We start from the raw sequence: 61573 nt of genomic DNA, 5'->3' as shown, positions 1-61573 counted from the left end.
AAATAAGGCTGGAGCCAGGTTTGGTGGTGCACGCTTGTAATTCCAGTACTTGGGAGGCTGAGACAGGAGGATCACAGGTTTGTGGCCAGCCTCAGCTACTTATTAAGGCCCTCTGGAACTCAGTGAGATCCTGTTTCAAAATAAAAATATAGGGCTGGGCATATAGCTCAGAGGTAGAATGCCTCTGGGTTCAATCCCCATACCGCAATAAATAAATAAATAGGACTAGGGGTGTAGTTTGGGGGTAGAATGCCCCTGGGTTCAATCAATCCCCAGTATGGCAAAAACAAAAACAACCCACACGCTTTTAATCCCAGTATTTAGGAGGCTGAGACAGGACTGCAGGTTCACTGTCAGCAATTTAGGCCCTCCACAATTTAGTGAGACCTTACTCAAAATTAAAAAAGAGTAAGCTAGGAGCAGTGGCGCACACTTGTCATCCCAGCATTCTGGAGGCTGAGACAGGAGGATCATGGTTCGTGGACAGCTTCAGCTACTTAGGCCCTCTGCAACTCAGTGAGACCCTGTTTCAAAATAAGAAAAAAAAAATAGGGCCAGGCGTGGTGGCATATGCTTGTAATCCCAGCATTTGGAAGGCTGAGACAGGAGAATCGCGGTTTGAGGACAGCCTCAGCTACTTAGTGAGGCCCTCTGCAACTCAGTGAGACCCTGTTTCAAAATAAAGAATAAAAAATAGGGCTGGGATGTAGCTCAGAGGTAGAATGCCCCTGGGTTCCAGTACTACCAAAAAAAAAAAAAAAAAAAATAGGGCAGGGGGTGTAGCTCAGAGATTGAATGCCCCTGAGTCCCATCTCCAGACCCGAAAAAAAAAAAAAAAGAATAAAATAGGGCTGGGGGGGGGTAGCTCAGCTCAGAGGTAAAATGCCCCTGGGTTCAGTCCCCAGCACTAGAAAAATAAAGTCACTTAAATTCATGTATATTAATTTAAAAGTATGCAAAAGAGTCAGAAGCAGCGGCGCACACCTGTAATATCAGTACCTGGGAGGCTGAGACAGGAAGACAGCAGGTTTGAGTCCAGCGAAGGGTAATTTAACGAGGCCCTGTTTCAAAATAAAAAATAAAATAGGGCCTGGGATATAGGAACTCAGAGGTCCATCACCACCACTATGGTGGCTCCCGTGGTCGGCGTTATTCAAAGAGCTGCTACCATCCAAGAAGTGGAGAAGGGCAGCAAGCACCCAGCCCAGGCCAAGCTGGGACAAGAAGTTGGTGGCGGCCCTCTCCAGGGCAGATTCTGGCGGGACGACTTCCCGCAGGGCTCTGTCTGGAGTCCGAACAGGTGGTGTCACTTGAAGGCTGGCCTCGCTCTGGCTCCGAGGTCCCCCCGCGGCACTCGGACCCAGGCGCAGTTCCCTCCCGGCCCGCCCCGCCCCGCGCCCCTGGCCACGCCCCTGGCCACGCCCCTGGCCCCGCCCCTCCGGCCGGCAATCAGCCGCTGAGCAACCACGCGCCACCCTCAGCCAATCGCCGCTCTTTGCGAGCCAGGCCCCACCCACGGCGCCAGGCCACGCCCCCTCAGGCCGCGCCCCCGCCAACCCCCCTCTGGCCCCGCCCTCGTCTCGCCATTCCCTCGCGCAGGCCGCGGCACGGCCCGTTGTTATGACGACACGGTCGTAAATCCGCCATCTTCCTGCGGCGCGTTGCGACATGGAGGGCGCGATGGCAGTGCGGGTGACGGCCGCTCATACGGCAGAAGCCCGGGCCGAAGCCGGGCGTGAAGCGGGCGAGGGAGGGGTCGCTGCGGCGGCCTTGGCCCCGCGGGGCTTCCTTGGCCTCCCAGCGCCGTTCAGCGAGGAAGGTAACGGGGCGGGGACCCCTGGCGTGGCCGGGATCCGGGCGGCTCAGCCCGGGCTGGCGGAGCCCGGAGGACTCGGGCTGCGGGCGCGCAGGTCCTCCCGGATCCTGGCCCTCGCGGGCCCTGCAAGCCCCACGACCATTCTGCGGGCAGCGCTGCCCGCCGGCCCCGGTGCACGCTCCCTGATGCTCGCAGACGCCCGAGCCTGGGGCCCGCGAGCGGACCGGGCACACGCCGCTGGCCCTGCCCTCCGGCACCTGGCCACCCGCCGAGGCCCTGGCCGGGGCGGGGCGGAGGCTGCGGGGCGGGGCCTCGGGTCTGCTGGAGGGGATTCTGGGTGGGTCTGGGGGAGGCAGAACCCAGCGGAGAATCTCCCTCTCTTCCAGAAAAAGGAGCTGTTGCCTACTCAAACCAAACCTGAGAGTTCAGTGCTGTTATCACTTGCACGGCAGGGATGAGGAAAGTTGAGGTTCAGGGATGTGAACGTGGCCAGGTCACCCGTCTAGCAAGGACTGGATTGAAGCTCAGGGCTGTGTAGCTCCTTAACTCAGCCCCTCTGATTTCGGGGGTTTGGTGACTCATAGGATGGTGAGGACTGTGTGTGTGTACCCAGTACAACGCCGATTACAGAGTCGGGACTGATTCACGGGGCACTGGTAACTTTCGTGTCTTCGGTCTCTGCTCCACTCACTCTCAACCATTAGGAGCAGACTGGCCCAGACAGGAGGGAGGTTGGCTAGTGATAGTGACGTTAGAGTGGTCTTGTTTTTGTCCCCATAGGATTCATAACCTCTGTTCATATTTTTTCTTTTCTTTTCTTTTTGGTGGTACTGGGGGTGGAACCCAGAGGCTTTTCAACCTCAGGGCTATACTCCCAGACCTATTTTATATTTTATTTGGAAACAGGGTCTCACTAAGTTTCTAAGAGCCTCACTAAGTAGCTGAGGCCAGCTTCGAACCTGTGCGATCCTCCTGTCAGGCTCCCACGTGCAGGGATTACAAGTGTGCACCACCACGCCCGGCCTATATTTTTCTTGCTCCTTATTTTAGCTTGGAGAGGGCAGTGCCACACTAGAGGGTCCCAGTAGAGGTTGCTGTGCCTATCTGTGACTTTGTCTCGGTGTGAAATAGGCGGGGTGTGGCCCTCTGTTTCTGGTTAGGGCTTCTTTAATGAAGATCCCTTGTGAACGGGGAGGAGTGAGGACGGTGTGCACCGTGGGGTTAGGTGTGTGCATGAGCCCAGCTGGAGGGGACCGCCCTCTGTCAGGTGGCCTGTGGGCGCGTCAGAGCTGTGGCTTGTTCCTACGTTTGCTTATTAATTCAACAAGTATTGACTCAGCTCCTCTCATGTGGCAGGCCTGGGTTTGAGCTTTTTGTGGTACAGGGTTGAACCCAGAGCCTCATGCATACTAGGCTGGCACTCTACCACTGGGCTACACCCCAGCCGGTGGTAACTCTTCTGTGGGACTCCGTGTGAGGCGGTGGGAACTGGCGGACCTGAAGGCAGGCCCTGGGGTGCATTTGCAGGTGCAGTCGGGGAACCCTGAGCCTCAAGGCCTCAAGTCATTCTTTTTCTTTCTTTTTTTTTTCCCGGCTCTTGGGGTGGAACCCAGGGGCATTTGACCTCCGAGCCACATCCCCTGCCCTATTTTTATTCTTTATTTTGAAACCAGGTCTCACTGAGTTGCGGAGGGCCTCACTAAGTAGCTGAGACTGTCTGCGAACCGCGATCCTCCGGTCTCAGCCTCCCCAATGCTGGGATTACAAGCGTGCCCACCACGCCCGGCCTCAAGTCATTCTTCTTTGGATTTTTTTTTTTTTTTTCTTTTTCATACTGGGGATGGAACCCAGGGGCATTCAATTGCTGAGCCACACCCCCAGCCCTACATTTTATTCTTTTTTGTGTGTGTGGTACCAGGAATGGAACCCAGGGGTTTTCTACCTCTGGGCTACACTCCCAGAACTTTATATTTTATTTGGAAACAGGGTCTCAATGAGTTGCTGAGAGCCTCACTAAGTAGCTGAGGCTGGCTTTGAACCTGTGCAATCCTCCTGTCTTCGCCTCCCAAGCGCGTGGATTAGGAGCGTGCGCCACCAAGCCCGGCCTTTATTCTTTATTTTGAAACAGGGCCTCAATGAGTTGCAAGGGGCCTCACTAAGTAGCTGAGGCTGGCTGCGAAACTGCTCCTCCTGTCTCACTCTCCAAAGTACTGGGATTGCTCAAGTTGTTTTCCTAGGAAGGAAGTAGTCATCCGTTGCCCTGGGGTAATGACAGGATTTGGTGACCTTCCAGTGAGGTGCCTTTCACACAGTAAGGATTCAGTGAGCAGGAAATCTGTCTTGTAGGTCCTGGAACAGGCACAGTGGTGGTGAGGTGCTCAGGTGCGGGGGATGGAATGCTCTGGAATGCTTTACCTCTGGCATATTTGCCTGAGCAGGGGTGCTGCCTATTGGGGTTGCGTGAAGCCTCAAGTCTGGGAGGAGATAGTGGTGTGGGGTGAGGGATATAGCTTGGCAGCAGAGCACTGGCCTAGCACGCACAGGGCGCTGCGTTGTATCCCCTCCTCACACACGCACAAAGAAGGCGAGACTAGTCGGGGGTCAGGCCCCCGCTGTTCTTGTGTCTTCCAAAGGCAGGCATCTTGCCTCGAACCTTGTGGGTATCAGACTACTAGGCCCTCATTGTGACCCCCACCATTACATCAGCCCACTTTATAGATTAGGAGACAATTTAGAGGTGGCCACAGAGGTAGCCACAGAGATGCCCAAGGGGTCCATTCAGTCCCCAACAGTTTCCCTGCCCCCACTTCTGGGGATCCTGGGCCTTGTGCATGGCACGCACGTGCTCTACTACTGAACTACATCCTCAGCCTCCTCCCAAGAGCCTTAAAGCCTGGTCCTCTACTGTCTCCATACAGACTGGGCCAGGTCCCTCGGCCTCCGCCCTTCCCGGGCCTCTCTCCTCTTATCTCCTGAGCACGGACTTTGTTAAGGCAGCCTCAGGGTCTTCGTAGCCTAGATGTGATCAGGGTCACCCCTGTGGGGTGCTAGTCTCTCAGGCGGGCCTTGCTTCTCAGGACCTCCGGGGGTGGGGACTGCACCCCTGGCTCCTCGTCCTGGGTCTCCCCAGCATGCTCTCAGCAGCCCTGGGGCGGCCAGGCAGGAGCTCTGAGTTCTGCTACCCGGGGCTGGTCTGGGGCTGGCGGGGAGGCTGGATGTGGGACCTTGGCTTCCTCCCAGAGCCCTGACGGCAGGCTCGTTGCAGATGCAGACGATGTGCACCGATGTGGTCGCTGCCAGGCAGAATTCACCGCCTTGGACGATTTTGTTCAACACAAGATTCAGAAGGCCTGCCAGCGGGCTTCTCAGGAGGCTCTGCCTAGCGCCCCTGCAACCACCACGCTGCTGGGCCCGGAGGTGAGCCCCCGTCCCTGCCCCCGCGCGCCCTCCCCTCCCCGGGCTCACCTGAGCAGAGGAGGAGGAGGAGGAGGAGGAGGAGGCGGAGTGCCGGGACCGACTCGTGTAGCTGGTTTTGGTAACACATGGGCGGGCTAGGGCGGGCATCTGGCCATGGCTGGAGGACGGTCCAGGCTGAGCCACTGAGAGCCTGGCGGTGTCCTGGGTGGCCGTGGGCGGCCTAGCCTTCTCAGCAGCCCATCCAGCTGGGGGACTCCTCAGCTCTTCTTTGCTGGGAGTCTCAGCTCAGGATATCATGATGGCTTTTGTCTTTTTGGTTTATCTTCTGTCCTGCATCCAGAATTCCTAGGGATTCCACAAACCAAGCAGGTCCTGTGGGTCCTGTCACCTGTCATCAGAATGGTCCCCTTTGTCGGGCATGGTGGCTCATGCCTGTAATCCCAGCACTTGGGAGGCTGAGACAGGAGGATTGCAGGTTTGAAGTCAGCAACTTAGACTGTGTTTGAAGAAAATAAAATAAGCCAGCATTTGGGAGGCGGAGACTGGAAGATCACAGTTCACGAACAGCCTCAGCTACTTAGCGAGGCCTTTTGCAACTCAGTGAGACCCTGTTTCAGAAAATAAAAAAACTTGCTGGGCGTGGTGGCGCACGCTTGTAATCCCTGTGCTTGGGATGCTGAGACGGGAGGATCACAGGTTCGAAGCCAGTTGAAGTTAGACAACTTAGAGAGGCCCTCTGCAACCTAGTGAGACCCTGTTTCCAAATAAGAAATGAAATAGGACTGGGGGTTTAACTCAGAGGTAGAATGCCTTTGGGTTCAAACCCCAGTGCTACAAAAACTGGAGGATCGTGGTTCATGGACAGCCGCAGCCACTTAGGCCCTCCGCAACTTAGTGAGACCCTGTTTCAAATTAAAGAATAAAAACTAGGAGCCGGGCTTGGTGGCCACGCTTGTAATCCCGCTTTGTTGAGCCCAATGTGTTTGGATTCGTAGCACCCTAGTGGTGGGAGCTCCCGTCATGCTCCTTGGACAGAACCCGGAGGGCCAGATGAAGGAGCTGTGGTCTCCCTTGGACCTCCCGCCTGGCCAGGGCTGTGGGAGCGGGCGCGGTGCCTCCTTCCTTCCGGGGCCTGGCTCCACACCAGCCCTGTCTCCCTCTCATGGAGGCATTAGAGTAACAGGGCTGACCCCAGGCCCTGGGAGCTGGGCTTAGAACCGTGGTCCTGTGGGGAAGACGAGTCCTCACCCAGCCACCCCACAGGACACGAGCCAGGCCTGAGCCCCCAAATCAGCTCTCCACAGCTTCATTCTAAGGGGCTCCAGGCCCTCTGGAAATTCTGGTGCCTACAGGAGCGTCTCCTCCATCTTCTGCCCCTGTGGTAGGTGGTGCCGGCAGCAGGAGCCCCGGAAGAGCCTATCACGGTGGCCCACATTGTGGTGGAGGCAGCCTCTCTAGCAGCAGACATTGGCCATGCCCCTGACCTTGTTGGTAAGCCAGCTGTCCCGAGCGAGCGGCGCGCTCAGTCCCAGGTGTCGTTCACCTAATAGCATCTGGCCCTAACCCTCTGCCCTCTGTTCTCCTGAGCAGCCTGGCCATGGAGGGTGAGGCTTTGTGTGACTTCTCCCCGGGGCACTGGGGCCTCCGGGCCTGCCAGGGAAGGGGAGTTCCTTCCCGCACCCACCAGCATCAGGGCTCTTCAGTCTGTGCCCCATCACTGCTGGTCCTTCGCTCCTGCAGGCGGCCCCGGGCCGTCGCTCCTGGTCCTCCCAGAATCATCCTCACTGCTCCTGCTCCCTCCCCAGGAGCACCCCAGGGTTCCCTGGCCGCCCAGCTGCCCCAGCAGTCGGCCTTGGAGGGCTGCTGAGGGTGGACTGGGTGCTCCCGCTAGTGCGCTGGCCCCAGCTAGCTCCTGACCTTGGCCTTCGCCTCCAGGGCTGACTTCGAGTCGCACGGGGCTCCTGCCCTCATTCAGTAGGGCTTTTATAAGCATATGACGCCAGGCCTCTTTGATGGTTGTGTTTTAAGTTCAGGTGCCTCACTCGTGGGAGAGGGGGCGTTGAGAGGTCTGACTGGGTCAACTCTTATTAACTGGGGACATTCTGAGGGCAGCCCAGGCCTAGGAGGGGGAGGGGACCAGGGCCGCTTCTGAAGTGGGGATGAGTGGGTGACGCAAAGCGGGGGCAGCTGGGTGGGCCTGGCGTGGTAGGAAGTTGGGAAGGATGGTCATTGCCTGGGGTGCCTGCTGGGCAGGGGCCAGGGCAGGTGGCTGAGGGCAGCTGGGCAGGAAGAGGGTGTGAGCAATGGCTAACCCTCGGCCTCGGCAGGCTGTGGGATCAGGCCAGCTCTGCCTTGGGAAGGGGGAGCCTCTGAGTAGGCTGCCTCCCTAGGGAGCCTGCTGGGACACCTGCTCTGGTCTCCATCCTGCCTTGGCCTGGCATTCCCGTGACGGAGACTCACCTGTTCCCACTCAGGCGGAGGAATGCTGTGTGGGGTGGGGCCGCTCCAGCCCTGGTGCGGTTTGGTTTCTGGGGTGGGCGGTGTGCCTCAGGAGAACAAGTGCCGTGGCTTCCCATAGTGCTGCAGGGCCTGGCCGGTCAGGCCCCTTCCCACCACCCTGACCCTCCGGGGTTCTGGCCTGTGCTTAGTGTGGCAGCCCCTTTGGGCATCCGCCTCCCGTGCACACGGAGAGTTTCCCCTTTGCAGGCGTCCTGGCTGCATTCCTGCTGGCCTCGGGGAGGGCCGTGAAGGAGGTGGCTCCGCGGCCTCAGGCCCGCGTGGCGTGGCCGGCAGCCACCTCCGGTCCTCTGGCCACTCCCTCAACACGGACACCTGCTTCCTCTTGGCTGGTGCAGCTGTGTTCCCGCAGGTCCTGGCCTCTGAGAAGGTCCTTTTGGAGTGTTAAGTGTGACAGCTGGGGCAGCAGTAAGAGATGCCCCTAATTGTTTCTGAGTCATGGTGCTTTTATTCAGTTTGGAGAGAATCGCTTGTCAAAACAAGGCGCCAGCCTGACAGAGACGGTTTCTAAGAAGTGGCTTCGCAGCTTTTTCCCACTCGTCACTCTAGGAGCAAACATGGAGTGTTTACAGGCTCGCTTTGCACCTTGTCAGGCCCCTCAGCACCCAGGAGAAGCGCGGAAGCCCACTTCCTTTCATTAGGCCTTCCCGGTGTCTGGGGAGCTGTTCACCTGCCCGAGCCCAGGGTCCCTGCCTGCCCCGGGACCGCTGGCCGCTAGCCCCGCAGGCGTCTCCGCCGCAGTGGACTGGGGCGGTGAGCAGGATGATACCCAGCCAGGCCGGCTCGTCTGCTCGGGCCACCTGTCGCCAGGCCCTTGCGTTCCCCTGGTTTGGGGTGGCATGTGTGCTCATGGGCCTCCCCAGGGGACATACTCTGGGGGCCCTGAGCTGCTCCAGGCAGCTCCATGGAGTGCCAACCTCTGAGGTGACCTCAGGCCCCAGAGCGGCAGGTCCTGTGCCCAGGGCCGGGGGTGCTCTGGACGGTTGTACGGCACCCAGCTTACCCCCAGCCCCCCGAGGCATCCTTGAGGGCAGGCCCAGGGTGCAGCCCAAGGCTTATGTTCCCCGCCTTTCCTCAGGCAGCAGCCATGTTAAAGAGGTCATCGTGGCTGCTGAGGCAGAGCCGGGGCGCAGTGAGGTGCCCGAGGCCCCCAGCAGCCCTGGCCCGCAGGGGCTCGGGAGTGCTGGGGAGGGCGGGCAGGCCCCAGTGAAGCTGCTGGTGAAGGATGGCCGGTCGGTGTGTCTGCTATGTCACAAGACCTTCAAGACGGTGAGCCTCTGGGGCTGTGGGCGCCCAGGCTGCCTGCCCGGCCCACGGTGTCCTGAGCTCGCTTCCCCCAACCCCGCAGGGCAGCATCCTCAAGGCCCACATGGTCACCCACAGCAGCCGCAAGGACCATGAGTGCAAGCTCTGCGGGGCCTCCTTCCGCACCAAGGGCTCGCTCATCCGGCACCACCGGCGCCACACAGGTGCGAGGCCCCAGCTCCCGCTGAAGCCCTGTGACTGCCCTTGCCCACCACGACTGACGACCCAGGGCTGACTGTTCTCTCCACAGACGAGCGCCCATACAAGTGCGCCAAGTGTGGGAAGAGCTTTCGGGAGTCGGGTGCGCTGACCCGGCACCTCAAGTCTCTTACCCCATGCACAGAAAAAATCCGCTTCAGCATGAGCAAGGACGTGGTTGTGGGCAAAGAGGACGCGTCTACAGGTCAGCGCGGTGGGGCGGCTGCCTGGGCCTCAGCTGCTGGCCCAGGTGCCACTGATGGAGGTTCTTCAGGACTCACTCAGCTCTGCCTTAAAGGGTCAGGCACCTCTGCTGTGGGGGCAGTTACACCATCATCAGTGACGGGCGAGCCCATGGATACGTCTCCCGTGATTCATCTGGTGACAGATGCCAAGGGCACCGTCATCCACGAAGTCCACGTCCGAATGCAGGAGCTGCCCCTGGGCGTGAAAGCCCTGGCCCCAGAGGTAGTGGCTGGCTCGGGGAGTCCTGTGGGGCCGCTCTGCCCCGTCCCAGGCTGCATTCGGGGACTGGCTCCAGCAGGAACTGGAGGCCTGGGGCCTCTGGGAGGTCCTCTGGTTGCAAGGGAGATGGGAAAGCTCCTTAACAAATGACATGTGGGGGGCAGGGCGGTGCGGAGTGTGCTGGGGTCCCAGCAACAGCCAAGGCAAGCTGGGAGCATGCCGTGGAGGGTTCCAGGGGCCTGCACACGCCCCGGGGCCCTGCTTGGCCTGGGTCTGCTCTGAGGGGTAGGTGGGGGCACTGTGTGCCAGCTGCATGGCCAGCCTCCCAGCCCCTCCTCCCTGCAGCCCCCAGGGCCTGAGGAGCTTCCTTGTTCTGGTGAGGCCAGTCGTGAAAATCTGCTGCACCAGGCCATGCAGAACTCCGGCATTGTTCTTGAAAGGGCTGCTGGGGAGGAAGGCGCCCTGGAGCCAGCCCCCCCCTCCGAGTCTAGTCCCCAGAACCTGGGAGAGGGGCCCCCGGAACTGCCGCTGCTGGAGGTGGAGCAGATGGAGACAGTAGGTATCTGCTTCTGGCATGTGCCTCTGAGGCCCGGGCCCTGGGACTGCCCAGCTGCCCCATGCGTCCTCCCTGGGTCACGGGGGGGCCTGCCAGGGTGGGGGTCAGGGGCTTGTCTTGGTGCCTTGCGGGCACAGCCTGCAGTGAGTACTGCAGGTCTCCCCATGTCCTCCAGCAGGTGGCCGGCGAGGCTTCCGCTGTGCCCAGGACCCACCCATGCCCCCAGTGCAGCGAGACCTTCCCAACAGCAGCCACCCTGGAGGCTCACAGAAGAGACCACGCAGGTGGGCGGCCGGGGGCTGGGCCTGTGGCTGGCGAGGGCGGGCGGTGGGCTGGGCAGCGGCCTGACGTCACGTGTGGCCGCAGGGCCCAGGCCGTTCACCTGCACTCAGTGTGGCAAGGCCTTCCCCAAGGCCTACCTGCTCAAGAAACACCAGGAGGTGCACGTGCATGAGCGCCGCTTCCGCTGCGGGGACTGTGGGAAGCTGTACAAGACCATCGCCCACGTGCGCGGCCACCGGCGTGTACACTCGGACGAGCGGCCCTTCCCTTGTCCCCAGTGTGGCAAGCGTTACAAGACCAAGGTGGGCCTGGGCCCAGGACTGGTGCCTGACCCCACCGGGCTCCCCAGCCCGCGTTCACCCCCCGCTGGCCCCCAGCCTGCCGGTCTTGGTGCCTGAGGGCCAGAGGGGCGGGGGGGCCAGTTTGTGGAGTCCAAGGCCAGGCCGGCGTGGACTTTGTCTCCACAGAATGCCCAGCAGGTGCACTTCCGGACACACCTGGAGGAGAAGCCGCACGTGTGCCAGTTCTGCAGCCGAGGCTTCCGGGAGAAGGGCTCGCTGGTGCGGCACGTGCGGCACCACACGGGCGAGAAGCCCTTCAAGTGCTACAAGTGCGGCCGAGGATTCGCCGAGCACGGCACGCTCAACCGGCACCTGCGCACCAAAGGTCTGTGCCGCCAGCAGAGGGGTGGGGCCAGGGCTGGGCCGCCTGGCCTGACAGAGCTCCCCTGCGCAGGGGGCTGCCTGCTGGAGGTGGAGGAGGTGCTGGTGTCTGAGGAGAGCCCCTCGGCAGCCGCCACCGTCCTGGCAGAGGACCCGCACACCGTGCTGGTGGAGTTCTCTTCCGTGGTGGCCGACACCCAGGAGTACATCATTGAGGTGCATGGCTGGGCCAGTGGGCAGGGCCAGTGTGCTACGGTAGCCCAGCCTGACCTCTGCCTTCCTGTCCAGGCTGCCGCAGATGATGCAGAGACCAGCGAAGCCACAGAGATCATCGAGGGCACGCAGACGGAGGTGAGGGCCAGGCCCGGGGGGAGGCTGGCCGGCGCTCACGCAGGCCCTTGGGCTGAGCCGAGGCTTCACAGGTGGACAGCCACATCATGAAGGTGGTGCAGCAGATTGTGCACCAGGCCAGTGCGGGACACCAGATCATTGTGCAAAATGTGACCATGGACCAGGAGGCAGGACTGGGCCCAGAGGCAGCAGCCGCTGACACCATCACCATCGCCACCCCCGAGAGCCTGACAGAGCAGGTGGCCATGACGCTGGCTTCCGCCATCAGTGAAGGAACCGTGCTCGCAACCCGCGCAGGCACCAGTGGCGCTGGACAGGCTACGGTGACGATGGTGTCGTCGGAGGACATCGAGATCCTCGAGCACGCGGGCGAGCTGGTCATCGCCTCGCCAGAGGGCCCGCTTGAGGTGCAGACAGTCATTGTCTAGCGTGGGGCCTGCAGGGTTCTGCAAGGACCCGTGTGTCTGCCCGTGCCTGCCTGGCCTGGTAGAGGACTGCCCAGAATTTCAGGCATCCAAAGCAGATGGGGAATGTAAATATGTAAGTTTTTTGTTGCTTTGCAATAAAATTTAAAAACCTGCAGCTTGTGATGTTGGGGTAGTGGCAGCTTTGGGGGCTGGCGCCACTGCCTTTTAGATACCCCCGGCAATACCTGTCTACTCTAGATTTATGTGCCTGGCCACCAGCCCGGGAGCTCTTGCCAGCCCTGGCGGCGCCTCAGTGGCGTGTGGGTGTCTCTGGCATGTTGACAGGCAGCCTCTTGCCGCCACCTCCCCTCCTGGAGCTGTGATCCCAGCTTCCCTGGCCTGCAGGGTGAGGTGGAGAGAGGCTGCTTCCCAGACGCCTACCCTGGGGCTGCCACAGGACTGAGGACTGAGACCCAGGGACCTCGGCTGGGGCAGAGTGGCCTCAGCTCTTCACCCAAGTGAAGACAGGTGTCCCAAGCAGCAGCAGATGCCGGGCCAGGGATGGGGCTGGTTTTTCCCGATTGTGCTGTTTTCCCAAGGGGATGTGGCTCAGAGGCAGGTTCTGGGCGACCTAGTTCCTGGGGAGGTGGAGACAAGAGCAGGGCCCGGGCCGAGGGTGTGGTTGCCCCTCTACTCCATCTTGAGGCTGTCTTTGGGGGGCTGCCAGGGGCTTTTGGGATGATTCTGGGACAGGCCCGGGTACTAATGCAGGTTCAAGGTGGACCCCGTCCTTTGCTCTCTGGGGTCTCCATGGGAATGGGAGTCCAGAGTTTCGGCATCTATTCCATAAAGGGGGCGGGACCCAGTGCAGCCCGGCCCCTTCCTGGACCAGGGCTTCAAATACTAGCCGGAGCTCTGGTGTCAGAGCGGGTGCTGAGCAAAACTGGACAGGCTGTTTAGGACCACGGCAGGCCCCCATCCTGGGACCCAGATCCCGGCTTGGACCAGGACTCCTGGCCTCTGACGCTAGCTCATCCACATCTCAGGTAAGTGTTGGGGCTGGGCTGGGCTGAGGGCTCCGTGGGAATGGGTCTGTGCCTGGTTCCCACGCAGGGGGATGTGGGCAGAGCCCAGTGTACTACCTTGGGGAGACCTGGAAAGCGCAGACGTAGCTCCTGCCTTCACAGGCCAGCACTGCGTGGCAGATTCCCAGCGAGGGACCACAGTGGGGTGTGGGTGGGTGTGCCACTGGCAGGCTGGCCTGTTCCTTCTAGCCCGCCAGCTTGGTGCCATGGGCGGGCCTGGGGCCCTGATGGCCGTGCTCTGGGCCCTGGGGGCTGCTGGGGCCGCGGCACTGCGCATTGGAGCCTTCAACGTACAGAGCTTTGGTGACAGCAAAGCGTCCGACCCAGACTGCAGCCGAGTCATCTCACAGGTGAGGGGTGGAGGCTGGGGGCGGGGCCGCAGCGGCTTCTGGGCCAGCCTGCCTCCTACAGCAGCACCTGCCATCTCCTCCCCAGATCCTGGCTGGCTACGACATCGCGCTGGTCCAGGAGGTCCGGGATCCCGACCTGAGCGCCGTGTCCACGCTCATGGAGCAGATCAACAGGTGTGGTGGGCAGGGTCCGCACCGCCGCCCTGGGGTGCGGTCCTGCATTGGGCGTCTTGACCCAGGGCCTGGCCTCTTGTCCCACAGTGTGTCCAAACATGAGTACAGCTTTGTGAGCAGCGAGCCGCTGGGTCGGGACCAGTACAAAGAAATGTACCTGTTTGTCTACAGGTGCGTGGATGGGGAGCGGGGAGGGGCGTGTGGGGCCCGGGTGGCTGACTCAGTGGACTGCTGGTCTCTGCTTCAGGAAAGACACAGTGTCCGTCATGGACACGTACCAGTACCCGGACCCCGAGGATGCCTTCAGCCGGGAACCTTTCGTGGTTAAGTTTTCGGCCCCACGCTCCGGTGAGGCCGGCCCCGCCCCGCCCTGCCCCGCCCCCGGCCCCCAGCCCCCCTCTCACGCCGCCCTCCCCACAGCCGCCAGGGAGCTGGTGCTGATTCCGCTGCACGCCGCGCCGCACCAGGCAGTGGCAGAGATCGACGCCCTCTACGACGTGTACCTGGACGTGATTGACAAGTGGGGCGCTGACGTAAGCCCCGCACCCTGGGCCTGGGCGGGGGTGTTCCACTGCGCCCAAAGCTGAGGCCCGCGCTGCGTGCCAACCGCAGGACATGCTGTTCCTGGGCGACTTCAACGCGGACTGCAGCTACGTGCGGGCGCAGGACTGGGCCGGCATCAGCCTGCGCAGCAGCGAGGTCTTCAAGTGGCTCATCCCCGACAGTGCCGACACCACGGTGGGCAACTCGGACTGCGCCTACGACCGCATCGTGGTGAGTGGCGCCCACCTGCGTAAGAGCCTGAAGCCCCAGTCGGCTGCCGTGCACGATTTCCAGGAGGAATTTGGCCTGGACCAGGCCCAGGTGAGTGCTGGGGTCCAGGCGGACCTGGTGCTCAGGGGTGGGGAGAGGCCAGGAGGGCCCCAGAGCTCCAGACCTCGCCACCAGGGGGCAGTGTGCCTGCCCAGGCCCCACCCGCAGCCGTAGTGGCTGTGGACACCCAGGAGGGCCAGCTGCGGGGGGTTGGGGGGCAGAGGGAGGACCAACTGCCCTCAGGACCGCCGAGGCTCTGCCCCTTCCTTCCAGGCTCTTGCCATCAGCGACCATTTTCCTGTGGAGGTGACCCTCAAGTCCCACTGACAGTTGGGGCCCGGCACACCTCCTGCAGACGTGGGCCATAGGGAAGGGCCCCAGAGTGGACCATGGGTCAGTCCACTGTCAGGACGCAGGGCAGGGTCTGCTGCGTATGGACATGGACACATTATAGGATGACTCAGCGCCTTCGTTTCCCCATCTGTAAAATGGGCTAGCACCACCTACCTCGGAAGATGTTTGTGAGGAATTCCCACCGCTCAGCGGGGGCCTGGCACAGGTCTGCGCGTAATAAACAAGCTGTCCCTGGCCAGGACCACACGCAGGTTGGCTGAGGCCCGTGTCCTTCCTGAGCACCCGGCCTTCTGGGTGCAGGCCTTGGCCCCGTGAGCCTGTGGCCCCTGCCTCCGGGAAGGCAGGCCTTCCTTCACTGTGCAAACTGCACGTCCTCCAGGAACCTCGCTGGGGTGCAGCTGCGGCGGCAGCATCACGACACACGCCTTCTGGGCCCGTGATTCTCAGAGTGCCATCCGGCACTGGAGTCAGAGGCCCTGTCTCACCCGGCACTGAGGAGAGGTCAGGGAGGCGGCCCACTGCGACAGCTCCAGGAGCCTCGCACCTCTCCTGGGTGCAGCTGTGTATTTCCCTCCACAGAAACCTGGGCTGGGCGAGCAGGGAGGATGGGGCCGTGTTGGAGGCCCCTCACCCAGGGACAGGAGCAGGTAGCTCTGGGGGTCCAGGGGCGGCTGGGGTTTCTGGTTTTCCAAACATCTTATCACTGCTAGGTTTTGGGGATTGGCCTGAATCACCTGGCAGGGGGTGGGGGGCAGTCCTTTGTTTTAAGGGTTTGGAGAGGATTAGTTCCTACACCATCTTTCTAAAGTAAGATTCAGAGCCAAGCATGGTGGCACACATTTGTAATCACAGCACTCGGGAGGCTGAGACAAAAGGATCTCAGGTTAATGGCCAGCCTCAGCTACTGAGTGAGGCTCTCAGCAACTAAGTGAGAGCTTACTTCAAAAATAAAGAATAAGCCAGGCGTGGTGGGCACGCTTGTAATCCCTGCGCTTGGGAGGTTGAGACAGGAGGATCGCACAGGTTCAAAGCCAGCCTCAGCTACTTAGTGAGGCTCTCAGCAACTTAGTGAGACTCTGTTTCCAAATAAAATAGAAAATAGATCTGGGAGTATAGCCCAGAGGTAGAAAACCTCTGGGTTCCACCTCCAGTACCACAAAAATAAATAAATAAAGAAAGAAAGAAATAAAGAAAGAAAGAAAAACTAGGGCTGGGGATGTAGCTGAGGAAGAATGCTCCTGGATTCCATCCCCAGTACCTCAAAAAAAAAAAAAAAAAAAAAGATCCAAGACCCTGGCACCACTGCACGTGTCAGGACAAGCAGTGCTTCGCCGCCCGCTCCAAGTCCCTCCATTTCCTCTGAACCGCTGCACCCTCCATTCGTATGAATGAACATGGTGGCCAAAGGGCTGTTCTCGGGGTCCCTCAGTCACTGGAGGCCACCTGCCCTGGAAGGCCTCCAGCAAGCACGGAGCCTAAGGTCAGGGCTGGGACGCTGAGGGCCTTGTGCACAGTCCTGCGTTTGGAAGGGCCGCACGCGGCATGACCTTGCTACTCAATTCCAAAGCCCAGAAAGGTGCTCCTGGTGGTGGGGGCCTCGGACGCTGCGCCATGTCACGACAACAGCGCTTTCTACTCAAGAAGATCAGGGCAACAAAGAACTGCGAGGACTTCAAAGTTGAAAACTACCTTGTTTAAAATTCCCTTGGGGCGCACGGCCCCCAGAGGGCACCCGCGCTGAAGGCCTGCATGGCGCCTGTCTCAGCCTTTCTTCTGTTTGAGTTTTTCTAAGTACACCTGCAAGGACTTCTGGATGGAGTCTTTGGAGATGAAGCTGACGAAGTTCTGGATGTCGGCCTCACGCTGTTTGACCAGGTGGTCCACCGTGGCCTTTCGCATCATGCTCTTGGTCAGCTGCCGAGCGTGGTCTAAAGAAAATGGGGGCCATCTGTGAGAATCCCCTTTCAAATTAGCGGGGCCTCTGGGCGTGGTGGCACACGCTTATAATCTCAGCACTTGGAAGGCTGAGACAGGAGGATCACACAGGTTCAAAGCCAGCCTCAGCTACTCAGTGAGACCTTGTTTCCAAATAAAGTATAGAATAGGAAGCCAGGCGTGGTGGCGCAAGCCTGTAATCCCAGCATTTGGGAGGCTGAGACCGGAGGATCGCGGTTCGCGGACAGCCTCAGCTACTTAGTGAGGCCCTCCGTAACTTAGCGAGACTCTGTTTTAAAAAAATAAAGAGTAGCTCGGCGTGGTGGCGCACACTTGTAATCCCAGGATTTGGGAGGCTGAGACTGGAGGATTATGGTTTGTGGACATCCTCAGCTAATTAGTGAAGCCCTCCATAATTTAGTGAGACCCTGTTTCAATGAAAAGACTAAAAAAGAGGGCTGGGGTGAAGCTTGGAGGTACAATGCCCCTGGGTTCCATCCCAGGTACCGCAAAGGATGATATTGTAAAAATTGTTCTACAGCCGTGTGTGGTGGTACAAACCTGTAATCTTAGTACTTTGGAGGCTGAGATAGGAGGGTTGCAGGTTTAAGGACAGGCTTAGCAATTTAGTGATACCTTGTTTCCAAATAAAATAGGGCTAAGAGTGTAGCTCAGAGGTAAAATGACTCTGGGTTTAATCCCCGGTACCACATGCACACAAATTAAATTGTTTTTCAGTTTTTTTTGTTGTGGTACTAGGGCTTGAAGCCAGGGTCACTGTACCTATACTGAACTATACTTCTAGCCCTCTTACTTTTTATTCTGTTTTGTTTTTGGTACCAGAGATTGACACAGTGGCAATCTACCTCTGAGCTACACTCCCAGCCCCCCCCTTTTTTTTTTAAAATTTATAATTCTGAAACAAGATCTTGTTAAGTTTCTCAGAGTCCTACTACATTGCTCGGGCTTGGCTTCAAACCTGGGATCCTCCTGTCTCAGCTTCCCAAGGACTGGGATTATGGGCAAGCCTGGCAATTTTGAACCTCTGCTCTTTAGAATTGTGAGAATATCTGGGTGTGGTGGTGCACACTTGCAATCCCAGTACTTGGGAGGATGAAACAGGCAGATCACAGATTTGAGACAAGCCTCAGCAATTAATTTATTTGCGGTACTGGGGTTGGAACCCAGGGGCATTCTACCTCTGAGCTACACCCCCCAGCCCTATTTTTTATTCTTTATTTTGAAACAGGGTCTCACCGAGTTATGAAGGGCCTAAGTAGCTGAGGCTGGCCGCGAACCACAATCCTGTCTCAGCCTCCCTAATGCTGGGGTTACAAGCGCGCCTGGTCAGCTTCAGCAATTTAGCAAGACTCTCGGCAACCTAGTGAGATCCTGTTTCAAAACAAAAACTAAGCCAGGCATGGTGGCGCATGTTTGTAATCATTCCCAGCATTTGGGGGGCTGAGACAGGAGGATGGCAATTTGCAGCCAGCCTCAGCTACTTAGGCCCTTTGCAACTCAGTGAGACCTTGTTTCAAAAAAATAAAAAATAGCTGGGCGTGGTGGTGCACACTTGCCCCGCTTGGGAGGCTGAGACAGGAGGATCGCACAGGCTCGAAGCCAGCCTCAGCTACTTAGCCAGACTCTCAGCAATGCAGTGAGACCCTGTTTCCAAATAAAATATAAAATAGAGCCGGGCGTTGTAATCCCAGCATTCGGGAGGCTGAGACCGGAGAATTGCGGTTCGTGGACAGCCTCAGCTACTTAGTAAAGTCCTCTGCAACTCAGTGAGACCTGGTTTCAAATAAAAAGAATAAAAAATAGGGCAGGGGGTGTAGCTCGGAGGTCAAATGCCCTGGTTCCATTTCCAGACCCCCCCCCCCAAAAAAAAAGAATAAAAACTAGGGCAGAGGGTGTAGTTCAGAAGTCGAATGCCCCTGGGTTCCATCCCCAGACATGCAAAAAACAAAAACAAACAAGTAAAATAGGTCTGGGAGTATAGCCTGGAGGTAGAAAAGTCCCTGGGTTCCACCCCCAGTACCATTAAAAAAAAAAAAAAAAAAAAAAGGGCTGAAGGTATAGCTTGGAAGTAGAATGCCTCTGGGTACCACAAACAGGTAAAACAAACCCCCAAAATAAAAAGGCTGTGGGTGTAGTTTGGAGGTAGAATGCCCGGAGTTCAAAAAAATCATGAAAACCAAATTCTGTGGCTTTTAAGCCACCTGTGGTCTTTTGTCACGGCTGCCCAGGCCCCAACGCAGCCTGCTGTTGCAGCAGTCCTGTGCACACATGGCCTTCCCAGGTGAGGCGTGGTCTCCCCAGGATGGAGCAGCAGGCTGCAGCGGGGGAGGGGCTCCTCTGTGCCCACAGCTGCCCCCTCCCCGCGCATGCTCCTCACCTGGAATGGCCATCCACTGGCTCATCACGGACAGCGCTGTGCTCTGCACCTTGTCCTCAGGCACCACCTGGTCCACCAGGCCCACCTGGAGGGCCTGTGCGGGAGGGAAGAGCATCCCCAGCTGCAAGGCGCGCTCTGTGGCACGGTGCCCGATGGTGTTCACCATGGTGTCCTTGAACCTGGAATGTAGGTGCCCGCTCACCTTGGGGCTCTGGGTCCCAGAGGGTCCTTTTGGTCCAGGTCAAGTGCAGCCCTGGCCTTACCAGAAAGGGGCGACGATGCCCAGCAGGGTCTCGTTCAGTCCTATGACGTACTTGGGGTTGTCAGCGAGGACCCGGTAGTCGCAGCAGATGGATATCATACAGCCCCCGGCCGGGGCGGCTCCCTGAAGGAAGACAGTCTGGGCTGCTGGTCCAAATCATACTGCAAGAGGGCCAGGTCCAAGGACCCCCGAGGAAGAGCTTGCAGACGTGTATGAGCTATTGGGGCGCCCACGCTCCCCTTCCCGATGGGCTGTACGGCAACCTGGGCTCATTATACACGAGGAAAGGGACAGAGAAGAAAGCGGCCTCCCAGCAGCTGTGCAGCAAGGGTTCAGAGGGCCATGCTGTACATCAGCCCAGGGACTTCAGGACTCTCAGCCTTTGGGGCCATGGAAACTCTGTTTGTGGTACTTGGGATTGAACCCAGGGGCTCACACATGCTGGACAAACTCTGCCATTGAGCTACACCCCCGTCCTTTCTAGTATATCTGGAGACAGGGGCTCACTAAGCTTCCCAGGCTGCCATGAACTTGTGATTCTTCTCTCAGCCTCCTGAGTAGCTGGGATAACAGGCCACCAGCCCAGCTGGAAAAGACACTCTTGCTAACTTTCAGGTCAGGGTGTGCAGCTAGTGCTCTGCTTTCTCTTTTACGGCTTTTGTAGAATGTTAACACTCCAAACAGCATTTATCAGAGCTGTCACTCCACACTAGGCCCATTACCGTCCCCCGAGGCAACCCCCAGGACGTCCTAGGAACCCCGAACTCACAGCCTGTTCTGCTGTAGGTGCACGCTGCCCCAGCGAGGCCTCCGGCATCTCCTCTCCAGGCCTGTCTCGCCCGTACCCGAGGCTTCCTAACCCCACTCTGTCCCTTCCCTCGGCCTCCTGACTGGTCTCAGCCACCCCTTGGAGCACACCAGTTCCTGAGGTTGACTCCTGGCCCTTCCTGAGCCACCTTATCTTCCCCAGGTTGGGCCAGGGTGAAGCTTCCAAACATAAGCTCACTGCAGGCCAGGCCCTGGTGGTCACCGGCCCCCATCTCCTAGACCAGCCCCCCAAGAGCCGGGGAGCCCCGTGGGGTGGGCATACGCACGTTGATGGCAGCAATCAGCACCAGGCTGGACTGGTAGAGCCTCAGCCACATCTCCTGCACGGCCTTCCAGTACTCGGCGTAGTGGGCCGGGTTCCTACCGCACATCTCCATTAGATCCAGGCCGGCTGAGAAGATGCCGGGGCGGTCCTGCAGCGAGGGCCAGGGGTGTGCTCAGGACTGCAGGATGCCGACCCCACAGAGCCCAGAGCTGGGGCTGCAGCCCCAGAACGTTCTTGCCTTCACGTCTTCACACCAGAAAGGACAGAGCTGGGCGGGCTGGGCACCGCGCCGGGGCCTGTGGTCTCAGCACTGCACGCCTCTGTCAACCAAGCAGAGGAACCTGGGGCTCTGGACAGGCCCTGGCAAGAGCACATGTTATGCTTTACCTCCAAGAAGTCAAGCCGGCCGAGAGGTACTGGAGCATGAGAATGATCTAGAAGGCGCCCTCAGTGCATGGAGCATGAGAATGATCTAGAAGGCGCCCTCAGTGCATGGAGCATGAGAATGATCTAGAAGGCGCCCTCAGTGCATGGAGCATGAGAATGATCTAGAAGGCACCCTCAGTGCACGGCTCACATCCTCATGGCTACCCAGGAAGTGGCCGGGGGAGGGACAGTGGTGCACACCAGGGCAGCGCCCAACCTGGGCACTCAGAGCACTGGGGCTAGGCCCGGCTCCGCAGCCCCCACACAGGGCACCACAGGCCAAGCTCCCTGCGCCGCGGCCTCCTTGCCTCCAGTTATTCTCCCGTGGCCCAGCTCCTGGGTGGTGACGCCCAGGAGCTGAACAGGACAGGTGTCTGTCCTGTGCTGTCTGAGGCGGGCTCACTGTCCACACCGCACCCCTCAGCTGACCTCGTTTACTGTTTCTGTGAAATGTGTTTCTACTCTTGTAGCCTAAAAAGACCCAGCAGAGATGAAAAGTTAAGCTACTGTTGTACTACAGTTCAGGTGCTGCTCATGGGACCGAGTCAGGGAACCCTCAAGACACCCCCAGTGCTCACTGCAAGGACAGCAGGGGTCTAGGCCGGAGGGCTGACGGCCATGTGGCAGGTTTAAAAAATTTATTTTAGCCGGGCGTGGTGGCGCATGCTTGTAATCCCCGCGCTTGGGAGGCGGAGACAGGAGGATCGTGCAGGTTCGAAGCCAGCCGTGCTGGCGTAAGAGACCCTGTTTCAAAAATATAAAAATAGGTCTGGGAGCGTAGCCCGGAGGTAGAAGGGCTTCCAGGAACCCCAGTACCACAAAAAAAAAAAAAAAAAAAAAAAATTTATTTTAGCCGGGCGTGGTGGGCACGCTTGTAATCCCTGCGCTTGGGAGGCTGAGACAGGAGGATTGCACAGGTTCGAAGCCAGACTCAGCTACTGAGTGAGGCTCTCAGCAACTCAGTGAGACCCTGTTTCCAAATAAAATATAAAATAAGCCTGGGAGTATAGCCTGGAGGTAGAAAGCCTCTGGGTTCCACCCCAGTGCCACCAAAAAAAAAAAAAAAAAAAAAAAAAAAAAATTGCCCAGGCTGCCCTTGAGCTTGTGACACTCCTGCTTCAGCCCCTGTGGCCATGGGTTCCAGGCACGTGCCGCCAAGCCCCGCTCCCTGGGATCTTAACGCTAGAACCTCACATCTCCTCCATGAGTAGCGCTCCTGTCCTTGGAGCACAGAGCAATCTCCCCTCCAGAGGCTGGCCGGGCCGGCGGGGGCTTAGCCCTTGGCCCAGCTCCACGGTGTGGACAGAGCAGCCCTGCCCTGGAGGTGTCTCTGCTGTCCCTACACCCCAAGCCCACAGTGATGATTCCCCACCAAGGAAACAGAGCCCTTCGGGCCAGTGATGATGGCAGCCTAGCCAAGACAGTCTGCTTCCTTTTTTTTTGGTACTGGGGTATCTACCTTTGAGCTTCACCCCCAGTCCTGTTTTTACTCTTTATTTTGAAACAGGGTCTCACTGAGTTGCAAAGGGCCTCACTAAGCAGTCACGGCTGGCCACCACCTGTAATCAATCCTCCTGTTTCGGCCTCCCACGTTCTGTGATTACAAATGTGCACCACCACGCCCAGCTGACAGTTCACTTCCTATACCACTACCAACCACAAAGCTAGGGCGACGCTGGTCCCTGGCCTGGTCTCTGTACTATAGTGGCGCTTGGCTTTGGGGACACTTGTGCTGTCTGTTTGACTTGAAAGGTGGCCCCTGTGATCTTCCGGCCCCAACAAAGGGGCTAAACCAGTTCCACACGGAAACTCCAGTCCAGCCTGGGCTGGGTCCTTGAGGTCCACCTCAGGCAGCATGCACTCCTCGGGGCCCCTGACTGCCCCCTACCTTGGCGACACTGTCCCGCGGATGGTGCCGTCTCTGGGGCATCCTTCAACGCGGTTGGGGCCAAATCTGGGGTTCTCGGGAATTCAGGTAGCCCTCTGAGAGCCCGACCTGAGGCTGGCCCACTGCTCAGGGGCCAACACTCCCTAGGGGAGGGTACCCTGGTAGCCGCAGGCACGTTTGCTTAGGGCCACCCTCTTAGGAATCAGCAGCTCAAGGCTGACTCATAAAACCCTCGCTCTTCCCCTCGGGGTTCAGCCGGAATGCAGAGCACCACGCTTCCTGGCCCACGCTGTGGCGGCGCTGCCTGGCTCCTCCACACCACCTGACACGGGCTCCCAGCGCCCACGCAAGCCAGGACCCCGGCCCCAAGCGAGCACCCACCGACGTAATGACGACGCCGCGGAAGGCCTTGTCATTCTCCAGCTTCTCTAGGCTGATGTTAAACTCCGTCAGGAACTCCAGGCTCAGGCTGTTCACTGGGGGGTTCTTGAACTTCAGCACAGCGACCCCTGGTCCAAAGAACGAGGAAAAGGAAGCTCACAGCCGGCACTGGGAAAGCACCTGACCGCCCTGCGCCCTGAGAGCTCCAAGAACCAGGGAGAGTCACCTAACACAGCTTACCATTGTTAGAGTGAGCAACCAAGCTGGGAGTGGGGCACACGCCTGTAACTGCAATACTCGGGAGACTGACACAGGATTGCAAGTTTGAGGCCAGCCTCAGAAACTTAGTGAGGCTCTGGTTTTTTTTTCTTTTTTTTTTTTTTTTGGGTGGTACTGGGGTTCCTGGAAGCCCTTCTACCTCCGGGCTACACTCCCAGACATATTTTATATTTTAATTTGAAAACAGGGTCTCTTAAGACAGCAAGGCTGGCTCCAAACCAGCGCGATCCTCCTGTCTCCACCTCCCAAGGACAGGAATTACAAGCATGGGCCACCACGCCGGCTTTTTTTTTTTTTTTTTTTTTTTAAACTGGGGATGGAAACCAGGGGCATTCTACCTTTTTTTTTTTTTTTTTTGCGGTACTGGGGATGGAACCTGGGGGCATTCTACCTACAAGCTATACCCCCAGTCCTGTTTTTTCTTCTTATTTTGAAACAGGGTCTCACTGAGTTGCAAAGATCCTCAATAATAGCTGAGAATGGCCGTGAATATGTGATCCTCCTGTCTCAGCTTCTCAAATGCTGGGATTACAAATGTGCGCCACCATGCCCAGCCTATATTTTATTCTTTATTTTGGAACAGGGTCTCACTGAGTTGCAGAGGGCTGTCTGCGAACCCGAATCTTCCTGTCTCAGCCTCCCCAAAATGCTGAGATTACAACCTAGCCTTATTTTAAATTCTTTTATTTATTTATTTTTTTGGAGGTAATGGGGATGGAACCCAGGGTCATTTTACCTCTGAGCTATACCCCCAGACCTATTTTTATTTTATTTTATTTTTTTTTTTTGGTGGTACTGGGGTTCCTGGAAGCCCTCTATCTCCGGGCTACACTCCCAGACCTATTTTACATTTTTATTTGGAAACAGGGTCTCTTAAGCCAGGGAGACTGGCTTCGAACCAGCGTGATCCTACTGTCTCCGCCTCCCAAGCAAGGGGATTACAAGCATGCCCACCACGCCTGGCTATTCTTTATTTTGAAACAGGGTCTGAGTTGCAGAGGGCCTCACTAAGTAGTTGAGGCTGTCCGCAAATCTGGATCCTCCTGTCCCAGTCTCTCAATTATTCTTCCTTATGTAAAAGGGTCTCACTAAGTTGCAGAGGGCCTTATTAAGTAGCTGAGGCTGGCTGCCAACCACAATCCTCATGTCTCAGCCTCCCAAGTACTGGGATTACAGGTATGATCCATCATGCCCAGCTTTTTTTTTTTTTTTTTTTCCCAAAATCATGCCTCATACATGCTAGGTAAAGGGCTTTCCCACTGACCTGCATCCCTAGACCCTTTTTACTTTTTTTTTTTTTTTTAGGTACTGAAGATTGAACCCAGGGGCATTCTCCTCTGAGCTCCATTCCCAGCCTGATTTTTTATTCTTTTTTTTTTTTTTTTTTTTTTTTTTGGGCAGGTCTTGGGGGTGGGACCCAGGGGCATTCGACCTCTGAGCTACACCCCAGCCCTATTTTTAATTTTTTTATTTTGAGACAGGGTCTCACTAGTTTGCAGAGAGCCTAAGTGCTGAGGCTGTCCGCGAACCACAATCCTCCGGTCTCAGCCTCCCGAATGCTGGGATGACAAGAGTGGCTGGCTCAGCTTTGATTTCTAACTTACATCCTCACTGCAGAGCAGCCTGTGGCTAATGCCAGGGAGGGGCTAACCCCACCACGGCAGGCGATGTCCTCAAAGCTACATGTGTATGAACCCTAGGCCAGCAGGGCTCCTGGGGCTGGAAGGTGGAAGTTTCAGAATAAGGTGAATGCTTGGTGCACAGTGCCTGCCAGCACGAAGCACAACAGACTAAGAGGCTTCAATGATAAAATGTGTTCTTAAGGGGGTTCTGCAGAACAAAAGAGCAAAGTCTAGGTGTCCCCAAGACATGCTCCTCAGAAGGCTCTGCATGTGTGGGAGGCCTCCTGGCCTCCGGTGCTGCTGGAAGCCCTTAGCGCTCCTTGCTGCAGGACACTTTTCTCTAGTCTCTGTTTTTTTTTTTTTGCAGGTCTGGGGATGGAACCCAGAAGCATTCTACCTCCGAGCTACATCCCCTGCCCATTTTTTATTCTTTATTTTGAAACAGGGTCTCACTAAGTTGCAAAGGGCCTCACTAAGTAGCTGAGGCTGTCCGCAAACCACGATCCTCCGGTCTCAACCTCCCAAATGCTAGGATTACAAGCGTGCGCCACCATGCCTGGCTGCCTCTGTCTTTAAAGACACTTGTCCCAGCCGGGAGTGGTGGCGCACACTTGTAATCCCAGGATTCAGGAGGCTGAGACCAGAGGCTCGCGGTTCGATGACAGTCTCAGCTACTTAGTGAGGCCCTTTGCAACTTAGTGAGACCTGGTTTCAAAATAAGGAATAAAAAAATAGGGCAGGGGTTGTAGCTTGGAGTTCAAATGCCCCTGGGTTCCATCCCCAGACCCGCCAAAAAAAAAAAAAAAAAAAAAAAAGACACTTGTCCCAAGGAACCAGGCCCACCCTTCTCTGGTTGGACTTTATCCAAGCTTGACTTTTTTCTTTAGTACTGGGGATTGAAGCCCAGAGCCTCTACCACTCCCTAGTAACAGTAAGTCAGGAGGCCAAAGCAGGACCATCACAGGTTCAAGGACAGCCTGGACTACTTAGCAACACCCTGTCTCAAAATAAAAAGAGCTGGGTGTGGTGGTGCATGCAACTTAGTGAGACCCTGTTTCAAAATAAAGAATAAAAAATAGGGCTGAGGGTGTAGCTTGGAGGTAGAATCCCCTGGGTTCCATCCCCAGTGACACACACACACACAAACAAACACAACTCCAAGAAAGGAACATGCAGGGAGAAACATGAGTGGGGCCCCGCTCCTGCTCCCTTGGGCCAGAGGCTGCAGACACAGCAGGCAGGAAGGAGGAGGCCTGGCTGGGGCTCGGGCTCCACCACGCATGCTCTCATGATTCCTCCCCTAGCTTCTGAAATGCTACCATTCCTCACCAGCGCTGGGGGCTCAGTCTCTGCAGTCAATACAAAGTGTTCTCTGGGGATGGAACTAAGTCTGGGTGGCAAATGGGCTCTCTTGGCACCTTCCCCATGAGGAAAAGGTAACTATTACTCTGTTACAGGTTTGCATAAAAGAAGGGAGCTAGCCAGGCATGGCAGAACATGCCTATAATCCTAGTACTTGAGAGGCTGAGACAGGAGGATGGCAGGTTCAAGGCCAGCCTCAGCTACTTAGAACCTCAGCAATTTAGTGAGACCATTTCAAAATTAAAAACTAGAGATGAGGTAGCTGGGTGTGGTGGTACATGCTTGTAATCCCAGTATTCAGGGGGCTGAAACAGGAGATTGTGGTTCACGAACAGCCTCAGCTACATAGTGAGGCCCTCTGCACCTTAGTAAGACCCTGTTTCATAATAAAGAATAAAATATAGTGCTGGGGGTGTAGCTCGGAGGTAGAACACCTCTGGGTTCCATCCTCAGTACTAGAAAGGAAGAGAGAGAGAGAGAGAGAGAGAGAGAGAGAGAGAGAGAGAAAGGGAGGGAGAGGGAGAGAGAAAGAAAGGAAAGAAAGTAATAGATAGATAGATAGATAGATAGAAAGAAAGAAAGGAAAGCGCTCCCCAAACCTGGCTGGGAGTGAGGCCTCTGAAATTAACTCTGAAGTTTGGCAGACCAGCTGGCACTAGGGGAAAGGTAAAAAGGACAAAGGTGAAGAGGAGTTAAGGGCGGAGAATCTGGATGAACTTAGCCTCTTTCCTGGCACAGGGTGGGTTCTAGATAAATGCTTTTTAAATAACAGGATGAACAGAATCTAAAATCAGCTCCAGCCGAGCAGTGGTCTATGCCAGTGATCCTAGTAGTTAGGCGGCTGAGACAGTGGCATCTCAGGTCAAGGCCAGCTGCAACAACTTAAGGTGACCCCCAAGCAATTTAGCGAGGCCCTGTTTTTTTGAGGGTACTGGAGATGAAACCCATAGGCATTCCAGGCTACACCCCCAGCCCTGGGATTACAAGTGTGCGCCACCATGCCCGGCTTATTTTATTCTTTTTATTAAATTTTTATTTTTTGGTGGTACTGGGGATGGAACTCTTCTACCTCTGGGCTCCAGGCTCCATTCCCAGACCTTTTTTATATTTTTATTTGGAAACAGGGTCTCTTAAGCCAGCGAGGCTGGCTTTGAACCTGCGCGATTCTCCTGTCTCTGCCTCCCAAGCGTGGGGATTATAACCGGCTTATTCTTTTTATTTGAAACAGGTTCTCAGTAAGTTGTGGAGGGCCTAAGTTGTTGAGGCTGTCCTTGAACCTCTTGTCTCAACCTCCCAGGTACTGGGATCATAAGTGTGTACCACCATGACTGTCTAGCTAATCCTGTTTAAATAAAAATAGGGCTGGGGATATAGCTAAAAAATCAAATCAGAGCCGGGCGTGGTGGCGCATGCTTGTAATCCCCGCGCTTGGGAGGCTGAGACAGGAGGATCGCACGGGTTTGAAGCCAGCCTCAGCTACTGAGTGAGGCTCTCAGCAACTTAGTGAGACCCTGTTTCCAAATAAAATATAAAAAAGGTCTGGGAGTATAGCCCGGAGGTAGAAAGCCTCTGGGTTCCACCCCCAGTACCACCCAAAAAAAAAAAAAAAAAATCAAATCAGCTCTAATATGGTACTGAAGAGCAACCTTTTCTTTTTGTGGTGTTGGGGATTGTAGTATTCTACTTCTAGGCTACATCTTCAGCCCTATTTTATTTTTTGTTTGGAAACAGGGTTTCACTAAGTTGCTGAAGCTGGCCTTGAACCTGCAACCTCCTATCTCAGTCTCCCAAGTACTGGGATTAAAGGTGCCACCACACCTGGCTGATTTTGTTTTTTGTGTTACTGAGGAATGAATTCAGGAGCACTGTGCTTCTGGTATTTGAGCTCAACGCCCCTTGCCCTTTTTATTTTGAAACAAGGTCTCCCGGTGTTGGAATCTTTGGTCCTCCTGATTCTGACACCCCACCCAAGTACTGGGGTTACAGGTCTGCGTCACAGTGCCCCACTGGCTAAAAGTATTACTGTTGTTGTTATTATTATTATTGTTATTTTGGGGGTGCGGGGGATGGAACCCAGGGGCATTCTACCTCCGAGTTACAGCCCCAGCCCTATTTTGTATTCTTTATTTTGAGGGTCTCACTGAGTTGCAAAGGGGCTCACTAAGTAGCTGAGGCTGTCTGCAAACTATGATCCTCCTGAATGCTGGGATCACAAGCGTGCGCCCCACGCCCGCTGGCTACAAGTATAAGTAGGTCTCTTCCAATCCTCCTTCCAAGCCTCAAGTTGCCCAGAAGAAAAGCAGCATCTTAGTATTTCATTTCACAATGCCTAGCTTTTCTACAAGAGTGGGGACAGAACTGGGCTGGCTGGCCCCTAACTCTACTTTTCACCACAGAGACATAGAGAGTTCTCACATGCTGCAGTGAGAACGCTTTGCAAACACTGCTTGCTAATTTGGGAGCTTCTGGGGCTGAATACACAGAGGTTCCTGGAGGGCGGCACGCAGCGTGGGCCTGTGCCTGTCTCTGTGTCCTTTCACCTGTATCTTCTGGGGACTGAACCCAGGAGCATTCTACCTTCAAGTCACAAACTTAGCCCTATATATATATATTTTTTTTTGGTGGTACTGGGGTGGAACCCAGAGGCTTTCTACCTCCAGGCTATACTCCCAGACCTATTTTATACTTTATTTGGAAACAGGGTCTCACTAAGTTGCTGAGAGCCTCACTAAGTAGCTGAGGCTGGCTCTGAACCTGTGTGATCCTCCTGTCTCAGCCTCCCAAGTGCAGGGATTACAAGCGTGCGCCACCACGCCCCGCTCTATTTTTTATTTTGTTAAAAATTTTTTTTTTTTTTTTTTTTTTGGTGGTACTGGGGTTCCTGGAAGCCCTGTAAGCCCTTCTTCCTCCGGGCTACACTCCCAGACCTATTTTATATTTTTGAAACAGGGTCTCTTACGCCAGCACGGCTGGCTTCGAACCTGCGCGATCCTCCTGTCTCCGCCTCCCAAGCGCGGGGATTACAAGCGTGCGCCACCACGCCCGGCTATTTTGTTAAAATTTTAAAACATGCCTTTACTAAGTTGCTGAAGGCCTTCTAAATTGTTGATTGAGGCCTGGAACCTGTGATCTTCCTATCTCGGCTTCCCAAGTACTGGGATTACAAGTGTGCACCAACATGCATGGCTCATGTTTGTAGTAAATTTTTGGTGCTGGGGATGGAACCCAGGGGCATTCTACCTCCAAGCCCCCCACCCCCGCCCTTGCAGGCCTATCTGCACAGCAGGTGTCCTCCAGGGGCCTGTCTGCAGGGGATGCTGGGAGGCCGCCGGCTGTCTGGGTGTAAAGCTTTCCCAGGCTCTGCTCTGGCAAGCCGGCCTCCTCGCTGGAGGGACACTTGGGGCTTCTCTTGCAAAAGTGCCTTCTCTATTCGTGCTGGGACGTTCCGACGGGGAGTGGGGCCGCTGCGAGGGGGCTCCAGGCTTTGGGGATTGTAAAGAAAACTTTATTCGAAAGTACTTCCAATCATTGTCAACAAACTTCGCAGCTTAGTTAAGGGCCCGCAGCCCTCAAGCTTTAAAAGCACAAAGGCTTTCCTCTCGTATTGCACAAGGCCATTTAAAACACCTGGTGCGGGAGCTTGCTTACAGCCGCGGGCCGGCGCCCCCTCCCCGCCCGGCGCCCTCCCCTACCTGCCGCGGCGTCCGGCTCCACCAGCACCCGGTGGTTCGCGAAGCGCCGCACGCCGTCCCGCGCCCCGGTGCGCGCGATCCCGAGCCCTGCGGACAGCGCAGACCCCGGTCAGCGGGCGGCCCGACCCTGACCCCGACCCCGCCCCACCCGGGACCCCCGGCCACACCCGCGCTGAGAAGGGCGCGCAGAGGAACGCGCCTCCCCGCCGCCAGCGCCATCTTGAGTGTCGGCCGCGCACGCTGGCCCCGGGCTCGGCGGGAGGCGGGCGGCTCCTCCTCCGGCCGCCCCGCCCCGCCCCCGGCCAGAGGTCGGCGTCCGAGCCGGAGCCAGGGACCCGCTGCTGGCCCCGCCATCCTGCGGGCCGGGCAGCCCAAAGGAGACCCTGCTTCTGCGACCTGCAGGCCACCCCGAGGACCACCCCCCGGACCACCCCGCAGACCACCCCGAGGCCATGGTGCGGGTCACCCCCTAGGCCACCTCATGGGCCACTCCCCAGACCACCCGGTTGGCCACCTCGGGGCCACGCCGCCGACCACCCCACGGGCCACCTTGAAGACCACCCCGAGGGGGTCCCACAATCCACCCCAGGGCCATGCCGCGGACCACCCTGCGAGCACCCCCCCAGAACACGGGGGTGGGGGGCACCTCACAGACCACCCTGAGGACCACTCCACAGACCACCCCGTGGGCCACCCCCCAGACCACCGCGATGACCACGACTGCCTGTGGCAAAGGAGCTTGCGGGCAGGCCGTGTGTGCGGCCAGGACAGGCGGGCAGCTCCGCGCGGCACCACCACTCCTGGGGTGCAGCCACTCAGGTAGAAATATGCCCATGGCTGCTCTGCACAGTAGCAGCAGATGGGCCTCAGGCAGGAAGAACCTCGTTAGACAAAGGTGGCCAGACCCCTCTGGCTGCCTGCTCCCATGAGCACCCTTCACCAGTACCCAGACCCCTCCCCTCCATGCCACTGGCAGGGGGCACTAACCACCAGGGATCAGTACCTGGACCCTCTCCCTCCCGCTGCCCACAGAAGCACTGACAACCAGGCAGCAGTACTCAGACCCCCTCCTGGCCCCGGGATGCCAGCAGCAACGCCTAACACCCTGGCACCAGTACCTTAGACCCCTCCCCCCACAGGAGCACTAACACCACAGGTACCAGTACCCTGTAGTCCCCCTGCCCCCCATAGGACCACTTACCACCTCAGACACCAGTACCCTGTACTCCCTTGCCTCCTGTTTACCCACAGAAGCACCTAACACTCCAGGCACCAGTACCCCGTGTTCCAGCTGAAAGCTTTTGAAGGTGCCATTTTGGAAATAAAATTTTAGCCCTTAGTCATCTGGCAATGGACAAAGTGGAGTTTTTCTGCAGACTAAGGGACAGGAAGAGGCAGTGAAACCATCATCTCCTGGTTTATTCAGCACAATCCCTTCACTACGCAAAAAGTACAAACATAACCTTATCTAAAATGCTACAAAGTTACAAAACTCAAAACAAATTTTATAGTACTGACTGTACAATAAATGCCAAAAAAGCAATGTACACATTGTCAAAGTAACCTGCAAGACCAACAGAATGGCAGGCAGGGAGCTTGCTGCCATGAGCCGGCTGTCAACTGGCTCACCAATTCAGAGTAGGAGGCGTGTGGGGGGCAGGGGAACCACTACAGCAACTAACAGGTGGTGGGGACCTTGCAGGGCGTCTGGCCCAGAGGTGAAGGAGGACTGAAGCAGGGCAAGAGGCCAGGCCCACAGGAATGGCCCTTCCTGCAGGACTGCGCAGCAACAGCAAGGGCATTCCCAGGCGGCCACACTGCCACCTGGAGGCCGGCGTCCCTGCTGGCTCTGCAGAGCCCGTGGACAGACTGGGGAGCAGGAAGGGGGAGTTTCTAACCAGAAACCAGCAGGGCACCAGCAGGGACACAGCCCTGAACCAACAGCACTTCTGCAGTCCAGGTGGCCTGCGGGGCGAGCATCTCAGTTGCGCCCTCCAGGCCTGCGCGAGTGAGGGGTCTCCTGTTGCACCTCCTTCGCTAGAAAAGTGACGTAACGGGGCCGGGGATGGGAGGTGGGGGCCTCTGTGGCCTGCTTATCGAGAGGAGTTGGAGCTGGAGCGGCTCCTGTGGCGGCGGCGGCCAGGAGAGCGGGACCTCCGGCGCACTGGGGACCTGCGCCTTGGGGAGCGTGACCTGCAGGAAGAGGAAAAACCAAGTCAGGGGCAGAAGCAAAAGCCCAGAAGTGCTTGGGTAGTGGTGGTGGAGGAGCTGGCTTCTTTCTGAAAGAATCCTTTTACTTTTCAACTCTACAAACTGTGACCTCTGCTAGTAACCATCCGTTACTCCACTGACCCCAAACTTCTCTTTCTCAATCCTTACACTTCCTTAGCCTGGAATGGCAGGGGCCAGCACTGGCCTCAGGACCCACAGGCCTCTCGGGAGCTCTCGCAGGCCATGTACTGATGTTGGAAGTGGTCCCAGTGCACGCGGAGGGCCTTCAGCCTGTCACCGGCAGGCACGGTGACGGCTTTCTCTTTCCCCAGCAAGCCCCTAAGGGCGACTACAGTACCTGCTCTCTGCCCAGTAGCACAGGGCAGGCAGTACCAAGCAAAGGCTCGAAAGCCATCAGCTACACAGGTGATGACAGCAAACTAACTTACCTTCTCCGCATGCGTGGGGGCGACCTGCGCCACATTGGAGGCGGCGGCAGCATTCTCCTGGGAGGGCTGAACCGTCGGGGGGGTGGCCTCGGCCAGGGGGCCAGCACAGCTGTAGCAGTGATCTCCTGGCCATCGATTTGTCCTGTTGAAAAAAGACCAGGTCATGAAATACCCAATAAGCACCCACTGCAGGCAAGGCAGAGAGGCTGGGCAGGCCATGGCAAACAAGGCAATTCCAAAATCACTCCATGATTCAGGTTTCACCACAGAAAAGTACAAGGGGGCTTGGGACCTGGTAGCCCACCCAAGTGAAGACCTGGAAAACGTGCTGGAACTCACTAGGTAGGAAGGCAAGACCCAAAGACCCAGGGAGAATGTGAATGTGAGGCTGAGGACAGAGTTCCTTCAAAGGGCATCAGCATCAGCGCTTCCTCCTCAAGGACAAGGACGCAGGGCAGGGCCAGAAGGGGCGGCTCCTGCAGCAGCAAGATGAACTGACATTCAAGAGAGGGAGGACTTCAGGAGGTAACAGGTAAGCAAAAGCACCAGCACTTAAGAGATGGATTCCTGGGGGCCGAGGTAAACTACAGCGGGGGCCAGGGGCACTTTACACTATGTAAAAAAAGAGCTGGGCATGGTGACACATGCTTGTAGTCCCAGTACCTGGGAGACGAAACACAGGTTCGCAGCCTGCCTCAGCTACTTAGTGAGGCTCTTAGCAACTTAGTGAGACTGTTTCCAAATAAAATATAAAATAGGTTGGGGGTGTAGCCCAGAGGTAGAATGGCCCTGGGTTTCATCCCCAGTAACACACACACACACACGCTGGGCTTGATGGCGCACGCTTGTAATCCCAGTATTCAGGAGGCTGAGACTGGAGGATCACGGTTCACGGACAGCCTCAGCTCCTTAGTGAGGTTCTTTGCAACTCAGTGAGACCTTGTTTCAAAACAAAGGATAAAAAATAGGGCTGGAAGTGTAGCTCAGAGATAGAATGCCCCTGGGTTCCATTCCCCGGACTGGAAAAAAAATAGTAAAAAAATACATGCTAAAGCCAGGTGTGGTGGTGCATCCTTGTAATCCCAGCATTTGGGAAGCTGAAACAGGACAATCATGGTTCACGGGCAGCCTCAGCTACTTCACATGAACGTGCCTGTAATCCCAGTACTTGGGAGGCTGAGACAGGAGATCGCAGGTTCACAGCCAGCCTCACCAAGTAGACTCTTATCAACTTAGCAAGACCCTGTTTCAAAATAAAAATAAAACTGGCTGGGCAAGGTGGGGCACACTTGTAATCCCAGCATCGGGGAGGCGGAGCGCAGAGAACTGTGGTTCATGGACAGCTTCAGCTACTTAGTGAGGCCCTTCCCAATTCAGTGAGACCCTGTTTCAAAAATAAAAAGACTTGCCGGGCATGGTGGCATACGCTTGTAATCCCTGCGCTTGGGAGGCTGAGACAGGAGGATCACACAGGTTCAAAGCCAGCCTCAGCTGGCTTAAGAGACCCTGTTTCCAAATAAAATATAAAATAGGTCTGCGAGTGTAGCCTGGAGGTAGAAGTTCCCTGGGTTCCACCCCCAGTACCACCAAAAATAAATAAATAAATAAATAAATAGACTAAAGTCAGGCATGGTGGCGCACGCTTGTAATCCCAGTGCTTGGAAGGTTAAGACAGGAAGATAGCACAGGTTTGAAGCTAGCCTCAGCTACTTAATGAGGTTCTCAGCAACTTAGTGAGACTGTTTCCAAAAAAATTAAAAAATAGGGGTGAGGGTGTAGCCCGGAGGTAGAATGCCCTTGGGTTCCATCCTCAGTACTTAAAAAAAAAAAAAAAAAAAATAAATAAATAAAAAAATTGGACTGGGGGTATACCTTGGAGGTAGAATGTCCCTGGGTTCAATCCCCAGTACCCTCCCCACACAAAAAAAAAGAGTAAAAAGAGGTCTACAGGCATGGTGGAACACACCCATAACCCCAGTATAAAATAAAATAGGGCCGAAGTATAGCTTGGAGGTAGAATGCCTCTCGGTTCTATCCCCAGTGTACTTCTGTCTCTTTCTCTGTCTCTCACATGCACACACGCCTCAGGATGGTGCCTGTATGCAGACAGTATTTCAGCACCACGTGGGTGTGTGCAATGGCACCGGCAAGGGAAGGCAGCATCAGGAAGGAAGCCAGGGGTGGGAGAAAAAGCAAACTGAGGTAAAGAAGCAGTAACCCCAACTTCAAGACTGTCTCCACAGCCTCAGGCACTGCACCCACAGTCCCTTCTGTACCTGTAAAGTGCCCAAGGACTCTTTATCTTTTCAGTGCCTACCCTACAGTGTGCCCAGGGGCTAACTCAGGAACGTGGACTTGTACTCAGAACATACAAGAGGCTTATTAGCTTAAGTAAACTCTGTCTAAAGCGGCCCCCAGCCCACTGCCAAGACCAGCTCAAATTAGGGATTTCAAAGCAATGACTATAATGACAGTGACAAATACATCTCTGGCCAGCTGCCAATAAAAGCCAATCCCTCCAATCTCCTGGAGACATGTGGAGTTGTTCTACTTGATGAAATACAGCAAAGTAGAGGTACATAAATCCTAGCAGATTCTTAAGAAAATTTATAATTTTTAGTCATGCCCACCCTGGGTATCCCGTCTCCTGAGTTTTTAGCTGACTAGCGTGCACTGATTTTGTTAAATACCAGATGACTGGCAGATGGCAAAGCAAAGTTATGATTCATAGGGCTAAGAACTAATGAGTGACATAATCTAGTTTATGATAAGCTCCTATAACATTTCAGAAGAGCTTAAGTAAATTCAAAGAGAAGTTTGCTAAGTATGCAGAAAATTTCCCTAATACTCAGCTTCTACCAGTGCTCAAAAAACCATTCAGGAGCCGGGCGTGGTGGCACACACTTGTAATCCCAGTGCTTGAGAACCTGAGACAGGAGGATCGGATCGCACAGGTTCAAAGCCAGCCTCAGCTACTTAGCGAGGCTCTCAGCAATTTAGTGAGACCCTGTTTCCAAATAAAAGTATAAAATAGGTCTGGGAGTATAGCCCAGAGGTAGAAAAGCCCCTGGGTTCTATCTCCAGTCACACACACACACACACACACACACACACACACACACACACACACACACACTCAGCAATTTATGAAGCTTATCAGGGCTTCTGAGGACTCGAGGTTCTGGGGCATTTGCTTTCTTCCCCACTAGGCCTCATGCCCACACAGTGCCATGGGCTCCTGTTCTCAGCCCTAGCTGTACCAATCATGGCAGTAGGCAGGTACACTCCCAATTCCTCAAATGCAAACTTGAAGACAAAACAAAATTGGTTACCCAAAACTGTTGCTAGGTGTCTATATGCCTTAGGAACCATTCTGCCTAGCCGGGCGTAGTGACATTTGCTTGTCACCCCAGCATTCGGGAGGCTGAGACCAGAGGACTGCGGTTCGTGGACAGCCTCAGCTACTTAGTGAGGCTCTCTGCAACTCAGTGAGACCATGTTTCAAAATATAGAGTAAAAAATAGGGCAGGGGGTGTAGCTTAGAGGTCAAATGCTCCTGGGTTCCACCCCCCAAACCCACAAAACTCAACAACAAAAACATTCTGCCCAACACAAATAGCTACAGATGTTAAAAATACAAGTGTTTCCCTTTCCCCAGGCAGCATGGAATAACCTGGGTAGTGACTTCTCCTAGCTCTCACGGACTTCTGGGTATCTTTGATGCACTGCCTGTATGTTACAAAATACATGCTTTTCGCTGGGTGTGGTAGAGCATGCTTGTAATCCCAGCATCCAGGAAGCCGAGACCGGAGGATTGTGGTTCACGGACAGCCTCAGCTAGTTAGTGAGGCCCTATGCAACTCAGTGAGACCCAGATTCAAAATAAAGAATAAAAAATAGGGCAGGGGGTGTAGCTCGGAGGTCAAATGCCCCTGGGTTCCACCCCCAGACCCCCCCCCAATACTGCTTTTGCTGAATGCTAATAAACTTCTGGGTTCAAGGAGGGACACCCCACCATCTCTCTCTCTCCCTCTCTCTCTCTCTCTCTCTCTCTCTCTCTCTCTCTCACACACACACACACACACACACACACACACACACACACGTTTGAGAAGTGGATAAATTCTGTGAATTTAGTAAAATCCTTCACTCAGCAAAATAATCCTAAAAAATGCTAAAATGTTGGCAAAATAGAAAATGATTTAGAACGACTGAAGAAAATATTCCCACATAAGAAGCCAAATATATTCTTTTTAAGAAAAGCTGCATTTGGGTCTTTAAGCTTTTAACAGATTGAAATTTCTTAAAATGCTAATATATTCACATTTGCTCAATTTTGTTTCAAGAACAGTATTCCATGAAACCTGTTTTATGTAAACACACCCCCAATGAACAAGAACTGGGATCCCGAAAGCGTCCCAGTGAGGCCCGTGGAAGCTGGCTTGCAGGGCCCACAGGGGTCTGTGGGGACAGAGGCAGGAAGGGAAGCGGCGGCCACTCACCTCCATCCATGTGCTTCAGCGCCTTCTCGGCTTCATCTGGATTCTCAAACTCCACATATGCATAGCCTTTGGACAGATGAGGATGCATTCTTTCTACAGGCATGTCAATCATCTTGATTTTCCCATAGGTAGAAAATATCTCCATGATGTGATCCTGGAGGGAAAGAAGGTCACATGACTACCACCCACCAGTAACCTGTTTAAGAGTCAAAATTCACATGACTAAAAATCTCAGTGGTTCGAGCACATCCTGCCTTCCAACAAGAACCACGGCCATTTTGGGTTAAAACTAGATGTGTAACAGCCCAGTTAAGAGGAATCAACTAGTGCTCTACGCAAACCACCCACAACCAGCCTTCTGAAGGTTATCGTCTAGGCGCACCTGTGTCAGGGCCTGCCTGCCCACCCCTGCTCAGATGGAGCCAGTCCTCACCTTGGTCACATTCCTGGTAAGCCTCCCAATGTGTACTTTGGTAGGTTTAGGGGAAGGGCTCCGCCTTTTCCTCTCCTTTTCATCTCTTTTAGGTGGTTTGGATCTGACATAAAACAAGATGAGACACCAGAAACAATTTCTGTTAAGTCAGAGTGTACTGGATTTGGGCAGGAGAGTAACTCAGTGATTGAGGCCCTGGGCTGGGTGGCCAGCATAGCCCCTCCAAAACCCCAGTAACGAAGCGTTGAAATCTGCTTGTATAGCAGCTTTTTCTCTTTTTGGGTGATAAAAGGGATTAAACCCTGGGGTGTTCTACCACTCAATGACACCCAAACCCCTACCCCCCACTTTGGGAACTGAAGAACCCAGAGGCATCTTTCTACTTCTGAGGTACATACTCCCAGCCCTATTTTTTTTTTTTCCTTAGCGGTACTGGGGATGGAACCCAGGGGCATTCTACCTCTGAGCTACACACCCAGCCTTATTTTTCATTCTTTATTTTGAAAGAGGGCCTCACTAAGTTACAAAGGGCCTAAGTAGCTGAGGCTGGCTGTGAACCGTGATCCTCCTGTCTCAGCCTCCCAAATGCTGGGATTACAAGCGCGCCCCAGCCCTATTTTATTATTTCAAGAAAGGGGTCTCACTAAGTTGCTGAGGACATCCTTGCCTTTTATTCTGAAACACGTTCTCTCTTTGTTTCAAGCTATTGTGCGCCCGACCTCAAACTTGTAGCCCTCCTGTTTCAGCCTCCCAAGTACTGGGATTACAGGTATGTGCTACTAGTACCCTGCTTATACAACAGCTTTAACAAGGAAGAGTTCCTACTAGTTCATGTGCTTTACCCTTGTAATCCCAGCATTTGGGAGGCTGAGACCAGAGGACTGCAGTTCGTGGACAGCCTCAGCTACTTAGCGAGGCCCTTTGCAACTCAGTAAGTCCTTATTTCAAAATAAAGAATGAAAAATAGGGCCAAGGTGTATCTTGGAGGTCGAATGCTCCTGGATTCCATTCCCAGTACCACAAAACCAAAACCAAACCAAACCAAAAACCAAACCGAATCAAAACCCAATGGAGCTGGAGAGCCCTTGGAGTTGCTTTTCTAATAACCATGTGTGTCCCTGGCTGGTCAACGATGTGGCACTCACTTGGAGCGGGAGCGCCGCCTGTTGTCATGTCTGCGTCGAGAAGGGCTAGGGGAGCCCGAGGAGCTGCTGGAACTGGAGCTTCGGGACGTGCTAGAGCTTCCCGAGCGGCTGGATGCTGACGAGGAGCTGGAGCCACTGCTCGAGCCTGTGCTGGTGCTGGATCCTGAGCTGGAGGTGGAGCTGGACCGAGACCTGAGGGCAAGGCGGAGGGACCACAGTGACAATGGCAGGTGGCCATGTCCTCGTAGTAGATTTCCCATGAGAGGAACCTGCCGGGTCTGCCTGTCTTGAAAGCCCCTGCTTTTCCCAGTGGGGAGATCTTTTCCCTTGAGAAGCTACAGTAGTGCAGCGACAGGAAAGGGGGCATGGGCCGACTACCAAAATTAAGCTCTAGACTAGGGCCACTCAATCACAGATCTGAGTAAGATACACATGAGAAAAACATATTCCCAAATAGTTCTATTTCTTGGTATCTACAGGAAAAAAATCCAAGTATCATTCCTCTATTTAACCAGAGCAGACCCCAAAGCAGTGTGCCCTAACTCAGAGCCTGTATTTACAAGCAAGGACACTGTTACTTTCTAACTGGTAGGAAAGACAGCCCTTGGTGGGCTGGCAGTTCCAGCAGCCTCTGCCCCACCTGGTGCTGCTGCTTCCACTGGAGGCACTGCGCCTCTTCCGAGTCTTATCCCTGCCACGGTCCTTCTCACTTGACTCCTTGGTGGCCCCTTTGTCTTTAGAGCGATCCTTGGACTTCTCATCAGAGCGGTCCTTGCGTTTGGTAGGAGAAGGAGCCCTGGATGGTGAGGAAGAATGTGAGACTGCGTGCTCCTCTGACCCAACCCTGAAACAATAGCACAACCCAAAAGAGGGGTCCAAAGGAGCTAGAGATCCCAGGTGATCACAGAGCAAAACGATCTGTGACTCTCACTGTAGAATGCATATTTTGGTATACAAAATTGGTATCTGTACAGGACACTCACTGTAGAATGCATAATTTCAATCTTCCCCTTTCTTAGGGTACCTAGTAGCGAGCACCCCCAAAGTAGCACTAGAAAAGTCTTACAGAAGGATTACCTAGTGCTGGACTTTTTATTATTTTCTTTGACTCCTAGCAAGCTCTTCTTTTTCACTCCTGATAAATCCATTCTCCCCTTCTGAGGTGTTCAGAGCAGCAATGGCGGCCTCACTTATCTGAACTCCCACTTCTAACTTGAGTCTGAGAAACGATCCCTAATCGATTGCAATTTACGCCAAAGAGCAGCCTAATAACAAGATAAAAGGATTTAAATAGAGTCAACGAGTTGGTAAGGCAACAATCCACTCTGCAATAAAAAGCTGAGCATACGAGAAGAGAACACAGTAAGCAAAGTGTCACGCAGTAAGAATTCTTCGCCCCCACCGGTTTCTTTTCCTTTGTGTGTGCGTAACTGAGGACTGAACCCAGGGGCTCTTCTAGGAGCTGGGTGGCTGTGCCCATCGCTGTTATTTAAGTTGGTACATTAGAGCACCACACTGGCAATCAATTCAGAGAAAACCTAACTTGACAGGGTCAGGCTTCTTGGCTTATGCTGTAATTTCCTTTTGGGATCCATTACATGATAACACGAGGGGACAAAAACCACTTCAAAGTGACCAAAGCCAGCACCAAACACTGAGCGCCAACACACGTGGACAGAATGTCCTATGAGAACACCAACAGCAGCAAAAAAGGCTTAAAAAAGTAAACACCGGACAGTCTTGTTAATGATTCACATCACCAGGTGTGTTGGGAGATACAAGCAAGTTCCAATTTACTTCAATAAATGCAGAAAATGTGAGACTGATGGGTGGCTAAAGAAAAAAGCAAATGACAGAACTGTGCCTTGTGGAATCTAAGCAATGGTCATGTGGGCACAATGATTCTTTCAACCTTTCTGTGTGTGAGGGAATAGACACTAGAATTGGGAGAGATACCGCATGCCATAGAAGGGTTAAACAAAGTGTACAGACTGCAGCAAATGCTCAATAATGGTAATAAACCTATTTTCCACACTGCTGACCCTGTTGCCACTACTTTTGGCTCAGTGAGTTGTAAGCAAAAGCGTCAGCTCTTCTGCCTCAGCTTCCTTGACAGTGTGTATTTAAGACGGCCACAACACACCAGTGGAGTTCCGTTTGCAGGTGTGCAGGGGTGCTCTGAAATGCTCAATGATCTGACCCAAGAACAAAGAGCCCCTGGTTTTGGATCAGACTGGAAGAGGATAGAGTATCATTTTTGCTACTTCTTCCCATGGCTATAAAATATTTTCAAAGGGTTTTGCCTTAAAATAACATACTACAGTCATATGATAGGCAGCACCTGATAAGATCAACATTTTTTGACAATCAGTGGCTAAATCCAAAGGCAGCATGCCTGGGTTTGATTTAAGGTGTCGCTGTGTTACCTTGTATATGTCACCACTTTTTTTCTTTTTCTGGTACTGGGGATTGAACCCAGGAACATCCTATCTCCAAGGTACATCCCCAGTCCTTTTTATTTTTTTTTTTTCAGGTCTGAAGATGGAACCCAGGGGCTACCTCCAAGCTACACCCCTTGACCTATTTTTTTACTTTTTATTTTTTTGTGTGGTATTGGGGGTGGAACCCAGGGGCTTTTCTACCTCCGGGCTATACTCCTAGACCTATTTTGGAAACAGGGTCTCTCTAAGTTGCTGAGAGCCTCACTGAGCAGCTGAGGCTGGTTTTGAACTTGTGCGATCCTCCTGACTCAGCCTCCCAAGCGCTGGGATTACAAGCGTGCGCCACCACGCCTGGCTTTTATTCGTTATTCTGAAACAGGGCCTCACTAAGCAGCTGAGGCTGTCTGTGAACTGCGACCCTCTGGTTTCAGTCTCCCAAATGCTGGGATTACAAGTGGGTACCACCACACCTGGCTTTACTTTTGTTTTGAAACAGAGTCTCACTAGGTTGTGCTGAGGCTGGCCAAGAACTTGTGATCCTTCTGTCTCTGCCTCCCAAGTTCTGGGATCACAGGCATGCAGTACTGCACACAGCAGTATGATACTTAGCTTTTTTGAGGCTTCTCACCAGCAATACGGTGATAATTACAGTTTCCATCTTACAGAACTATCAAGGCCATTAGCCAAATTAATCTAAGAATCTGCTGTGGCAACTACTTAAGGCTGAATAAGTATTCGCTAATGTTTCTCCATTTCTAGAGGCTCTTTCCCCTCGCCCACTTTTGTCTCCAAAATTACACATGATTTCTGAATGCTCAACTGGGGTTCCTGTACAATGCCTCTTAAAATCACTTAAGAGTAGCACTGTCAAATACAAAGTGTGAGCCATGAATACAAACTGAAATTTCCTTGTAGCCATGAACACAAAATAGATAAAAATGAATTAATAATATATTCGACACATCCTATCCCAAATATTACCATACACATTTCACCATAGAACGCTGTCGTCCCCATTAGTCTCCCAAATCTGGTGGTATGTACTTTTAGTATCTCAGTTTGGGTTAGCTATATTTCAAGCCCTCCAAAGCTACCTGTAGCCAATTTCTACCCTACTGGACAGCACGGATGTAGGGTGGCGATTAAAGACTCTAACCCTCTCACCCTCAACATCTGAATGAATGGATTTTATGAAACAAGCACCACCAGTTATTCTTAGGCACCCTAAAAACTAAGAATGCAGAGTAAGCGAACGCTTTGCTGGGTGTGGTCGAGTGCTAGAAAGCAAAGGCGGTTCTCTGTTCACACAAGTTCAGGTAACAGCTCAGGACCTTGGTTACCGCCCCCATCCTCCGGAAAGGTGCGCGTCCAACAGCCAGAAAGAGGAGAGAACAATTAGTTAAATCTGGAGATGGCGTTTTAGCACAAATCTTCAGAACACCCTCCCCACGTACGAGCATATTTCACACCAAGTGCATGCAAAATAACGAAGGCAGAAAAAGCCTACTTCACGTCCCTGGGCCATGACCTAACCTTCCCGTGTCCTCCCTCGCGAGCCGAACCTCCCAAGCTCGCCGGACCTCGGGAGACGCGCCGGCTCGGCGTTTGAATTAAGGGCTCCCAAAGGAGGAGCCGGCCCGCCAGGATTTCCCACAATGCAACTCCGCCCCCGCGGTCGGGCCGACGAGCCGACCGCGCTTCCCGCCCTCTCTCCTTCCCTCACTCCCCTCAGGCAAGGCCCCGCGCGGCGGACCTGGCTCTCCGGGCAGCGGGAGGGCTGGAGCGCGAGGCCGCGCTGCCCCGAGCCCCCGGGCCTGGCTGGGCCGCAGCCAAGCGGACGAAACCAGGTCGCCCTTCCGTTCGCGCGGCTCCGACCACTTCCGGGCCGCGGCCTCGACGCCTCCCACTACGCCCGCCCCGGCCGCATTTTCTTCTCGCTTTCCGCGCCCGGCTACCGCCGCCGCGCGGGGCTGCCGAGCGGGCCCGCTCCACGATGCGCCCCTCCCGGCCCGAAGAGCGGCCCCCGGAACTCGGATGGGGTCGGATTCCGCCCCTCACTTACATCTTCCCGCCGCCGCCGCCTCCCGCTCTCCTCAGCCGCAGAGGCCGACGCCGCGGTGTCGTCACGCGAGGGCGGGAAGACAGCGCCTTCCGGCGCACAGCGATGACGCACGAGCCTCGGCCAATGGGCGCGAGCGACGGAGCGTTAAAGGGCCGCGGCGCTCCGGGGCCGCGGCGTCGGGCCTGGCGTGTCGGTCGGCGCCGGGTGGGGTGTGGGGCCGGCCGAAGAGCGGCTTGCCACGCCGCCTCCTGCGCACTGGCCCCTGGGCGAGGGGGCGGCGGCGGCCGCGGGGAGGCGCGGGGCGCCGCCGAGGCCTTAGGCGGCCGGTCCTGGAGACCCGCAGGATCCAGGCGGACCTCAGGGACCGGCGGTGCGCGCCTGGCTTCGTGCGGTCAGAACGGCCGGCGGTGAGCCGGTGACCACAGAGACGCCGGCTGTGCGGGCGGAGCTCAGCCGGGGGCCGCGGGCGGTCCGTGCTGCCTCGAAGGATCGGGAGCGTGAAGGCCGGCGGGGGGTGTCTCCGAGCGGGTGACGTTGCAGCGGGGGCCCGCCTGGGAGCGCGCGGGGAAGGGAGGTCGGGCCGCAGCTGGCAGGCCGGGGGAGAGGGCTTGGAGGACGTGCGAGGTGCGGCGCCAGGGCTTGATGCCAGCTGGCGCTGGAGGGGTCGGTCGGGGTCAGCGCTGCGGCCCTGTGGAGGAAGGGGGCGATGGTGATGGTGTAGAGGCCCCGGTCCAGGCCCGAGGCTGTCGGAGTAGCATCCCGTGCTGCGACGGCCACCCTAGAGGATTTTGTTCACTGCCTCACCTCTCTGCCTGGCCAGCAGTCCTCGTTCTGCGATTGTTTGTGCAAGAAGCAAGGGTGCACTCAGCTCGGGGGGGAGTCTGAACAGATTTGCAGCAGCAAGGAAGAGAAGCAGGGACAGATCCTATAAGTCTTCTGGAGGAAAAACCAAGGTGACCTAGAGACTCGTTAGCTGTCACAGAGAAGGCTAGGAGAGAGCCCGGGGTGCAGTCTGCTGACCCGGCGGGGAAGGAGGGCAGCTCTGCAGTGTTTTTCTGTGCGTGCTGACTCCCAGATTGCCTCCTGCAGGGTTTGCCAGGGATGGCAAGTGGGATGTCTCAGGAGTTGGGGGGGGGGGAAAGCTAGGGGAAAGAGCTTGCTCCCTGAGTCCACTCTGCTGAGGCACTAGGTTGTTCTTGGGGATGGGTTGTTAGGGCTAGTTTGGCCTGCGTATCCCCCGATGGACTTAGATTTTATGTGAGCGGCATTTAGAATGTTAAATTCCCAAGCCGGGCGTGGTGGGGCATGCTTATAATCCTAGTACTTGGGAGGCTGAGACAGGAGGATCGTGCGGGTTCAAAGCCAGCCTCAGCTACTTAGTGAGGCTCTCAGCAACTTAGTGAGACCTTGTTTCTAGATAAAAATATAAGATAGGTCTGGGAGTGTAGCCCGGAGGTAGAAGGCCCCTGGATTCCATCTCCAGTACCCCCCCAAAAAAAATCATATATATATAGTTAAATTCCCTCTATTTACTGTCACATCTGCTGTGGCCAGGCACAAGGGGTAAGAGGATCAGAAGGGCAGCTGTGGGGCCTTCAGCCTGCCTGCTGTAGGGAAGGGGCCCTGAGGGTTGGCAGTGGGATGAGGCAGAATTAGGTGTTAGCCTGGCAGTATGTGGAATTCTCTGAGAAGGCAGGGTACCCGGCAGTGCCTGTGCCCATTGGGGCACAGGCTGGGGGAGAAGGGGCAGCCTGTGACCATGCCATGTGAGAGGAGGGTGGGGACAAAACCAGCTGAGTTCACAGTCCCTCCTTCCCCTTTTTTTTGGTGGTGGTGCTGGAGATTGATTCCAGGGGTGCTCTGACACTGAGCTACATCCCAGCCCTTTAAATTGCCCAGGCTAATGCCAGGCATGGTGGCGCATGCTTGTAATCCCTGCGTTTGGGAGGCTGAGACAGGAGGATCACACGGGTTCGAAGTCAGCCTCAGCTACATAGTGAGGCTTTCAGCAACCTAGTGAGACCCTGTTTCCAAGTAAAATATAAGAAAGGTCTGGGAGTATAGCCCGGAGGTAGAAAGCCTCTGGGTTCCACCCCCAGTACCACCAAAATAAATAAATAAATAAATTGCCCAGGCTGGCCTGAAACTTTTTTTCTTTTTTGGTGGTGGTGGTAGGGATTGAATCTAGGAGCTATTCTACTTCTGAGCTACACCTCCAGCCCTTTTTACTTTTTGTTTTGAAACAGGCTCTCACTAGGTTGGTGTTGCTGAGAATCTCACTAAATTGCTAAAGCCGATCTTCAGTTGTTGATCCTCCTGTCTTGGCCTCCCAAGGGGTTACAGGTGTGCGCCACCACACTTTGCTTGGCCTAAAACTCTTTAATTCTTGTTTTTTTTTTTTTTTTTTTCCCCAGTACTGGGGATGGAACCCAGGGACATTCTACCTCCGAGCTATACTCCCAGCCCTATTTTTTAGTCTTTTTATTTTTGAAACAAGATATCACTGAGTTGTGAAGAGCCTCACAAAGTAGCTGAGGCTGTCCATGAACCACGATCCTCCAGTCTCTGCCTCCCGCATGCTGAGATTACAAGTGTGCACCACTACTCCTGGATTTTGGGGATTGAACCCAGGGGCATTCTACCTCCAAGCTATACTCCCAGACCTGTTTTTTATTCTTTATTTTGAAATAGGGTCTAAGTTGCAGAGGGTCTCACTAAGTAGCTGAAGCTGTCCTCAAACCGCAATCCTCCAGTCTCAGCCTCCTGAATACTGGGATTGTAAGTGTACACTACCATGCCTGGCTCCTACCTGCTTTTTTATGTTGTTGTCTGGTACTAGGGATAGAATTCAGGGGAATTCTATCTCTAAATTATACCCCCGGACCTTTTTATTTTTTGTTTTGAAATAGGGTCTTGCAAGCTGGGTGTGGTGGCGCATGCTTGTAATCCCAGCACTTGGGAGGCTGAGACAGGAGGATCGCACAGGTTCAAAGCCAACCTCTGCTGCTTAGTGAGGCTCTCAGCAACTTAGACCCTGTTTCCAAATAAAATATAAAATAGGTCTGGGAGGATAGCCTGGAGGTAGAAAGCTCTGGGTTCTACCCCCAGCACCACACACACACACACACACACACACACACACACACACACACTCACTCACAAACATAAGGTCTTGCTAGGTTGCTGAGTATTACCAAATTACTGACTCTTCTCAAACTTGTGATCTACTGGTCTTATCTCAGTCTCCCAAGTACTAGGATTATAGGTGAATGCCACCACACCTGGCTTCTCCCCTGCTCTTTTTTTTTTTTTTTTTTTCCAGTACTGGGGGTGAAACCCAGGGGCATTCTACCTCTGAGTTACACTCCCAGCCTTATTTTGTAGTCTTTTTGATTTTTTTAATTTTAATTTTTTTTGTGGTACTGGGGTGGAATCTAGGGACTTTTCTACCTCTGGGCTATACTCCCAGACCCATTTTATACTTTATTTGGAAACAGGGTCTCACTAAGTTGCTGAGAGCCTAAGTAGCTGAGGCTGGCTTTGAACCTGTGCGATCCTCCTGTCTCAGCCGCCCAAGTGTTGGTATACAAGTGTGCGCCACCACGCTCAGCTTGTCTTTTTTTTATTTTTACACAGTATCTCACTGAGTTGTGAAGGGCCTCGCTAATTAGCTGAGGCTGTCCGCAAACAGCATCCTCCAGTCTCTGCCTCCTGAATGCTGGGATTACAAGCGTGCGCCACCATGCCTGTCTTTTTCTTTTTTTTTTTTTTTGTATGTGTGTATTACTGAGGATTGAACCCAGAGGCATTCTACCTCCAAGCTACACCCTAACCTAATTTTAAAAATTTCTTATTTGGATTTGGAAACAAGGTCTTACTACATTGCTTAGAGCCTTGCTAAATTGCTGAGGCTTGGCTTCAAACCTGTGATCCTCCTGTCTAAGCCTCTCAAGTACTGGGATTAGAGGAGTGCACCACCATGCCTGTGTGCTTCTTCCTTGCTTTTTTGTAATGTTCCAGAGTAATTTAATTTGGCATGTGAATAAGCATTAATATATTTTACATATAAATGCAGTTTATTAGAGCCAGGCGTGGTGGCGCACGCTTGTAATCCCAGCATTTGGGAGGCTGAGACTGGAGGATCACAGTTCGCGGACAGCTTCAGCTACTTAGGCCTTTTGCAAGTCAGTGAGACCTGGTTTCAAAATAAAAAATATGGTTGGGGGTGTAGCTCAGAGGTAGAATGCCCCTGGGTCTCATCCCCTGTACCGGAAAAACAAATTTATTTGGACGCTTTGATCAAATTATTTCTAAATATTGTAGAATTTTTCAATCCAGTGTGTTATCAGCTTTGAGAATCAAGCATCTTGGCTTTTGCCATTTTGAGGACCAGAAGAAACAATCGTGAAGAATGAAAGGCTCAACACCTGCCCCTCCTTCCAAGAGTCCATTTCTTCCACGGGGGAATCAAGGGCGGACATCGGAGCCGCCTCTGGAGTGGTCTCATAAGGGATGGTGGGGTCTGGTGGAGAGCTGGGTGCAGAGCTGTGAGTTGTGCTAGATGAGCCTGGGCAGAGCTGTGGCGGTGACCAGAGGGCGGCCCGCGTGCCGTCTACACAGCAGCATGGAGCTTCTCTGACCCTGGAGGTGATGGATGCCTGCATCTGTGGGGTGTGGGCTGGGCCCCAGGAGCGGGGCCTGGGCAGCCCCGTGTGTTGAGGAGGAAGGCAGGGCCCCCGCTCCCCGGGCCCAACCCCATAGCTTCAGTTTCCCCACCGGTCTGCCCGGAGCCCAGGCCACAAGGATCCGTCAAGTGAGAGGAGCCCGGCCTACACTCGCTAGCAGGTGGACAGTGCCAGCACGCACGGGGAGGGGCCGTCTGCCCTCGAAGGTGGAGACCGCCGGATGGGTTCTGGTGTCTGGGTTTCCTTGTACCTGGTGTCGCCGCTTGTCCAACTGTGGGCAACACCAGGCACACGGCAGTGACAGACACCGAAGAGCTGCATTCCTTTCCCCCAGACCCTGCTTCCGCTGAGTCCAACTGAGAGGTGACTTCAAGGTGGGAGGCTCTAACCTGGGTGGCAGAGGATGGAGTCTGGTCCCCGAGATCCTGGAGGCGACAGCCTTGCCGCCTTCCCCAGACTTCATACACAGCTGAGAAATAAATGTCCATCTTGAAACTGCTGTGATCTAGAGTTCCGATATGTGCAGCAAGCCCGTGCCAGGGGAGGGGGTGCGGGTGGCTTCTGCTTGACCCATGCTGCTTAGCAGCCTGCTTGTCTGCCTCTTCTTGGGGGTGGGGGGGCTCAGCCTTAGTCCTTCCCATGGCAGGGCTTCCCACCCTTAAAGTTTTGCACGAGAGTGTTTCAGTTGAGTCAAAGTGTTGGACCAGGCAGAACTAAAGGACAAAACACAGGCTGTCCTGCGGGCCTCGCTGTGTTGTAGGAGCTGGGCCAGCAGGACAGCCTGTAGGAGCTGTTACAAGATAAAAATAAAGTAGGGCTGGAAGCCAGGTGTGGTAGCACTCATAATCTCAGCATTTGGGAGGCTGAGACAGGAGTGGTTCATAGACAGCCTCAGCTACAACTTAGTGTGGACCTTTGCAACTCAGTGAGCCCTTGTTTCAAAATAAATTATAAAAAATAAGTCCGAGAGTAGCTCAGGTTGAATGCCCCTGGGTTCCATCTCCAGTACCCCCCAAAAAGGGGGGGGACTGGGAGTGTAGCTTGGAGGCGGAATGCCCTGGGTTCATTCCCTAGTACCACATCCCCCCACACACACAACGGGGTGGGCTCCTGAGACTTGGTCCTGGCTCCGCCTCTAATGACCTTAGCAGTGTCTGGCCCTGAAGATGCCTAAGTATGTGTGGGGGGGTGCATGGACCCTTCATTCAACTCTTGGGGCCTTTCTAACTGGGCTGTTGACACAGGCTTTGTTCTTGGGTGCAGCATGGGCTCCTCAGACACCCAAGTCCTGTGGAACGTCCAACCACATGTACCTGCTCCCCACAGTGGCCTGGGTTGTGCCTATGTCCTCTCCATAGCTGCAGACTGTCTTCCTAAAAGAACTCTGGTGGTGACAATCATGGGAAGACCTTTGCTGGCAGCTGTCCTGCCCCGGAGGGTGGCAGTCTCCCCATAGTGCTAAAGCAGGCTGGTTCACAGGTATGTGCTTCACAGAGGCTGTTCCTTCAGCTCTAAACACCTTTTATTTTTTTCATTTTTTACAATTTCCAAGGGGAAAGAATGACAGAAAAATCTCTAACTGATGGGCTTAAATCAAGGTCAAGGGTGCCCTGCAGCAGGGCTCTCAGGTGTAGGTATGTAGGGCCAGGCAGCTGCACGCACACAGAGGCTTCTGCCTCTCGTACCAGCGAGGGCGTAGCCCAGGCTGGACTAGGCTGCAGGCCTGCTGGCAAGTGGTGGGATGAAAAAGCCACCTTCCAGACTGCTTCTCTGAGCAGCGTGTAGGTCACAGCCACCTGAGTTGTTATAACACAGAACTAGAAGCTAGTTTGAAGAAATAAAAAGGAATAAGTGCTACTGGAAATTGTAAACTTTTAAAGACTGAAAAGACAAGTTTGGAGAGTGAAATTCTAAGTCTGGCTCAGTGGCGCACACCTGGAATCCTAGTGCTTGGGAGGCTAAGACAGGAGGAAGAATCTGGAATGGCTTCATGCCCACAGATGAGCCTGGAGCCAGGAGCCTCCTGCCCACCCAGGTCTACAGCTTCCTGCACCAACCATGCTCTCTTCTCTTGGGTGCAGACATTAATAGGACTGGTTTTGTTGGTTTTTTTTTTTTGTTTTTTTTTTGGTGGTACTGGGGTTCCTGGAAGCGCTTCTTCCTCCGGGCTACACTCCCAGACCTATTTTATATTTTTTTATTTGGAAACAGGGTCTCTTAAGCCAGTGAGGCTGGCTTCGAACAGCTAATAGCTTTTTCACTTGTCTCATGGGCATTGTCCTTCACTTCATGGCAGGGCAGTGGTGTGTGTGTGTGTGTGTGTGTGTGTGTGTGTGTGTGTGTGTGTGTTGGGGATTGAACCCAGGGGCATTCTACCTCCTGACTACATCCTCAGCAGTCTTGAACTTGCCACCCTCCTGTCTCAGTCTCCCAAGTACTGGGATTGCAGGTGTGCACCACTATACCTGGCTGACAGGAAATCTTTAAAGTTCCTTCCCTGTTGGGGAAGCAAATTCCTGTGTCTGAAGCTTGGTCTGAGACCCTCATATTTGGCTATGAGAGGGTGATCGAGCCCCTTGACCTCCTGCCCCATCAGGTGTGACTCGCAGACTGTGATCATGTCCCCTCAGTCTTTATTTTTTGGACAGTCATAATGTGCTTAGTGTATCCTCAAGAGACGGTCGCTCTGCCCCTGTAGTGGTCCCTGAATGTCCTATAGCCAGTAACTTCTCGAAGGTGCAGTGTTGGGAATGGAGGACTGGGCTCCAAGCCACCATCTCTCCCTTGCCAGCTGCTTCTGGGAGATGCTTGTGGACGATGCCTGGGCCAGGGCTGGCTTGGCCTGGCTCAAGGAACATCGTCTCTAAGGACGCCTCCCGGCTGCACTGGAAGCTATGGTCTCAGCACCTGGTCACAGCCAACATCTTCCCTTCATGGACGGTGATTTGCAATTTTCTGTCAGTCCTCAGCAGCCTGGAAGGCACGGCACAGCTCACAGCTCAGCCCTCCTAGGGGAGCTTAGTGTCATGTGTAAACATGGATAGGTCACTGGTCCTCACTCCATGTGAGAACAGAGAAGTCCACCCCCGGTCAGTTGCAGTCCTGACTGGGGCAGCTCTCCGCCCTGACACCACGGCTGCCTGTGTGCTGCCGGCCCTGTGCTGGGTCTGCCTTCAGGAGTGGAGATCAGCGTGCTGATTCCCCGTGGAGGCAGACACCTTGGTCCATTCTGTGCGTACTGCCTTGATTTTTTTCATACCATCATAGCAAAAAGTGATTAAAAATAAAGGATAAGAGAAACTTGGGGAGAGGATGCACAGCTGTCGCTGGTCCGCTCCTGCCTGGTGCCCCAGAGGTGGCAGCTGTCTTCATCGCCCCTCCTCGGCAGTGGGGGGCTGCAGGTGGGCAAAGCTCAGAAAGACCTGCTCCAGTGAGATCTGGCTCACCGAGTAGTCATCCACTCCGTACTTCTCCTTGGCTTTCTCCAGGATGCCAAAAACCTTTGAGAAGCAGAGGAGCAGCGGGTGAGAGCAAAGGGCCAGGCTCACAGCCAGGCCAGTGAGTGAGTCCCTGGCAACAGGGGCTGGCTGGTGAGGCCCAGGAGCCTGCCATTGCTTGGTCCCACCCCAGAGCCCATGGGAGCAGTCAGTCCCACAAGGCCAGCCAAGTTCCCAGGGAGGCTGCTGGCAGCTCAGGGGCGCAGGGCCTGGCTCCTCCTGGCTCTGTTCACAGCTCACACTGTGACCTCCAGCAAACTCTGTCCCCTTTCTGGGCCAGTTTCTTTTTCTGCCCTGAACTCCTTCCAACTCATATATTTTGTGTATAAACCCCCAAACCTAGCAGACAATTATGGTGGGTATTCGAGGAGAAAGAAGGTGATTCTGCCCTGAAAAGGGCCTGGAATCACTAAAGACGAGGTGCCCCCTGGAGGGAACATCCCTGGCCCCTGCTGAGTAGCTGGGGCCCAGAGCCTGCACTCACTGTGCACAGGGTGCCCCCTGGAGGGAACTTCCTCAGCCCCTTCCAGGAACTTCCCTGCCCTAGGCCGGTACTCACCTTCGCCCAGCTGAGGTCCTGGCCAGGCAGGTGGTAATGAACCATGCCTTGGTGTTCATCTTCTAGGACACTCCCTGCAAAGAGGACGGCCGTGCTCCAGTGAGGCCTCCACAGGGAGGTCCCGTCCTCGCCCAAGGGGCAGAGATGTGGGGCTCGGCAGGGCTGGACACCGACCCCTACAGGGGCCCGGGCCCACCCAGCAGGGGCCGCGGGCCAGCACACACCTGGGAAGGTCAGGTCCACAAACGCCTTGAACTCCTCCAGTGCCTCCTGCTGCCCTTCACTCCGGACCTTGGCCCGCAGGGAGTAGCCGCTGCCAAACTTGCTCTTGAGGTGCTGCGGGCTGCCCAGGCACTTGAACTGCCCCTGCACCATGATGGCCAGCCGGGTGCACAAGGCCTCACACTCCTCCATGCTGGGAGAGGGCGAGGCCTGAGACCACTGGCCAGGGGCCCCACCTGCTGCCAGGGCTTGTGCGCACAAGGGCGCCGGCCCCCAGCTGGGCGCTTCCTGAGCCCCACGCTCAGAGCATGGCCACGTGCAGAGCCGGGATCTCTGCTCCAGTGCTCACAGGTGCTCTGCCCACCCGGCCCTTCCCAGCCACCAGCTCCCACGGTCCCCGGGCTCTACCTGTGGGAGGTGATGATGATGGCCTTGCCGGACTCACGGGCCCGTCCCACGGTGTCCCAGAGCAGGCGCCGGGCCACGGGGTCCATGCCAGTGGACGGCTCGTCCAGGAAGATGACCGCGGGCTCTCCGATGAGGGCGATGCCGGTGCTCAGCTTGCGCTTGTTACCGCCGCTGGGTGCAGAGCGGCGCCAGGTGCAAGGCAAGGCTGCAGATTAGCGTGAGCCCCAGAGAGAGCCATGCCCAGGGGCTGGTCCACACTACTGCCCAGGCAGGAACACTCTCTAGCCAAATGGAAGGGCAGCCCTGACATCATGGTCCACTGGCCTTGGCTCTAGGTGCCAGGAGCCACAGGGCGGCCCTCTTACCTGAATGCCTGGGTCACACTACCAGACACAGAGCCCTGGCCACGACCTATGCTAAGGAAGACCCCGACTCCACCCTCCTCACAGGGCCACCCCTGGGTGCAGGTCACACCTGTATGTCCTGACCAGCTTATTGGCATGTGGCTCCAGGAGCAGGCCCCGCAGAGTGTTCTCCACACAGGCACCAATGAGGCGCTCAGGGATGCCTCGGAGCCGGGCGTACATGACCAGCATCTCCCTGCCCGTCATGTGGTCCAGCAGGGCGTCAAATTGGGGGCAGTAGCCCATCCGCTGCCTCACCTGGGCGAGGGAGAACAGCCCGGGGAGGGAGCAGGTCAGGGGGAGCCTTTCCCACAGAGGGCCGCACAGACCACCTGTCACGGAGCCTGCTTCTAAACCCATGCCTGGCCTCTCCCAGGAGTCTTTCTGGGTGTCCATGGAGCCCTCGTGGCCACACGCAGCTGAAGCTTGCATCTCAGTGGGGATGCGGGAAGGACTTGGCTGGCTGAGGGAGGCTCCCGGGAGGTCAGAGATGGGTCAGCAAGTAGTCCAGCCCAGAGCCTGGCCCTTGGCAGCCACTGACTCTACAGGGTGACCACCCCACCAGCTGACCGCACACTTGTCCTGTTGTGTGGCCATGTCTAACAACGCCAGGGTGCCAGGGCCTTTCTTTTCCTCCTCTAATAGGCAGTGCCCCTGGCAGCACTCTGCTGGGCATCTCGGAGAGGAGGCGCTGCAGCTGTTTTCTGGCACCTGCCTGTGTCTAGCAGAGCCAGGACACAGCCAGGTCTCCCAGGGCTCAGGTGCACGCTGGCTGCCGTCAGCGAGGGCCATTCCCAGGACTGGGTTTCTTTTTCTCTATCTCCTTGGGGTTCTAGAATCTGCTTTTAATTAGTTTTGGAAAACACTTAGCTATTACCTTTCTGGTTATTCTTCCTCTCCTTTTGGAAGTGATGTTAAATGTATTTAGCACTCCTTGCCCCTTTCCAGGTATGTAGTTCTGTCTTTCCTGCATGTATTTCCAATCTTTTTTGTACTGAAGGTTGTACCAAGGGGCACCTACCTTCAAGCTACACCTCCAGCTCTTTTTTTTTTTTTTTGTGGTTCTGAGAATGGAACTCAGGGACATTCTACCTCCGAGCTATACCCCCAGCCCTATTTTTTATTCTTTATTTTGAAAAAGAGTCTCACAGAGTTACAAAAGGTTCACTAAGTAGCTGAGGCTGTCCGCGAACCAGATCTTCCTGTGTCAGCCTCCCGAATGCTGGGATTACAAGTGTGTGCCACCGCCAGGCTGTTCTTTACTTTTGAAACAGGGTATCACTAAATTGTGTAAAGCCTCACTAAGTAGCTGAGGCTGGCTGAAATCCTGCACTCCTCCTGTCTCAGCCTCCCAAGTACTGGGATTACAAACGTGCCATTATGCCCAGCTACCCAGTCCTATATGTTTTAAAATTGAAACAGGGTCTTGCTAGGTTGCTGAGGGCTTTGCTGAGTTGCTGAGGCTGGCCTCTAAACTACGGTCCTCCTATCTCAGCCCCTGTTTATGTCAAGTATAGTAAGCGGTTATTTTATAATCTGGGTCATATACTGCAAATCCAAAATTGGTGGGTTTGTTCCTCCCATGGGTCCTTGTGTCTGTGGATTCTAGTCACCCATATCCTGTTTGCTGTTCCTGCTTGTACATCCAGACACAATAATCAGGGGATTCTTTGAGGCCTAGGAATGGGTCTTCCTCCGGAGCAGCCCTGCGTGTGCTCTGGCCCCAGGGCCCCATGCCAGCTCAGGAGAAGAGCTGAGGCCGCGCTGGGGGCCCAGGAGCATGGCCTTCCTTTCCTTCTCTGCCTGGCACACAAGGACCTTCTGTGCCACATACAGGGGGCAGGGAGCAGGAAGGCCACCCCTGCCATCCTCACCCTGTGGGGTCAGCCCAATTTTGGGAAAGTATGGATGGCCCTGTGCCTTCCATTTTGTCCTCTTCACTCGGTCTCTAAGCCTACCCCCGGTTCCCTGGAGTGGCCTCTGGGCACAGGCGGCTCCGTCTGTGTGGGCTGCACCCCTGGCTCATGGAGTGTGGCCCCATCTTTCTCCTCCTGCCACCCGCTCACTCTCAACGCAACACTGCCGTGTACAGGTGTGCAACGTGCCCGCTGTGAGCCTGAGGTCAGCCTCTCCATGCTGCCTTATCCACCCGGCCTGGCAGGGCCTCCCTGCCGTACCCACCTTCCCGATGTCACAGCTGATGCTGTGGCCCCCGACGTAGGCATCCCCTGAGGTGATGGTCTCTTCTCCAGTCAACATTTTGAACGTCGTGGTTTTGCCAGCTCCGTTGAAACCCAGCAGGCCGAAGCACTCCCCTTTCTGGACGGCAAGGGAGATCCTGTCCACAGCCAGGAGGGGCGCCCGCTGTTCATACACCTGCGGGGCGCCGCACGCAGCACTGAGGGAGGAGGCCAGCAGACCTCACGCCCGGCCTCCGCCCTGCCAGCTTCAGGCCCCAGGCCAGCCAGCGGCCAGGGGCGGGCTGCGCACTACCTTGCAGAGCTCCTTGATGATCAGAGGCGAGTCGGGCAGGGCGTCCGGGCTGCGGGCCAGGACCCGGCTCCTCTCGTCCGCCACGTCCTGGTCCTCGGGAAGCGCTGATGTCCGGCTGTGTAATTCTGCCTAATGTCAAGATGGAGACGCCATGTGTGAATCCCGGCCCCGTGGGGCCCCAGATCGATGTGGGATTCAGGACAAGAGGCGTCTCACCCCGTCAGGCCCCGCATGTGCACTCGGACTTTACAAGTGGCCTTAGGAGCTGAAATCAGATCCAGGAAACACACTGGGTGTGTAGAGGTGGTGCCACCAGACCTGTGTGCGGCCCATGGGGAAGATCACAGACTCCACTGAGGGATACGAAGGAAGTTTTGTTTTGTTTCTTTTGAGATAGGTCTCGCTGTGCTGTCCAGGCTTGCCTCAGACTCCTGGCTCAAGCGATCGTCCTGCTTCAGTCTCCTTTTTCCTTCCTTCCTTCCTTCCTTCCTTCCTTCCTTCCTTCCTTCCTTCCTTCCTTTCCTTCCTTCCTTCCTTCCTTCCTTCCTTCCTTCCTTCCTTCCTTCCTTCCTTCCTTCCTTTCTTTCTTTCTTTCTTTCTTTCTTTCTTTCTTTCTTTCTTTCTTTCTTTTTGGTGGTATTGAGGATTGAACACCAGGGGCATTCTACCTCTGAGCTACACCCCCAGCCCTATTTTATTTTTTAGTTTGAAACAGGGTCTCACTAAGTTGCTGAGGCTGGCTGCAAACCTGTGATCTTCCTATCTCAACCTCCCGAGTACTGAGATTATAAGTATGTGCCACCATACTTATATCCTGAGTAGCTTAGAAAACAGGTGTACACCATCATGCCAGGCTAGAAAGACTGTAATACGAAGAGAACTCCTTTTGTGTGTGTGTGTGGTGGATTCTGCCTTTGAGCTACACCCCCAGCCTGTTATTTATTTATTTATTTATTTATTTATTTATTTATTTTGTGGGTCTGTGGATGAAACCCAGGGGCATCTGACCTCCGAGCTACACCCCCTGCCCTGTTTTTTTTATTCTTTATTTTGAAAGAGGGTCTCACTGAGTTGCGGAGGGTCTCACTATGTAGCTGAGGCTGTCCGCAAACCACGATCCTCCGGTCTCAGCCTCCCGAATGCTGGGATGACAAGTGTGCACCATCACACCTGGCTCCTGTTTTATTTTTTATTTGGAAACAGGATCTCACCAGTGCTGAGGGCCTTGCTAAGTTGCTGGGGTTGGTTTTGAACCTGCAATCCTCCTGTCTTAGCCCCTCAAATACTTGGGATTACTAGCATTACAGGCATGCACTATCACTCCCAGTGAGAAAACTCCTTTTTAGAGAAGTTTTAAGATTTTAGAGAAGTCAGTCCACCCTAGGTTAAATTGTATATCAAATGCAATTTCAACAGGCTTTGTTTTGTTTGTTTATGTGAAGAAGGGGGCGGAGACCTGAGGCAAAGCTAAAAGAGTATGCCAGACATGATGGTGCACACCTATAAACCCAGTGCTTGGGAAGCTGAGATGGAGGGTCTCAGGGTCAAGACCAGCCTCAGCCACATAGTGAGGCTTCAACAAGCTAGTGAGACCCTGCTTCCAAACAAATAAATAAGCTAGGTGTGGTCGCAGAGGCTTGTTATCCCAAGCTTGTAATTGCCAGCCTCAACTACTTAGTGAGGTTCTCAGCAACTTAGTGAGACCCCCATTTCCAAACAAAATATAATATAGGTCTGGGAGTGTAGCCTGGAGGTAGGAAGTTCCAGGGTTCCATCCCCAATACCAAATAAATAAATAATAAATAATAAATAAATAAATAAATAAATAAATAAATAAATGGGGCTTGGTGGCACACATTTGTAATCCCAGGATTTGGGAGGCTGAGACAGGAGGAGCGCGGTTCACGGCCAGCCTCAGCTACTTAGTGAGGCCCTCTGCAACTCAGTGAGACGCTGTTTCCAAATTAAGAATAAAAAATAGGGCTGGGGGTATAGCTCCAAAGTAGAATGTCCCTGGGTTCCATCCTCAGTACTGCAAATAAATAAATAAGTAAATAAAATAAATAAATAAATAAAAAGGGCTGGGGGTGTAAGTCAGAGGTAGAATTCTCTGGGGTTGATTCTCAGGAAAAGAAAAAAAAAATGTACGTAGTAACACATGGAGTGCCTGCCTGTCCAGGTCCAGTGCCTGAGTGGCTCTGGGTACTGCTGAGAAGAGGGCCCCTAGGCTGACTCTGCAACATCAGGGTCCCGGGATGAGCTGTGGGTGTGACGAGGCCATGACCCTCCCTGGGCTGTGGCCAGGCAGTGCAGGCCCTCGAGTGGGCCATGAGGAACTCTAACAATGAGGGACGACTGCCCAGGGAGCAGAGCTGCCCAGAGTGTCCTGGGCCCTCGCGGGGGTGTGGGGAGCATCTGGCCAGCACCCCAGGCTGCCTAGGAGCCACTCACCAGCGTCCACCTCTTGTGGAAGGCACAAACGCAAGTCCTCAGTCTCCACAGCAGGTTGGTCTCGATAAGGAAGAGCAGGGTAAGGTAGGCACACCCCGAGGCAGCCATGGAGGTGGCAAACCTGCCAACCCCTGGGGCACTCCAGGCAAAGAAGTTCTGCTGGTATTCGATGTCTGTGGGAGGCAAGGAGCCAGGCTGGGTCCTGCCAGCCTGCGACCTAGACTGCAGAGATGCCCGCGCCCAGGCCCTGCACCTGGGCTCCGCGCGCCTCCTCTCAAGGGCGCGCCCCGTGTCCCTCAATGCCAGGCAGCAAGCCACAGGAGGCCCCGCACTCCTGTGATGAGGGACCGGTCACCCTGCTCTGCCAATCACGCTCACTCTACCAGTCAGGGAGCGCACTGCGCGGGGAGGATGTGCACCTGTGTCCCCTCAGGGCCCCAGGGTTTACAGGGGCGGCATGTGAAAGCCATCCAAGTCCAAGCGCTTCTCAGCAGACCTGCCTGAGGGCGGATGACCGCTGAGCCGCGGGTCAGTGCACATGGGGATGGTTCCAGGTACAAAAGGGGCCCACAAAGATAGGTCCATATGCTGACCCCGGTGCCCGTGCCTGGGACCATGTTTAAAGATGGAGTCTTTAAAGACTAATTAATTAAGCTGGGCGTGGTGGCGCACACTTGTAATCCTAGAGCTTGGGAGGCGGAGACAGGAGGATCGCGCAGGTTCGAAGCCAGCCGCGCTAGCTTAAGAGACCCTGTTTCCAAATAAAAATATAAAAAGGTCTGGGAGTGTGGTCTGGGAGTGTATCCCGGAGGTAGAAGGGCTTCCAGGAACCCCAGTACCACACACACACAAAAAGACTAATTAATTAAAGATTAAGCTGAGCAGGGTGGTGCACAATCCCAGTACTTGGGAAGCTGAGACAGGAGGATTCCAGATTTTCAGCCAGCCTCAGCTACTTAGTGAGGCCCTCCACAACTCAGTGAGGCACTGTTTCAAAATTAAGAATAAAAAATAGGGCTGGGGTCCTCTCGGTGGTAGAATGCCCCTGGGTTCCATCCCAGTACCTCAAAAAAGTAAATAAATAAAAGAATAAAATAATGGGTCTGGAGGTGTAGCTTGGAGGTAGAACGCCCCTGGGATCAACCCCCAGTACCACCAAAAAAAAAAAAAAAAAAAGTTAAAAATCTTGAAGTGAAGCCGGGCATGGTGGCACATGCTTGTAATCCCAGAATTCCAGAGGCTGAGACCAGAGATCACAGTTCGCAGATAACCTCAGCTACTTAAAGAGGCTCTTAGCAACTCAGTGAGACCCTATTTCAAAATAAAGAATAAAAAAATAGGGATGGGGGTGTAGCTCGGAGTTAGAATGCCCCTGGATTCTATCCTCAGTACCAAAAAAAAAAGTCTTGAAGTGAGATGCTGGATTTTGGGTAGGCCCTATACCCAGTGACGAGGGTCCCCATAAAGGAAAAGCAGATGTGAGGCCGGAGACACCAGGGAGGGGCTGTGCACACCCAGAGGCAGAGAGGGAGCGACAGGGCTGCAGCAAGGATCTCCTGCACCCAGGGGCAGCGGGGTGGGCTGGGCCGGGCTCCCCATGTCTCCATCTGGCCTCAGACCTCTGAGGGATTTGTGTCTGTGGGTGGGGCCGCAGGGCTCCTCTGTCCTGAAGGCTGCAGGACACCAGGCCAGGTGGAGGAGCAGAAGCCAGAGGCAGGCCCAGGAGGTGCACGGTCTGTGTGTCCCCCAAAGGTTTGTGTGCTGAAACTGAGCCCCTATTACGAGGTATCAAGGGGATGGGAAATGAATGCAACTATGGCCAGCCCCAAGTGGGAGCTGACCCAGGGGGGGGGCTAAGGGGGGGCACTCACTGTACTTCTTGCAGTAGTGGGCGGCCACCTCGGAGGAGGTGCAGTACCGCTGTGTCTCGTAGTTCTCAGAGAAGCTGCTCACCGCCCTCCCCAGACAGTGGTTGGGCAGCACCAGGAACACGTGGTCCAGGGTTCTGGAAAGTTCTTCTAACTTCACCGCTGTGGCAAGGAGGTACAGACTAGTTAGTCCTAGAGGACATCACCCCTGACCAAGGGCAGGTCCCAGAGTCCCTAGAGGTCGGGCCTCGGTGGACAGAGCCTTGCCTGGGCTGGGCGGCCCCTGGGGATGATGCTGTGGACGCCCTCCCCACTCAGTGACAGCCAGGGGCCGGGGTGGGCAGGGCCGGGCGGTCTCCATGCCCCACCTGGGATGCGCATGACGGTGACCATGATGAAGGTGGCGATGCCCAGCAAGATGTTGAATATGGCCAGCCTGGTGTAGGCAGTGGATGCGCTCGAGAAGAAGAAACTCATGAGGTACATGAGGGGGATGACGGCCCAGCCGTACAGCATGAGCAGCAGCAGCACGTGGACCGCGTGGCCATCCCGCGTGAAGGCGCGCACGTCGAAGGCTCGGAACACAACCTGCAGCGGCACAGGGCGGGCAGCTCACATGGGCCAGAGGGTGGGCGAGGGGGCTGGGGGCAGCGCTCAGTGGTCCTCAGGCCTGGACCCACGGCCAGCCCTCGGTCCCTTTGACCACCAGTTTCCTCTTCTCCCCTTGGCTGACAGAGCTCTAACCAGGACAAGCTGCTCCAGGCCCTGGCATGCAAGAAGGGCCAGGGGCTGAGGGTAAGGGAGGGGACAGGCAGGGATCGTCTGGTTTTTGTTTTCTTTTCTTTCTCTCTCTCTTTTTTTGTACTAGGGTATCCTACCTCTCAGCTACACCCCCAGCTCTGTTTATTCTTTACTTTGAAAAAGGGTCTCACTTAGTTGCAGAGGGCCTCACTAAGGCTGGCCATGTACTATGATCCTCCTGTCTCAGCCTCCCAAGTACTAAGATTACAAGCATGCACCACCATGCCTAGCTCCTATTTTATTTTGAAACAGGGTCTCATTAAGTTACTGAGGGACACAGTAAGTTGCTGAGACTGGCCTGGAATCTGCAATCCTCCTGTCTCAGCTTCCCGAACATTGGGATTATAGGCTGCCCCACCACGCCCGGCCCACCCACCGTCTGTAACCATCCTCCTAAAATCAGGGCTGAGCCGCAGCTGGACTGCCCTGTGGGTTCTGATCCTCCAGGGGCTCTGCAGAGCACTCACCAGCAGCAGTAGAGCAGGGATGAGGAAGGAGATGAGGTCCCACAGCAGAGCAGAGAGCCAGAAAGTAGCCACTCGGACGCCGCTCACAAACTGGACATGCTTGGCCTGAACAGCCCTCTCACTGACGGCCAGGATGGAAAATGTGCTGACCAGGAATGCCATGGCAAAGAGCAAATTGAGGGCAATGTCAAATCCCTTCCGGCCCCTGGGGAGGATAGAGCACAGCGTTTGTGAGCAGCAGGAAAGATCAGGCCCTTGGTCATTGTCGGCCGGAGCATGTGGTGTGGGAGGCAAACCTCTCTAAGGGGTTAAAGGAGGACCATGCAGTGGTGGGGCTGGTACAGGCCAATCCCTGCGCCACGGCAGCTCCTCTGCACGCCCTGCC

General features: G+C 54.9%; 5 protein-coding genes across 6 annotated transcripts in view; 2 read left to right on the top strand and 3 right to left on the bottom strand.

Moving 5' to 3' along the window:
• Positions 1-1668: 1668 nt before the first annotated feature.
• E4F1 (E4F transcription factor 1) lies at positions 1669-11997 on the top strand (the record flags this gene model as incomplete). The annotated part of the gene is made up of 14 exons (XM_080703999.1): positions 1669-1819; positions 5082-5233; positions 6619-6724; positions 8829-9019; positions 9099-9219; positions 9306-9467; positions 9552-9721; positions 10064-10273; positions 10450-10558; positions 10641-10858; positions 11024-11222; positions 11292-11434; positions 11507-11569; positions 11641-11997. 14 exons carry the CDS (start codon positions 1669-1671, stop codon positions 11995-11997), a joined length of 2352 nt encoding a protein of 783 aa, XP_080560125.1.
• A 1270-nt stretch (positions 11998-13267) lies between these two features.
• DNASE1L2 (deoxyribonuclease 1 like 2) lies at positions 13268-14725 on the top strand (the record flags this gene model as incomplete). Of its 2 annotated transcripts, XM_080704099.1 has the most annotated exons (7): positions 13268-13411; positions 13497-13585; positions 13673-13756; positions 13833-13933; positions 14006-14118; positions 14198-14449; positions 14672-14725. In XM_080704099.1, the coding sequence occupies 7 exons, from the start codon at positions 13268-13270 to the stop codon at positions 14723-14725; spliced, it is 837 nt and encodes a 278-aa protein (XP_080560225.1). The 2 variants fall into 2 exon arrangements, with proteins under 2 accessions (XP_080560225.1, XP_080560224.1); XM_080704098.1 differs by having other exon boundaries at positions 13833-14118.
• Positions 14726-16513: 1788 nt separating this feature from the next.
• On the bottom strand, positions 16514-30444 carry ECI1 (enoyl-CoA delta isomerase 1; the record flags this gene model as incomplete). The annotated part of the gene is made up of 7 exons (XM_080703998.1): positions 16514-16680; positions 19086-19264; positions 19349-19470; positions 20442-20588; positions 23136-23263; positions 30091-30177; positions 30258-30444. The coding sequence occupies 7 exons, from the start codon at positions 30442-30444 to the stop codon at positions 16514-16516; spliced, it is 1017 nt and encodes a 338-aa protein (XP_080560124.1).
• A 1739-nt stretch (positions 30445-32183) lies between these two features.
• On the bottom strand, positions 32184-39978 carry RNPS1 (RNA binding protein with serine rich domain 1; the record flags this gene model as incomplete). Its single annotated transcript, XM_080702823.1, has 7 exons — positions 32184-32283; positions 32751-32892; positions 37253-37406; positions 37686-37788; positions 38831-39022; positions 39471-39626; positions 39908-39978. 7 exons carry the CDS (start codon positions 39976-39978, stop codon positions 32184-32186), a joined length of 918 nt encoding a protein of 305 aa, XP_080558949.1.
• Positions 39979-51386: 11408 nt separating this feature from the next.
• LOC308267524 (phospholipid-transporting ATPase ABCA3) overlaps positions 51387-61573 on the bottom strand; it is a gene marked incomplete at both ends in the record, with an annotated part of 51603 nt that continues 41416 nt past the window's right edge. The window contains 11 exons of the mRNA XM_080702305.1: positions 51387-51518; positions 52075-52148; positions 52299-52489; positions 52705-52875; positions 53179-53366; positions 55290-55484; positions 55602-55730; positions 58053-58225; positions 59924-60082; positions 60289-60508; positions 61189-61393. Of these exons, the coding sequence (XP_080558431.1) occupies positions 51387-51518; positions 52075-52148; positions 52299-52489; positions 52705-52875; positions 53179-53366; positions 55290-55484; positions 55602-55730; positions 58053-58225; positions 59924-60082; positions 60289-60508; positions 61189-61393 (1837 nt within the window). The remainder of the gene's footprint in view (positions 51519-52074; positions 52149-52298; positions 52490-52704; positions 52876-53178; positions 53367-55289; positions 55485-55601; positions 55731-58052; positions 58226-59923; positions 60083-60288; positions 60509-61188; positions 61394-61573) is intronic.

Source organism: Muscardinus avellanarius, assembly GCF_963383645.1.
Source record: "Muscardinus avellanarius genome assembly, chromosome: 10".
In the NCBI taxonomy this organism is placed as follows: Eukaryota; Metazoa; Chordata; class Mammalia; order Rodentia; family Gliridae; genus Muscardinus; species Muscardinus avellanarius.
This window is presented reverse-complemented; position numbering and strand designations above follow the sequence as displayed.